The 72,089-nt window shown below is 39.4% G+C and overlaps 1 protein-coding gene across 1 annotated transcript; it reads right to left on the reverse strand.

The window, feature by feature from the left end:
- Positions 1-1,896: 1,896 nt before the first annotated feature.
- On the reverse strand, positions 1,897-40,135 carry LOC308274393 (uncharacterized protein C2orf78; the record flags this gene model as incomplete). Its single annotated transcript, XM_080712061.1, has 8 exons — positions 1,897-3,797; positions 6,213-6,971; positions 12,028-12,204; positions 19,103-19,244; positions 23,127-23,251; positions 23,946-24,055; positions 39,906-39,964; positions 40,079-40,135. The coding sequence occupies 8 exons, from the start codon at positions 40,133-40,135 to the stop codon at positions 1,897-1,899; spliced, it is 3,330 nt and encodes a 1,109-aa protein (XP_080568187.1).
- Positions 40,136-72,089: the final 31,954 nt, after the last annotated feature.

Raw genomic sequence — 72,089 nt, forward strand, 5'->3', positions numbered from 1 at the left:
ACCCAGCTGTGATTTCCCAAATTTCCTTTGGTGATGCTGCACTGCTGTATCTTCTTTCCCCATCAATTGTTTCTCTCCTCTTCCCACTGGCCTCCAGCACTACCACTGTCCCTTACGCCTCTCTAGAACATTTGTGCAAGTGTGTGCTTCTCTCCTGCAGCATAAAGACAGTAACCTACTGCATGTGTACATGTGCTGTGTGTAATGCTGGGAATGGAGGCGGGAAGCCAGTTTTCCTCCAGTGCTTCCAATTGTGGCAATGTTTGGAGAGGCAGCAGGATTCTGCACTGGAGCAGGTGGACCTAGCAGGGCCCTCAATTCAGCATTTAGTGTCCTTTCCAGGTTTGATTTTGTCCACTCATGACTTCTGAATATGTTGATCTGAAATCAAGGTTGGCCACTTTTAGACACTTGCAAAAGCTGAGGGCTTCAGGGGCCACAGGCCTCACAGCCTCTGCATGGCTCTTCTGCATCTAGCGTGATCCTGGCCATGTCTCAAACCTATTAGTAAAGGGGCACAGTGGAACTGGTCTTGGTATTTGAAGGATAATTCAAATAGGGCATCTTACTGCCCTGCTTCATGGGTGTGGATTACATGGTGATTTACATTCAATTTTGTGGTCTTTGTGGAGTTTTCCCTGTGGCATATCATGAGGCTATGACCCAATATCATTTGTTCCCAGGAACTGAGCTCTTAAAATTCCCTGTGGATTCTTTTTTTAAAAAAAAATTTCCCCTTCTCATCTAGGACCTTAGGTAACCCCATAAGTGAGGGGTATGTCTGAAAATTATTTTCTAAAATGACTCATATAGGGCATAGTCCTATGGACATTCTCCAATATACGTTTACCCCCCCCCCCCTCACCATTTCTTCTTGTCAACCTAAAATCAAATTCTGCCATGTTTAAGCCTTTTCTTCCTTTCTCCATCCCTCCTTTCCTTTTCCTTCTTTGCTTTCTTTCTCTTTCCCTTCTTCCTCCTTACCTCTCTTTCTCCTTCCCTTATAACTTCTTTTCTTTCTCTCCCTTTGATACTGTATGGAATCCAAGGGCATTCTAACTCAGCTAAACATTCAGTATTATTTATTGTGAAAGTGGGTTTGCAACATTGCTGGGTATCTTGCTACATTGGTGAGTGTGTTCCAAACCTTAGACCTCTTCATTTTTCCAGTCACTGGGTTAAAGAAAACACACCACCATATCTGGCTAACTTTATTCTTTAAACCTAATCTCTGATTTTTTCTATTACTCTTGCCAATGATTCCATTTCTGATTTTTATTAAAAGCCACATACATCTCTATCTCCCTTCTCTATTTCTGTCAATTTTTCTGGAATTGTGTATTAAGGGGTATTCTTTCTCTTAGCTACATATCCAGCCACATTATATTTTTCTGTTTTGAAGTAGGGTCTCACTGAGTTGCGGAGGTCCTCGCTAAGTTTCTGAGGCTGGCCTCAAACTATGTAAGACTACTGTTTCACCCTCTCAAGTACTGGAATTAGAGGCATTTGCCACCATGCCCTGTCCCATACCTGTGTCCCCCTTTTGGCTTTCCAAGTCCTGGAACACATTCCTGTCTCTTTCATCACTTTTTATCATTTCCCTCCTGTACTCCCAAACAAATTGTCTAATATAGTGTATGATCCCCACCTGTTCAAAGAAAACGACAGTTAACAGCAATTCAAAATTTCGGTTAACTCTTTATTACTTATGTACTAATCATTTCTATTCTTATTCAACTAAATTTTAAACATGTGTAATAAATAAGCTCCTATCAATATTAACATTTTATGTATATTATGTCTTATCTACATCTATCTCTTCTAGTAAATATATGCATGTCAATGCTATGTGTAAACTATTAGGTACCTAGGTGGTATTACCAATCCTGCAAGCTCTTACCCAACATAACCATAATATTGAGAAATTTCCATCTCTTTCTCCCGCTCCACAAAGAACTGCACCCTTCCCCATGCCGTGTATTTGGCCGCATTTTCTCGCTCTTGCTGAGCCTGCCTCTTCATTGCTTCACGTTCCGGCCTCTGCTCTTTTGTGATGGGTGTGGACACGACAGGCTCAGGAACGTTGGGTTTCCTCCACGGAATTCGCTGTGATGCAAAGTCTTCGAGTAGAAATTTGTTCTGCGGCTTGGGAGGTGACTGGGGCTTGTTCACAAGAGTGGGAACAGGGTCCCTCTGCAGAGCAGTGAAGGGAGATGATGTGGATGCTGCAGGTCTGGAAGCAGCTGACGGAGGGACACTGGGCTGAGTGGAGGTGGTCGACCCCAGGCCCGATTCTGAGGGAGCGGGTCTGGCAGAACCCACCTGCGATGAGCTGGCTGGAGCTGCTGGAGCTGGTTTGTCTGCAGTGGGCAGAGCTGAGTGAGAGGCAGCAGGCTGGGCAGGGTGAGGAACTGTGGGCCTACATGAGGCTGCGGACTGTGGCTTCCGAAGTACAGGCCGAGGCTGAGGTCTTTCTGGGCTCAGAAAGGGCAAAGGCACCAACTTGACCTTCCCGGGTGGTGGCAGCTCATCTTTGCATTGTGATGGAAAGTCTTTCCCAAAACAGCTCTCTCTTTGGGGGGCTTCTATTTTTGGTCTCTCCTGACCCTTCAGCCCATGTGGTGTATTACGCCATGATTTTACAGCCAGGGATGCCTGGGAGTCTTTGGCGTTGGCTGAGTTGCCCTGGTTGCAGGAGGAAGAGAGCCCTCTTTTCTTGTCACACTTCTTTCCCAGTGCGTGATAAACCTGCACGGACTCTAACATGTGCAAAGCCAGAGAACTGCGAGGCTTTGTACACGTCTCTTGGATGAGCTCAGGTGCGTTTCTTCTTCTCTTTCTCTGGGAACTGTGTGTCTTATCTTCTGCTTTGGGCTTGTTCCCTGGGATATATGTATTTTCATCTCTTTTGGACTGGTTTCCTCTGGGCTTTTTGATCTCCTGCCCATGGCCCTTAGATTGGCTGGTTTTGCCAGATGCACCTTCAGGAGGTTTGAAGTGAGAAGCCTCAGGTATAATCCCAGGAGCCGCACCACTGTCTGCAGCACTTCCCGCCAGCACTCTTCCCTGGGACAGGCACTCAGGGTCCTTTGCCTGGATTTTGGCCTTAGGAGCCTCATCGATGGGATCAGAAGCTTTATGTTTTTTATCCTTGACTCTATCACAGGGGCAGTGTAGGATGCTTGATTTGTCCTCCTCCTTTTTAATTCCAATGACACTGATGTCTTTTGGTATTATTGTGGTGGGACTTTGGTATTGGTCATCCTCTGTCAAGAAGTTGAAAAGCTGGGGAAGTTGAATATCCTCAACTAGTTTATTGATGTCTGCCCAATCACTGCTGCTCTCAGTCCCAGGCTCAAGTGTGTCTTGGTGCTGATGACACAGGCTGTTCTTTTCTAAAATGTCAATTTTACAACCAGGTTTCTCAGAGCTCATGGGATCCACATAGGACAGGAGCTCTTCAATATCAGGGGTTTCTACAGGGTGCCATGGAGGATCATGGTTTTCCCCTGTCATCTCAGAGGCAACTAGAGGCAGCTGGGTTTTCGTCTCCTTCACATCCACCTTCTCTACTGGTACCTGACTTTCAGTGGGAGCCAGTGCCACAGGATTGACAGGCCTCTGTTCTGGGTGTGTTATGGCAAAGTCTCCAAGTCCAGGTGGTAGGCTACTGTTCTGTATCTGGCTCTTTCTGCCACTGTGGCATGTGGGGAGTTCTGACATTTTAGGCTGACCAAATGTTTGCCTTGCAGGTTGCACTCTCAGCGAAGTCTCCATGCTCATAGTAGTTTCTATATCTGCAATGGAATCAAAGAAGATAGCAGTCCCTGATAGATAACAGTCACCCCCTACCTACCAACAGCATAATCAGGCAGTTGCTAACAGTAGACATGGCAAACATATTAGCTCTTATTAAGAACCATGGACATTATTAGGTCATGAACATGGAAGAGTAACCTGGTGCATTTGTAACTGGTGATAATTTTTGTGTCAACATTTGTTTGTGTTTCCTGGGATCAATATTTGTGAAAAGGATAGTAAACATGTCATAAAATATGATGTGTCTTTAGCCAGTGATTTGGCTGAATAGTAGATGCCTCTTCTTATTTGGGAAACTTTGGGTGAGATCCCAAACAATTCCTAGGAAAAGTTTCTTAAAGTCTAGCATTCTCATATTGGTTGCTATCAATTTTATTCATAGTTCATCGTGTTAAGAGGACTAATGTCTAGAATATATAGAGAAATTTAAAAACTCACAGCTATGAAAACTAAGAACCCAAGTAAAAAATGGGCAAGTGAACTCAATACTTCACAAAAGAAGAAATTCTAATCCACATTAAATATATGAAATCACTCAACATCATTAGAAATCAGAGAGATACAAATCAAAACTACTCTGAGATTTCTTGTAACTACAAGTAGAATGGCAGTAAGTCAAAACAAAAACAACAACAAAGCTGGCGAGGATGTGGAGAGTGGGAACTCTAATACAGTGTCAATAGGTTTTCAAATTGGTGCAATCACTTTGGAAAAGAATATGGATAATTTACAGAATAAAGGGAACAAACAAACCATATCCAGCAATACCACTTCTGGATATCTACCCAAAAGAATGGAAACCAAACCAAACTAATGCATACATGTGTATGTTCATAGCCGCACAATTCGCAATTTTCAAGCTATTGAACCAGCCAAGATGTCCATCAACAGATGAACAGATTATAAAACTATTGGAGTCGTACACAATGGAAGGTTACTCACCACAAAGAAGAAAAATATTATGTCATTTACAGAAAAATCAATGGAACTGGCTGGAGAACATTATGCTAAGTGAGATTAGTCACTCAGAAAATAAGAAATCAGCTGTTCTCCCTAATATGCAGAAGCCTGAGAGAAAATGGGTCATCAGAGGAATTCTTGATGAAGAAGTAGATAGTATAGATGAGCAAATAAGGCAAAATAACTGAGGGTATGGGAGGGAGTAAGAGGTAAATCCCCTAATGTACACAACGTGCATTCACATATCAGTCTATCACTAAGCCAAACATGGGAAGGAGTGAAGGGAGAGGGAATGGGGCGGGAATTGGGTAAGGGCTAATTGGGTGATGTATGTATGTCTCTACCATCTTGTACTTCATTAAGATGTATGACAACAATGCACCAATAAAAAATTTAAAAGAAATTAATAAATAAATTATAAACTCTTAAAAAAAAGTTAGCTGTGCCTGGTGGCACAGACTTGTAATCCCCGCATTGGGAGACTGAATCAGGAGAAACATTGTTCTTGGACAGCCTCCTACATAGTGATGCCCTTTAGAACTCCCTGAGACCCTGTTTCAAAATAAAGAATAAAAATAGGGCTAGATGTGTAGCTTGTAGGTAAAATGTCCTTGGGTTCCATCCCCAGTACCACACACACAAAAGATATATGACTACAATGCAACAATAAAAATATATGATAAAAAGAATACTTCAGTGCGGGGCGTGGTGGCGCATGCTTGTAATCCCCGTACTTGAGAGGCGGAGACAGGAGGATCGTGAAGGTTTGAAGCCAGCCGTGCTGGCTTAAGAGACCCTGTTTCCAAATAAAAAGTATAAAATAGGTCTGGGAGTGTCGCCCGGAGGTAGAAAGGCTTCCAGGAACCCCAGTACCACAAAAATATGAATGAATGAATGAATGAATGAATGAATGAATGAAAAGTATACTTCACACCATCAGCAATATGGAAGCTTTCTCATGAAATACTTGAAATAAAACACTACTGTTATTACCATTCTTATCTTCAGTGTTTGATAAAGATATATGTGGGTACCTAGGTTTGGGCAGGATATCTGAACAGAAGTATTAAATAATGGCTTATTATATAAGAGAAAACAAAACTGTCATGATTATGGTTGGTTTTAAAGTGTTTGTAAGGAGAAGCAAGACATTAGAAAGGGAGTTAATAAGAATGTGCTCTTGTCTGCGCAACTCTTGGTAAGACAATGCACAGAGGCTGCCATTGTGCTTCTCGTGGTCTAGATGGGCATGCATGGCCATTACTGTGTCCCGCATGCCCACCCTAATTTCTATGAGAACAGAGTACTGAGTAGTGGTTGAGTCTCTAAACTTCAGTTCTTCCTCTCTTTGAAGGCCCCACATCTCAGTCCCACATTGAACTCTCCTTTTGAATGTAAATCTCAGTCCCTACCCTTCTTGCTGTTAGACTCACCCTGGAAACTCATTTCTGTGGTGGGTTCAGCAGTCCCAGAGTAGTCAATTGCAGAGGTGGAGACAGATGGCAGGGCACTTGTGGGCTGCACCTGCTTTAGCACCAGCACCATTTCTGGTTGAGGGGCAGAGGCAATAGTTCCAGTGTAAGGCACAGAGCCATAGGGTGGCAGGCAGGGGACAAGCTCTCCAGACAGCACAGGGCCCAGTGTGCCCTGATCATAGTAATAGACCTGGCTTGCTTGTTGGTAGGAAAGTGACAGGCTATGTCCTTGATTGGGAAAATGAGATGGTGGCCCCTGACTCAGACTATGAGAATGTGATGGGTACAGAGGCATCATGGTATTGACATCTGAGGTGTTAGCATACTGGGCTGAAATCACTGTGGAAGGAATGGCTGTATCCTGCTGGTACACAGTCATAGGGAAGTTACTGTGTGATGAATGGCTTTCAGTGCTTTCTGTTATACCCCACTGAAAGGGACCTGGATAGGGGGCAGCTGACATGTACATCTGGCTCTGGTCAGGGACCACAGAGAACATGGCCATGCTAGAGTGTTGGTACTGCTGGGCACTCTCCATGAGTGGCTGCACGGTGGTAGCAGAGGCCGAGGGCAGCAGCCATGCTGAGTTGACAGCTTGGGTGGCCACACTGGAGAAGCTGTAGACACTTCCTGTTAGTGAAGCTGCATTGCTCACCACAGGAAGAGGGAGCTGAAGAGCAGGTGCTGTTCCATGAAAAGATGGATTTTGGATATTGTCTGTGGGAAGCAAAAGGGCAATAAAAATGAGATGTGCAAGTTTTCATTCAGTTTGAGAAGCAGAATTCTATTAATGTTGTTGCATTGGGAAAGGATGTAATACCACTATTCAGTTAAATACTGGAAACCAAGCAGTCTAAGATGGCTGTAGGTGTTGAGCACTTTGGCCCACTTCTGATGAGCAGCCTTCCCATGGACACAGATTCCCCAAGTGCTGTGTGCCATGCACTGCTCTCAAGACTGATCCTCTTCCTGTTCTTTTCCCATGAACCTGCTTGCTCCTGATCTGACTCATAATTATCCTGGAGTCAAATGATTTTTTAGTCAGGAGAGCCTTAGAAAAATTATATCCCCATGTTATGTTTGAGGAAACAGAGGGTCAGAGAGTTCACATTGTCTTCTTCAAGGTCTCCCAATTGCTGATATCAATACCTGTATACGGAACAGACGTTTATGCCAGGACTGTGTGTTCTGAGCATGGACTACCATGAGAGTCACAAGGGCATTCTTTACTAGAGAACTTTACGCTAACAATTTTATCATTAGTGTCTCACTTTCTTTGTGTACCTGGGTCACATGGCACTTCTTGGTGATCATTTATCAATATCTTAGTGCCTGATTTTTGTTCCTGAGTCAAAACGAGCCATAAGAATCAGATTATTAGAAATACAAAACTATGGGATATGTACACAATGGAATTTTACTCAGCCATAAAGAAAAACACAATTACGTCATTTACAAGAAAATGGACGGAACTGAAGAACATTATGTTAATGGAGATGAGTCAGTCACAAAAAAAAATAAGAAATCATATGCTTTCCCTAATATGCAGTGAAAGGGAGAAAATGGGTCATAGGAGGAAATCTGGATGGAGGAGATACTATAGACAAGCAAATAAGGTGACCTGATTGAGAGGATAGGAGGGGGGAAGAGGGAAATTCTCTAATGCACTTGATGTACTTTAACAAACATTTCAATATCAATCAGTAAGCCAAACGTTAGAAGGGGGTGGGGAGGGAATGGGGCAGGAATTGGGTAAGGGCTAATTGGGTGATGTGTGCATGTATGCCTCCACCATCTTGTACTCCATTCAGATGTATGACTACAATGCACCAAAAAAAAAAAAGAATTTTTGGACTATAAAATGATGTGAACTCTCTTGGTCTCAATTTCTCACCTTTAAACTGGTTATTGTAAGAATAATCATTAACACTAATATTTCATTCATGAAGAACAATTACAGATTACATGTGATTTATGTGGAGCAAGATATGTCACATTCTAGAAGAAAACCACAAAGGTAAAAACATCATAAAACTAAGAGTACAAAAATGTTGAGAACTGATATGAACCAAACTTCAAATCATAGTAAGTTTTCAAAGACTGGAGTTTCTTGTATCACATATTCAATAGTTTGAAAATAAACATTATCTTCTTTTATTTTGGTGAATACTATTAACTGAAACAGCCCATTATAAGTGATTTTGACAGTATTTTTAATCAGTACTTACAGATAGAGAAACTATTATGAGAAAGTGTGTAACTTGTACCAACATATAGTAGAGGTGAATGTTTTGGTATCCATAATTTGTGTAGAGAAAATTTTAAATCAAACTTTTATAAATAGCCAGCCCACATTTTCCCTCTATTCTTCCAACATTCAGAAAGCACACTATAGACTTTTGTGGAAAAATTAGATGGAAACATATAATTGTTGGTATTTTTTGAGGAGCTTCATTCACTTACCATGGTTTCACATTCATCTATACTATAACGTATGTCCTTACTGCATTCAGGTTTACTTTTGAATGAAATTGCATATTATCTATGATCCTTTGTGTTGCTTTCAATTTGGCACTATGACCAATATTGTTATGAAAATTTGCATTTAAATTTTTTGTGGAATGTAGTTTGTGTTTGATTAATTATCAAGGCTCTTTACATGTTATATTTCTATTGAGTTTTCGAATTTCTTTCTGAGTCATCCTTGTAATTTTGTTTTGGGGATTTGTCTATTTACACTAAATTCTCTAATTTGTTTTAGCAAAATAGGCTTTTTTTTTTTTGCATTACTGGAGATAGAACTCAGGGGCCTTCTACCTCCAAGCTACACCCCCAGTTCTATTTTTTATTATTCATTTTGAAACAGGGTCTGACTAAGTTACAAAGGTCCTCATGAAGTAGCTGAGACTGTCCATGTTCCTCCTGTCTCAGCTTCCCAAATGCTTGGATTATAAGCATGCACCACCATGCTCCGATAAAAAGGCTTTTAAACAATATTTGAAGTCTAGAAGGAGGACTGGAGTGTAATGAAAACATTTCTAACATCCTTAAGATCCCTCTAGTAGTTCCTGAAGTGTTTAATAAAGTGAGCATAGAAAAACAATATTATTAAGAAGCTGGGTGCTGTGGTATCAGCTTGTCATCCCAGGCACATGAGTATAATGATGAATTTGGGGCCCATCTGGGCAGTTTAACAAGACCTTGTATTAAAATAAGTGTCAAAACGTCTTGGAGTTTATCTCAATGGTTAGTGTACCCCTGGGCACACTCTATACTGCTAAAAATATAACAAAAACATGGTATGAATATTGGATGGGAAGGAAATAACATGTGCTCCTAGTGTTTCAGAGGTTGGGGAGTATAATGGAGGGAGCCCAAGAATTCAAGTCTGACCAACATATGGAGGCCCTATTAAAAACAAAACGAAACAAAAATATTATAAAGACAACCAAACCATAAGTGTTAAGAAATTCAACAGCTCTGTTCATTTACATGTCTTTGTATATTACCTCTCATATAACAAATGTTGATTGTCTTTGATATTTCAGTTAATGTAGCCATGCAATAACAGATGAAAGTAGTTTAAAACAATCATGATACCAGGTATGATGGTTCACACCTATAATCCAAGGACTTGGAACTGAACAAGGAGGCTGAACAAGGAGGATCACAGGCTCAAAGTCAACTTGCTGGAACTTAGTGAAACTCTCTTAAAACATAAAAAGGTCTAGAGTGTAGCTCAGAGCTAGAACACACTTGAGTTCAATACTCAAAAACACACAAACACACACATTTTGCAAGATTTTACATTCATCCTCAAAATCTAGTCTATAATCATCTTCAAAATTCAGTAAAATAACATTCCTAAATCCCAAAAATAGCACTGGAATAAAATTCAAATTATAGAGTATTTTTAACACTCTCAAATAATCTCAATATCTTGCACATTCTAAGCATGCACTAGCTAATCTACTGAGCCTCACTCGCAGCCTAAAATGTTCTTTTACTAATAGAATAACTCAAGACAATTCCAAAATTATTTTAGGTAAATGTAGTATTTGAGATAGATATATGGGTTGTGTCTTTTTATTCTAAAGTGTGTATTACTTTTTATTTATATCTTAAAATTATTTATGGTCAAAGTGTGTTAGCAACCTTGATGGGCTCTCACCAAAGCAAGAATTGGTTTCAGGATAAGTAAAACAGGGCTGGGTTGTAGCTCATAAATAAAATGTCCTTGGATTTAATCTTCACAAACACCACCACAACCACCACTACTACTACTACTACTACTACTACTACTACTACTACTACTACTACAACTACTCACACACACAAGAGATACACACACAGAAAATAATGACTTAATGAGAATGTACTCTTCTTTTAGGAAGAAAAACATTGTAAAGATGATAGAAAATATTTACTTAAAACTTACTGACATAAAAGAACTTGTTTTCCTGATACCATTTTGGGTGCATTACTTTTAAAAATGTACATAGTTTAAAAATCAGAGGAAATTAGAACACTTAACACGATTTCCCCATCCTGTCTATAATAAACCAAAGAATAATTTCTAAAATATACATATTTAAATTGTCAAGACATATTTGTGTTAAAAAGCAATAAAAGAAAACCTGATATTAATGTGATTTTTTTCTGGTGAGCTGCTTTTCCTCGACACCCAAATTGGAGACTTACTTTGCTTTTTAGTGTATTTATCTAAGCATTCGCTTAAGCAGCCTCATTTAGCATTGCTCTGTGTAGACTTCACTCTCTGCTCATTCTGAATTAACTTAAACCTTTGTTTTTTATTTATTTATTTTTTGGTGGTACTGGGGGTGGAACCCAGAGGCTTTCTACCTCTGGGATATACTCCCAGACCTTTTTTTTAATATTTTATTTGGAAACAGGGTCTCACTAAGTTGCTGAAACCTTCACTAAGTGGCTAAGGCTGGCTTCGAACCTGAGCGATCCTCCTGTCTCAGCCTCCCAAGCACAGGGATTACAAGCGTGCGCCAACACGCCCGGCTCAACGTTCCATTTTAAATACCTACTTTTCTTTGTCCCATGTGCATCTGCTCTACATCACTTTCATTCTTACCTTTCTCCTTCCTCAGTTTAATATTTCCCAAGTTTCTATGGTTCTGGGCTTAAAAGGAAACAGCACCAAACTTGCTTACCCTATAATATCTATGTTGTTAGAACCCAGCCTTCATCCTCCTCTCCTCCTATTTTTTTCTCCTAATTTGTGGAGAGATCTGCAAAATTTGTCCAGATTACTTTTTCAGCAGCCCTAAATTTGAAATATTAATAGAGAAAAATAGTGGAGAGACACTGGTACCGATGAAACATTTTGTTCTATACTGATAAGATTTTATACCATGTAGGTTGCATTCTATTTCTGTTGAAGCTAATACCATTGACCAGTCATTAGTTTCATTTTTAAACCTATGTGCAATAAGATTCAAAACTAGCAGAGAAAGGGATCAGAAAACAGGCTGTGTATTCATCCTCTTACAGCAGACATGGGAACAGATTTTATGAAGAATTTATGATGTATTCAAAGTCACATATCTAGTCAGTGTCAAAGCCCAAACTAAAAGTGAGTTTATATATCTCTAGTTCAATACTTTCCCCCATTGTTTCAAGCTGTTTTGAGTCTACCACTAAGCCGATAGGGGCGGGGGAGGGAGAAGTCTAATGAAAACCTTTCATAGTTTCTTTCCTCACCTGACATTGTCAGAGAAGAGGTAACATCAGTCACAGGTACAAGGGATAAGGGGACAAAACCAGAGGATGTTTCTGCGGCTGAAGTAAAAAAGCGCATGTGTCCAGTAGGAAGGAAACTGGTCACTGGTCAGTGACTGTCCACTGGCCTCTTGTGATTGTCCTACTGTGTTTACAGACAACTCCATGGAAACCCCAAGATTCCACCAGGTAGTGTTCACTTTAGTGGGAGAATGATGTCACAAAACTGGCAGTTTAAAGGTACAAGACATGCAGTAGGGAGGACAGATTGCCAGTCTGAAGACAGGACTGGATGGAGATAAAACCAGCAAGGTTCTAACAGCACCTAAGTGGCTGAGATCTGGAGAGGTGAAGTCCTGCAGGATACACATGGTAGTCCTATTTTCTCCTGGTCTTATGTTAGGGAGATTATCTCAATGTTTCTTTAGTTTATTAATAAAATTGTTTATAGTTCATGTATGATATTTAACATTATAGCTGACAATATAATGAATTATACACACACCTACATATTATTAATGTTCCAAGTGAAGACGGAATAGGAATCTATATTTTGCAATTTATTGTTCTAAAACGACTTCAGTCAATTTTATGTTGACCCAACTGCTTATAAGGAGCAAATAATATGATTAAAAGGCTGTTTTTAGAACTTGGTTCAAGACTGACATCACTGATGCACCTTGAGATATTATTGATGTGCTCCATCTTTCTTCTTCCTTAGCTTTTTCCCTTGAATCTCACACTTTGGGGCTATGCTTGTCCATGTTGAATTTGTATCTTTCTTCCCTTCTTTGCCCCCATTATAGGAATTATTTCACGGAGAAACCTGATCTTAGAGTTGACCTTCATGGTGTTGCTTCCTACCAACTTCTGAGGCAGGCGTCTTCTTGTCTTTCTTCCCGTGTTTGACAAGTGGATCCTGCACATTGGCAGCAAACATAAGCGAGGTGGAAGACACTGACGACTGCACACTCCTCCTCTTCTAGACTTTGATCACAGACCTTTCACCTGAAATCTGCTGTCTGACTGGTTGGGTTCCACAGACTTCTTGCTATATATTGTGCATAAGTTGTGAAGTCTCTCTCTCTTCTTTCCTAATTGACTCCCACGTGGCAGTTATGGGGTCTCTCTACTCCTGTCAATAACACTTTTTAATCTTGGGCCTTTCTCAGTAGTGAGTACAAAACCAGACCAAATGCAGAAAGGAGTTAAAGCTAGAAAAAGAGAGTAGTAGATTATAGGGAAGGGAGGGAAGAAGAAAAAAGAGACCATGTGCAATTATATTTCTTGCTGTGAGAAACATGTCAATCTACTGTCCTCATTTTGTATTCACTGAAAAGATAATTAAATATTTTTATGTTGTTATCTAAATACTTTAGAGACTGCCCTGATTTTCTTATAATGAAGAGAAGTTTCCTAAATATAACTTTTAATATTGTTTTATACCATATAATGTCATATTTGCCATTTTTAGTATTTTTTTAAGATACAATTGCTTTTTGGTGACTGTGTATTTATGTTGTTTGTTTTTGTGTATGTGTCTATGTGAGAGAGGGAGAAGAAAGGCAGAGAGATTGAAATAGAGTGTATGTGTGTCACATTCTTAGGGTCTTCAACACTGTAAGACACATCTTTTTGTCCTCATGATTGATATTTGTAAATATCATAAATGTAACCAGATAGATATGAGAAGAAAGTTAAAGGATGGATTGTGAGGAAGGCACTGTTTGGGACTGCACCATGTGCACAAGCATGAGCACAGTGTCTGCTGTCAGCCCAAGCTCATGTCCTTTGCTCTTGGCTTCCAGGCCCTGGTGAGTGCTTTTCTTACTAACTTCTCTTGTTATTGTAATAAAGTGAGTAAGGGCCGAATGACTAGTAACTTATCTCAAGACAGATCTGACTTTGGAGAGGAAATCTATGGATTTCATAACTTTAATTGATCTTGAGCTTTCCAGGATGGATGCCTGCATTGCTCTATGTGGGGATTTCTCTAGTGTCAGTGAGTAGAGAGTGTGTGACACAAGGTGAGAAGGGCTCAAATGAAGGTAAGTTCATACACAGACCTCTGAGGATGAAGATGGTGTTTATAGCGTTATGGTGGTGTATGGTGTTTGTAGTTATTCCCATGTCTTCTAACTGTGCTCCCTGTGCTCATTATGAAATGATGTTTTATTGTTTGTGATGCTTTTCTAAAAGAAATCATAAAACATTTTACATTTTGAAAATATGAGTTGGAGTATGTAAAATATTGTTTTGTCATTTTAGCTAAGTCTCATGCCTCAGATATTCTATTTTATAATCCTCGTATATGTTATGAGGCTCACAACATATACTGAGTGTCTCCAATGCAGGCCATCTCTGTGTTCCCATAGACATCAAGGCAATCTATAGCTAATCCTTTATTTACACTAGAAACACTTGAAATAATTGACTTAAAAAGAGTCAAGTGTTGTGTTCACTTTTTTTTTGCGGTACTGGGGATGAAATCCAGGGGCATTGTACCTCTGAGCTCCACCCTCAGTCCAATTTTTTATTTTTTTATTTTCAAACAAGGTCTCACTGAGTTGCAAAGGGCCAAAGTAGCTGAGGCTGTCTGCAAACTGCAATTCTCCTGTTTAAGCCCCCCAAATGCTGAGATTACAAACTTGTGCCTCCACACCTGGCTTGGGTCCACATTTATGTTGTTTTCAGCCCAGTTTTAATTGTCCTCAAGCCCTCCAAGAGCCTCAGAGAGGGGGCGAGGGAGAGGGAGAGGAAGAGAGAGAGGAAGAGATAATGAAATCGAATAAAAGAAAATAAAGCGAAGGTGGAGGGATACCCCGATTGTTCTCTTGCAGGGCATGCCCTGAATGACCAGACATTCTCTCACCATGCTCCACCTCTTCATCTTATTTGGTAGTGGAGACTGAACCCAGAGCATTCTACTGCTGAGATCATCCTTTTTAAAAATTGTTTTTCTAGTAAGGATCTTGCTAAGTTTCTTAGTTGGGTCTTTATCTTGTAATCCTCCTGTCCCAATCTCCCAAGTAGTAGGGAATAGAAGCAGGTACCACTGTGTGTGGGTGAGTATCCACGTCTTTAAGGTACCTCATGCCCCAGTGGTGCCAAGCTGGAACCTAAGCCTACAACCTGCGGCTTTTGCAGGCACTCCAGATGAAAAGCACATGATGAGACTATTGCATACCTTTAAAGTGTGTGTGTGTGTGTGTGTGTGTGTGTGTGTGTGTGTGTGTGTGTGTACCAGGCGCACTCTACCTCTGAGATACATCCTCAATGCTATTTAATTTTTTGTTTTGTAATAGGACCTTGGTGAGTTGTTGAAGGACCTTGTAAAGTTCCTAAGGCTAGTCTCCAACCTGCAGTCCTACTGATGCAGATTCCCAAGAATTGGGATTACATGTGTGTGCCATCAGACCGCACTGAAGTGAACATTTTAACAAGGGCATTTCAATAAACTGTGGCTGAAGCAAACGTAAGAGAGATGCTCATGATGGAAAAGACAAAGGGCAGCACACACTGACTGCTTCTGTTATTAGAATGCAAATGAAGGTTTGCTTTCATTTCTTCAGGTAATTGTAAAGAGGCTATAGGAATAATGGTCCAGTGCTTTTAGGGGGAATTGGTAAGGTAACCAGGGTTTTGGGCAACTGGAGCAAGGGTGAGCAAACTTGCCTTTTCTTTTTTCCTTTCTTCTTTTCTATTTTTTCTTTCTTCCTTTCTTTTTCTTTTTCTTTTTTCTCTTTATTTTGTGTTATTAGTGATTGGACCCAGGGCCATTCTAATTCTGATCCCCTCACCTTTTTATTTATTTATTTATTTATTTATTTTTTTAATTTATTTTTTATTGGTGCAATGTATTCATACATCATAGTGGTATAAAGAAAATACTTTTGTGGACATACATGCACATCTCGCCCAGTTAGCCCCTACCCGATCCCCACCCCATTCCCTCCCCATCCCTCCTTCCCACGCTTGGCTTACTGGTTGACATCTAGTATTATAGGAATTTATACAATATTAACATTGATAATCTCACATAACAGTTTCATTTGTCTGGTACCAAACTTTTGATGACTTAAAGATAACATTTCAATATTTCTTTTTGCTTTCTTTCTTACCAGAGAATATTTTTTTCTTTTTTTTTTTTTTTTAGGTGAAACTATCATACATTTATTTATTTATTTTTCAGAAAAAAATCTATCCTGATATGGAATATGGACTCTAGATACCCAAAACAGTCTCAAAGAAGAACAAAGCTAGAAGATGTATATTTTCTGATTTCAAACCATATAAAGCTACAATAATTGAAACAGTGTAGTACTGTTATAAAGGCAGATATATAAACCATTGGAGCTAATTAAAAGCCTAGAGATAAATTCTTCCATACATTGTCAAGTTATTTTTGACAAGGTTTCCATGAACTTTTGGTGGAGGAAATACTAGTCTTTTAACTAAATATTGTTGAAAAATAATAATAAATGAAAAAGAATAAAATTGGACCCTTACCTAACACATATACAAATATTAACTCAAAATAGATAAAAGACCTAAATATAAATCTTAATACTATAAGCTTTTAGAAGAAAATCTGGGTCATAAAACCTCACAACATTAAAATTGGAAGTGATTTCTTGGATATGATTTCAATGGCACAGGCAACAAAAGAGTAAATAAACTCCCTAAAAAATAAAAAAAATATTGTATATCCAAAGACAATGTAAACAGAGTTAAAAGTTACTGATCCTCTTCCAAGAGTTCCTCCTATGACCCATTTCTCCCTAACTCTCACATATTAGGGAAAGCATCTGATTTCTTATTTTTTGTGACTGACTAATCTCACTTAGCATAATGTCCTCCAGTTCCATCCATTGCCCTGAAAATGACGTAATTGAGTTTTTTTTGATGGCTGAGTAAAATTCCATTGTGTACATATCCCACAGTTTTGTAATCCATTCATCTGTTGATGGACATCTTGGCTGGTTCCATAGTTTGGCTATGGTGAATTGTGCAGCTATGAACATAGATACACATGCATTAGTTTGGTAGTTTGGTTTCTTTTCTTTTGGGTAGATACCCAACAGTGGTATTGCTGGATCAAATGGAAGATTTGTTCCCATTCTTCTGAGGATTCTCCATACTGTTTTCCAAAGTGGTTGCACTAATTTGCAATCCCACCAACAATGTCTTAGAGTTCCCACTTCTCCACATCCTCGCCAGCATCTGTTGTTGTTTGTGTTTTGAATGATGGCCATTCTAGTTGGAGTTAGGTGAAATCTCAGGGTAGTTTTGATTTGCATCTCTCTGATTGCCAGTGATGTTGAGCATTTTTTCATGCATTTATTGGCCATTTGAATTTCTTCTTTTGTGAAGTGTCTATTTAGTTCATTTGCCCATTTTGTTATTGGATGCTTTGTTTTCTTAGTGTTGAGTTTCTTGAGTTCTCTGTATATTCTAGATATTAGTCCTCTATCGGTGGTGTAGGTGGAAAAAATCTTCTCCCATTCTGTTGGCTCTCGATTGAGATTCTTGATAGTTTCCTTTGCTGAACAGAAGCTCTTCAGTTTCATGCAATCCCATGTATTGATTCTCCTTTTAATTTGTTGTGCCTTTGGGGTCTTGTTGAGGAAATGTTTGTCTGTACCTATGTGTTGTAGTGTTGGACCTATGCCCTCTTCAAGGAGCTTCAAGGTCTCTGGTTTAATTTCCAAGTCTTTGATCCATCGTGAGTTGACTTTTGTACAGGGTGAAAAAGTGGGATTAACATCCAATTTTCTGCATATGGTTAACCAATTTTGCCAACACCATTTGTTGAAGAGGCTATCTTTTTTCCAGTGCATGTTTTTGGCCCCTTTGTCAAAAATCAATTGGCTGAAAGTGTGTGGACTTGTTTCTGAGTCTTCTATTCTGCTCCATTGGTCTATATATCTGTTCTTTTGCCAGTACCATGCTGTTTTTATTATAATGGCTTTGTAGTATAGTTTAAAGTCAGGTATTGTGATTCCTCCTGCGTGGTTTTTGTTGCTGAGAACTACCTTAGCTATTCTGGGCTTTTTGTTATTCCAGATAAATTTAAGGACTGATTTTTCTATGTCTGTGAGGACATATTTATTTATTTTTAAAATTTTTGAGCCTGTGATCCTCCAATTTCAACCTCTCCAGTACTGGGAATACAAGCACGCAGAACCACACCCAGATCCAACTCATGACATTCTGGGGCTGGGGTTGGATGTGCTGGGTATCTCATCATTCAGGTATTCCAATCTGAATCCAGGGCCAGTCTTTTTCTCTGAGCTACAGCTCTATTTACGTCTTATTTAAAGTTTTTTTTTTTTTTTTTTGACAGCATGGTCTCACTAAATTGCTTGGGCTGGTTTTGAAATTTTGTTACTCTATTCTCCAACTCCCAAGTACCAGTGAGAGAGAATATTAAAAAAAAAACCATGTGAAATGTGAATATTTGACCATTTTTATTTCCCACTAGACCTAAAAGCTAAACGCAGGACAATTTTATACATGTAACAAGGAAATTAAGACTACACATATCCTCCTGAGCTTGGGTCATAACTGAGAGAACCTGACTCTGTAGAATGAAAGCCACACATTGAAGGTATTTTGTCAGAAAATAGGCTTTATATCACTGATCACTTGTTAGACCACAGTCATATCAGGAACTGAAGTCATCTTTCTTACTGGTGCCTGTAGCTCACCAAGAACTTTTCCTGAATATAACAGCCTCCTGTCTGAGCTCTTCTTACCTCAATATAACAATGTCCTGCACTCCTTCATGATCTTTTTACCTGATAATTCCATGGGAAGTATCAAGATATTCCTATAGGATGACAGTGTTGACTTGGTATGTTGCATTAGGATTAAAATGACATAGGTTCAGAGAAGCTTCTGTGGGTGGCAAAAATAAGAAAACCAAAAGGCCATTGTCACTTCCCCCTTTTTACTCCTGTTATAATTGCCATACACAGAGAGCAATCTCTGCTACTGAAGGGGGGCATCCATCCAACTAACACCATAGATTCTTAAAACAGCAGCTCATGATTGTTTAAAAACAAAGAATCAGATTCTCTGTCACCTGGACTTACAACTCTCCAGTAACTTCCAGGGAACTGGATACAGTTTCAAACTCCTGTCTGGCATGTTGGCCCACACGTTAACCCAGTAAGTGGGAGAATGAGACAAGAGGATGGCAGGTTCCAGCCCATTGCATCGTAATTCAGCAAGACGCTGTTTCAAAAATGCAAACACAAAATAGTACTGAGTGTGTTGCTGAGAGCTAAATACTCCTGGTTTCATTTCCAGTGCCACAGACCCACAATTTTAAACTCCTTAGCCTGCATGGCAGGGTATTTGTCCTGTACTGCCCTCTGCCCCCCACTCTCATCACCCACCCATCTCCTCCTCACTTTCTACTCTAGCCTTTCAGCCTGAACCTCTGCTGTCCGACTGACTCATGATCTTTGCACAGCTGTGCTCTTTCTGGGTCTTTGTTCTTGATGGGCCTGGTGGTTCCATCTTATCTTTCATGTCTCCTCCTCTCAGAGAGCTTTCTGATCGTCCCTTTAAGTAGCCACCCCATCCCCACCACCTTCTGGCAGCCAGTCTTCATTTCCTGGTCTTCACACTCCTCCCCATTCTTTGGTATGGTTTGGTTTTCTGCCTTTCATTCAGCACTAGAAGATAACTACCTGAAAGTCACTTAATCTGCTGACTTGTTTATCTGTTTTGCCTATTTAGTTTGTGACCCCAGTTGATGCTGTATGTTCTTGGCTATCCACATATTTTTGAGTGTATGAGAGTGGGAGAGTAGACAGATATCATGTTCTCCCATTTTGCTAATATCAGTACTAGGATACAGAACCTGACTCCATTGCCAGGACTCTGTGTTTTTAACAAAGAACATAAATCAGGTGAAATGCAACTACATGTTTAGCCTTTTCAATAGAAAACACTAATGCTATTAACATATTATATTTAGTATGTGACTTTGCTCTTGGTGATCAAATGCCAAAACACACGCCATTATCTGGGGACCACTAATCACCCTCTTCAAGCCTGGCTTCTGATCCTGAGTGAAAATGGCCACCTGAGAATCAGATTCTCCAGAAATAATTCTGCAGGTAAGCGTTGCTTAAAGTCTCTGAGCTTCACCTTGTTCATGTACAAAGTGGTATTAAGAAAAATAAAACTGCTGGGTGTGGTGGTGCCCACTTGTAATCCCAGCATTTGGGAGGTTGACACGGAAGGATTGTTGTTCACGGACAGCCTCAACTACTACTTAGTGAGGTCCTTTGCCATTCAGTGAGACCCTGTTTAAAAATAAAGAAAAATAGGGCTGTGGATGTAGCTTGGAAGTAGAATGCCCCTGTGTACCATCCCAGTACAGAAAATATTATTATTATTATATTATTATTATTAATATTATTATTTTATGATGATGATGATGATGATGATGATGATGATGACAAAAGGGAACACTATCATTTTTAATGTGGGTACTGCTACCCAAAACCAAGCCTACAACAAAATATGACTTTATTGAATTTGTAATCAGCACATAGAGATATATTATGTCAGTAAAACGTGTAGCAAACAGCAGCATGCAGTCAATGTGAAGGTGTAATTGGCCACCCTTTATGTAGACAGATATTTCAGTAAGAGCTGTTGTGAAGCTTGGTGTTGTGCATACCTGTAATCCATGTACTTGGGAGGATGAGTCAGAAAGACTGCAGGTTGAAGGCCAACTTCAACAGCTGAGTGAGACCCTGTTCTAAAATCATGAATAAAAGAGTCCTGGTGGTTTACATAGGAGGTAGAATGTACCTGAAGATAATCCCCATTACCACCACCACAAGAAGAAAAATAAAAAAGAGTGAAAGTGAAAAAAAAAACCTCATAGAATCCCCAAACAAACAAAAGAAAATATCTGGCTGTAGCCCACTGGGAGAGCATCCCTAGTTTCAATTCTAGGTATGAAAAACATCCTGCTGTAAGGGTAGCTATGCCGATAGTCTAAGGCTTCAGTATACTGAGGCAATAGTATGGCCAGAGCCCAGAAGTTTTAGGAATTCAGAGCAGCATAGGAGAATCTGTCTTGAAAAATGAAATAGATGCTGGGTGTGGTGGCTCATACCATAACCCCTGTTCTTGGAAAGCCAAGGTAAGTGTATCAGAAATTCCTGTATCTACTCAGTAACATAGCCACACTGAAAACTTGGGACTCTGTTTCAGATGGAAAAGTAGAAAGCTAGAGTTGTAGCTCAGAGGTAGAATGGTCTAGAGTTCAATTCCTAGTACCAAAACAAACAACAAAAAAACAAAGAAAAAAAAGACAGACAGTGAACCAACTAATTAATGACATACCAAAATCTAATCATATGGAATGTGGAGAGAAAAATAAGTATAAATGAATTCCATAATGATCCTCATTCCTATTTCTCTTAACATTCCTTACCGGGTAACAGATACTAATATCATTAGATAGATATTTCGAATAATTCAGTCACATAAAAACCAGAAAGTGCATTTTAGAAGGATGAAAAAAGTTTTCACATTTATCTTGAAAACCTATTTCCTAAACATCTTAATTACTGAAACAAATGTCATCACTGAACCACAAAAGTTCCATCAACTTTAAAATGCACTTTGTAAAAGAAAAGCAGTTTTTCTTGCAGTGCAGGGATCTCACTCAGGGCAGGGCACCTGGTACAAATGCATTCTATCACTGCACTATACCTCCACTCCTAAAAGAAATGGATTTTGGTTTTATTGTCACTGCGAATTGAATCTAGGGCCTTTGCTAAGCTAAGCTACATTCTACACGAAACACAAAGACTTGACTAAAGTATTTTAGGTAAATGTGGTGTTGGAATTGGGAAGCATGGTATTTTATTCTTATGTTGTTCTTCTGGTTCATAGGTCTCAATTCTATTAGTGACTCTTAGTATGTCCTCTGTTTTAGAAAGTAAAGTATTGTAAGAAAAAGTAGTGTTACTTGAAACCTACTTGTAACATGAATATGTCCTGGTATAATAGAGGACACATTATTTTTGAAAAGTGCAGATTTCAAATCAGAAGAACTGGTACAATGAAAATTTTTTGTCTCTACTATTCTCTGTAGACACTTTTCTTCACATGTTTATGAAGGAATTCTTTCTAAACTGTACAAAATCAGCGAAGTGGGATGGTGCATTCCTGTACTCAGTACATGGAAGTCTAAGACAGGAGGATCACAGGTTCTAGGTCAGCCTCAGCAATGTAACAAGAATGTCAACAACCTAGAAAGATCATGTTTCCAAACAAACATAATGAGGGTTAGGGTGTAGCTTAGAGGTAGAATATCTCAGTAGCACAAAAAGTAAAACAAAATGTACATGTTCCAAGAGTCAGTTTTCATCTCTATTCACATGCAAATCAACTAATATCTTTCTGATAAGTTACTTTTCCTAGTGATACTCATGTTCTATCCTGTTTTATGAATAATCCAACTCATTTTTTACATATTTGTGTGAACGTGTGTCTATGCCCCTTCTGCATTATTTTATTTTATTTATTTATTTTTTGTGGTACTGAGGTTCCTGGAAGCCCTTCTACCTGCAGGCTACACTCCCAGACCTATTTCATACTTTTTTTTTTTTTTTTTGAACCTGCGCGATCCTCCTGTCTCTGCCTCCCAAGCGCGGGGATTAGAAGCATGTGCCACCATGCCCGGCCCCTTGTGCATTATTTTATTTTATTTTATTTTATTTTATTTTATTTTATTTTTTTGTGGTACTGGGGGTGGAACCCAGAGGCTTTCTACCTCTGGGCTATACTCCCAGACCCATTTTTTATATTTTATTTGGAAACAGGGTCTCACTATATTACTGAGAGCCTCACTAACTAGCTGAGGCTGGCTTTAAACCTGGCTTTAAACCTGTGCCATCCTCCTGTCTCAGCCTCCCAAGCGCAGGGATTACAAGCGTGCGCCACCACGCCAGGTCCCTTCTACATTATTTTAAAGTATTTGGTTCTTTTCAATATTCTGTCCAAAAGTACACTTTATTTTCATCTGGGAATAATGTCTATATTTCCCATCTCTTTCATTTTGTGTTTTCTTCTTCATTTCACCTTTTTCTCCCTCTGGTAAGTTTCTGTAGACTTGAGCTTAACAGAAACAGCCACAAACTTCCTTTCCCTGAATACCAAACTCTTTCTAGCCCAGCACTCCTCCATGATTGACTCTTCTTTTTCACCTAGATAGGAAAGACAGCTCCAAAATGTCAGTATTCATTTTGAACAGTCATAAATTTTAAATGCTAAACTTGAAATAGTAGTGGAGTCAGACTGAGATGAAACATCTTGGTCTATACTGATACTTTTCACCCTTTCAAGGTTTTTGCCTGTTTCCTTTGCAATCATCACCTTTAAAAATGCCCTGATTTCATTTTTATATCCATATAATGAAAAACTCTGAAATTAAGCACCCTCAGTACCACCAAAAAAAGAAGATTGGGACCCAAGACAGGCTGTCAGTTATCCTCATGTAGCACATGAGAAATAGATTTTGTGGGAGAGTACAGGATCTATCTAAAGTCACTTACCTACTGAATGAAAAGCCACAACTCAAATTAGGTCAGCTAATTAGATTTCCAGCTCCATATTTTCTCCCATAATTTCAAACGGTTACGATCTACTACTAAATTCGGGGGCATATAAGCCTAGTGATAAACTTTCAAAAATTTCATGCCGGGCGTGGTGGCGCACGCTTGTAATCCCCGAGCTTGGGAGGCGGAGACAGGAGGACCGCGCAGGTTTGAAGCCAGCCGCTGTGGTTTAAGAGACCCTGCTTCCAAATACAAAGTATCAAATAGGTCTGAGAGTGTAGCCCGGAGGTATAAGGGCTTCCAGGAACCCCAGTACCACCAAAATAAATATTTCTTCCCTCACCTGACATTGTCAGAGAAGAGGTAACCTCCACTGCAGACACAAGTGGTGATGGGACAACAGCAGAGGACGTCTGGGCAATTGAAAGAATGAAGTCCCTGGTCGCGGTTCTCCTAGGAGGACCGCAGTGTGTTTACAGACACCTCCATGGAAACCCCAAGATTCTACCAGGTTTTGGTAGGTTTGGTGGGAGGATGATGTCACAAAAAAGGCAGTTTAAGGGTAGAAGAGAGCCAATGGAGAGGTCACATTGCCAAGCAGAAGATGGGGTTGTGTGGAGAGAATGCCAGGAGACTTATAATAGCACCTAAGTGGCTGAGCTCTGGGGAGGTGGTACACATGGTAGTACTTTCGGGGCTCTTATATTACAGAGGTCCTTTCATTATTTTTTAAACTAATTTTTATAAGTAATATTATGTTTAACATAGTTCTCAACTGAATAGTTTTGTTGAGATAATAATATATACACAACTATTATTCTAACACGTCCAGAATCAGCCACTTCTGATGGTGCATTCCTGTAGTCACACTACTTGGTGCTGAGACAGGAGGAGAACAGGTTCAAGGCCAGCCTCAGCAATGTAACAAGAATCTCAGCAATCCAGGTTCCAACCAAAAAAAAAAAAAATAGGATTGAGAGTGTAATGTAGAGATAGAATGCCCTAGTAGGACAAAAGTAATTAATTAAATGAAAATATATACGTTCAGATTCAATGTTCATCTGTATTAAAATCAATCAACCTAACGTGTTTTGAGAACCTATTTTTTCTAGTGGTATCCAAGTTCTTGCCTCTTTCCTGCCTAGTCTAGCTCATTTTTCACTTCTGTGTGTTGATTTGGTCTATGCTCTTTCTGCATTATATTAAAGCATTTGGTTCATTTTGATATGCTATTCCAAACTACATCTTATTCTGTTTTTAGAGAAATCTCTATGAACCCCTTTTTTATGTTTTCTCCTCCATCACTTCCCAGTTTTCTCCCTTCTGTTAGTTCTTGTGGATCTGTGCTTAACATAAACAGTGACAAACTCCTTCCTCTTGACTATCTGCCTTTTTTTTTTATCCCAGCACTCTTTTTTTTCCTGATGATTTTGTATCACCTGGTACCTGTAATGTAAGTAATATTAACTTTTGAATGTCTTTGAATTTGAAATCCAAAAGTTGAAATATTAGTGGGGAGTGTTTTACAGATAAAACATCTTGGTATATACTGATAGTTTTCCATCCCATCTAGATATTACCTGTATCTATTGAAGCAAACACCTTAAAAACTCCCCTGATTTCAGTTTCTATATACATAGGACAAAAAACCCACTAAAATGGAGAAAGACAGAATATAGGCAGTCAGTTATCTTCATGAGGCTGAGGAAGAAATGGATTTTGTAAGAGAGTAAAGGATCCGTCCAAAGTTACATACGTAGTAAATGTAAAAGCCACAACTGAAATGAGTTCTCTAGATTTTCAGTTCAATACTTTCCCGATATTCCTACTATTTTCACTTAGTATTACAATGAGGGGGAAGAAGGCTAATGATCAAACTTTCTTTCCTCACCTGACATGGTCAGAGAAGAGGTACCACCAATTGTATGTACAGTGGATGAAGGGGTGACCCCAGAGGATGTGTGGGTCACTGAAGGCCAAGAGCACATGTCTCCAGAGCGAAGGTCACTGGACACTGATCAGTCACTGGACACTCTGACCAGCTGATCAGTCACTGGACACTCGCCAAATGCGATGTCCAAATGTGTTTACAGACAATTCCATGGAAACCCCAAAATTCTATCAAGTGGTGTGGTTTGGTTAGAGGATGATGTCACAAAAGGGCAGTTTAAAAGTATAAGAGAGCCAATAGGGAGGTCATATTGCCAAGCCGAAGATATGATTGGGTGGAGAGTGTCAGTAGAGAATCTAAGTGGCTGAACTCTGGGGAGGTGAATTCTGCAAGACACACAAAATGGTCACATTTCTGAAGTCTCTTACATTATAGAGATCATGTCAATATTTTAACTAATGTTTATTAATCAAATGATGTTTAAATTTCACATATTCCACAAAAATTGAAAAATTCTATGAATGTAATAATATATGTACCATTAGTATCCCTAGGGAGGATAGAAAGCACAGTCTACATTTTGTAATTAATTGTCCGGATACTTTTTCAGTCCATCTGCTTGGTGATCCTACTGCTTTTAAAGTATATGCAAAGAAAGTGATCAAGAGGCTCTCTTTATAATTTGTTTGAAGAGTGAAGTTTACTGAATACACCTTGAGAGAATGATGTGGTCCTAGGCCCTTCTTTCTTAGTTTCTTCTCCTTAAGTCCCATTTTCCTTGTGCTAGGCTGGACCTGGTTGAACTGGAATCTCTTCTCCCCCCGCCCCCCCTTTATTGTAAGAATTATTTCAAGAGGAAATCTTGAGTTTTGCATTTTTACAACCGTGGATGTTACTTCGTATCAACTTCCCAAACATGTCTTTTTCATTTGACCCCTTGTTTGACAATAGAGCGTAACATTGAGAGCAAACACTAGAGAGTGGAAGACACAGCTGACTGCACACTTTCCCTCTTGTGGACATTGTTTGCATTCTTTTGTCTTTACCTTGTTTACTCTGTGTCCTTGGGCCAGACATACATGCTGCCACCGGGGCCTTCATACTTGAGAGGAACTGAGGGCTCTTTCTTCTTCCATTTGTGAATCCAGTGTGGAAGTTCCTATGGCCTCCTTCCCACTACAAAGAGCCACTGTGGGATCTTGGGCCTCTTATATTCTTCTTAAGACATACGTGAGTGCAAAGCCAGGCAAAATGGAGAGGACATGGCTAAAGATACGAGGAGATATCAGTGGAGCAGAGGGAACATTAGTGTACAGGGAAGAAGAGACCAATGAACACTTGAAGTTTATGTTATCTGTGAGAATTGCGTCAACTCATTTTAGTTCTATCTTGTATAAAAGCAATATATGAGTCCCTGATTTATTTTTAGTGGTACTGTGGATCCTGGAAGCCCTTCTACTTCTGGGCTACACTCCCAGACCTATTTTTAAATATATTTTTATTTGGAAACAGGGTCTCTTAAGCCAGCGCGGCTGGGTTCGAACCTGGGGGATCCTCCTGTCTCTGCCTCCCAAGGGCGGGGATTACAAGTTTGCACCACTATGCCGGGGTTGAGTCCCCAATTTTTTAGGAAGGTACGAAGGTACTTCAGTGCCTGCCATGATTTTGTATATATAACATACCTTTCTGCATTTTATGCCTTTTCTGGTTATTTATACATTATGGATTGCTTTTAATGGTTTTGGGTTTCTCATCAGTTTTGTGTCATCTTCTTAGGAAATGAATGTTGAAGGACATAGTGCATGCTTTTCTCTTGTTGAGTCTTCATTTGGAAGCATCATGACTGTGACCTGGTGGAATTGTGGAGAGAAGAAAAGAATGATTTGAGAGAGGCACTGTGGTGAGTTGCGCCATGTGCCCAAGCATAAGAACAGCGTCTTCAGTCAGCCCAACCTAAACCTCTAGGCCTTTGGCTTCCCTGTGCTGGTCATGTTTTTCTCACTGATTTTCCCTGTAACAGTGATTGAGTCAAGGCTGAACTACGATTGATTTTTTTCTATGAATATAACTGGTTTGGGGAGGAAATCTATGTGTATCCTAATTTTCACAGGTGATTATTTTTTATGCATGTCTCAATGGCTCCAGGTGTGGCTTATCTAGGCTCAGTGAGTAGGTAGTGTATGATAGAAGATGCCATGAGGTGAAGGAAAGACAGGTTTATAGCTGAGAACACTGAAGATAAATATCACATGGAGAGAACTATTTTTTCCTTTTCTAATTATACTTCTAGTTCTTATGAATAATCATTTTTACTCGCTGACTTGTTTGATATAATGTGTGTGAAGTCATTGAGGATGGGACCACCAAATATGTTTATTTAAATTTTTTGTTAATTATACCTTAATAGAAAGTTTAACTTCTTGCCAAAGTGCTGTCTCATATCATAGACTCAGCAGAGGGTGCATGGATGAGGTCTAGGTCTGTGATACCATCGCTGACCCAGGCTCTTTCCATCTCTCTGTGCTTCCATCTTGTTGTCAGTCTTCACTCCAGAATGGAAGGAAGGTGCAGTAGGTGCATCTGAGCTCGTGGAAGCAGGCTGGCAAGGGTGAACTGCAGTGGACCTATGTGAGGTCAGAGACTAGCTTCTGAGGAACAGGTTGACCTTGAGTTTTGTGTGTGCCCAAGAAAAGGCAAAGGCATGGTCTGGCCATTCCAGATGGTAGATAGCATCTCCTCCCTGGATAGAGATGGACACTCTTTTTCATTAGTGCTTTGGTTTCTGGACTCTGACCTGAAGTTCTTCATAACCGTTAAGCTCGTGTCAGATATCCCACCAGTGTATAAAAAGAGACATCATGGGGTGTTTGATGCTTCTTTCGTTTTCCAGGGACTTGAAGGAAGAAAGCCTAGTTTCCTTATCACTTTTCTTCCTCAGTGCAAGAAAAATGTGCAGTGCCAGAGAGCTCTGAGGCTTTTGAAAGATCTCTTGGTAATCTCAGGGGAATTTCTCTTTCCTTTAACATATAGAATTCTTTACATCTCTGCCCTGACTTTCTTCCCGGGTGAATATTGTCTTTTGATTTCTTGGATCCGTTTTCCCTGCCTTTTTGGCCATTGCTGCCCATGGCTCTCAGCTTTGCAGGTCCTGCAGGATGCAGCTCTTTGAGGTTTGCTGTGCTAAGGCTTGGCCATGCTCACAGGAATGCTGTTGTTATCCCCTTCACTGCCACTTCTCCTCCCACAGGCACTCTGTAGGCAATATGTGAATTTTGGACTCTGGGGCCCCCTCCATAATGTCAGAGGATTTATGCCTATCCTCCCTTTTTACCCTTGACGCGTCCTTCATCTCCTTCAATCAATGGCTCTGGTATCTTCAACTTTTATGGATGTGGCACTCCCAAAATGGAGAATCTGCAATAGCTGAATAATCTCCAGCATGGTAGTGATGTCTGCCAATCACTGGTGCACTAGGTCTCATCTCAAGTGGTCTTGGTCCTCCACACTCAGGCTCTTGCTACCCAAACTGTGGATGTCAGAATCGGGCTAGTGAGTCAATGGAATGGATATACGCCAGGAGCTGGTGAATTTCAGGGATTTGTCATGGACCAGAGGAGAATATGGATTTTCTCCTGGGATCTGGTCAGTATTCAGAGGCTGTGAATGCTGGGATGGTTTGCATTTCTTCCTTATTAATTCATTCTGTCTCTACCTGGCTTGCATAGGAAGACCATTTCAAGAGATTAGCCAAGTTAAGGTTGGCATTTATCATGGAATTGTCTCAAAATTCAGGTGGAGAGCTACTAAAACATATCTGGCTATTTTAGCTTCTGCAGTACTTAGGGAACTCTGGAATTTGTGGCTTGCGGAATTTAATCTAAGGGAGGTTTTGTCCTCACTGGAGTTTTCATCACTGCAAAGGAATCAAGGAAGATGTCAGTCTCTGGTGTGTGGGATGCTCTTTGTACACACCAACAGGGTGATGAGATATCTATTGATAGTGGATTAGACAATTCCCTAAGTATTCTTTAGGACCATGGACAGGTCCCCCCACATTACAGCTATACATTGCCTGGGCCACATGTATCTGGTGATAATTTTGTGTCAGAGTTTTTTTTTTTTTCCTTGTGCTCTATGAAATAATTATAATTGAAATGATATCCTGAGTGGAAGTGTTTGAAAGTGAAATTCATTTTTACAATATGAAGTTTCTGTGGCTGGTAATGTAGACCTTTGGCTTTGTCTAGTATCCCCAGACAACTTGACCGTGCTTGAATGCTGATCCAGGTGGGCACTCCCCATGCGTGTCTGAAAGGAGATTCCAGAGGCAGAGGGCCGGAGACATGTTGAACTTATAGGTGGGACAGACTCTCTGGGAAAGCTGTAGATACCTCCTCTTAGGGAAGCTGCTTTTCCCACCACAGGAAGATACAGGTGTAGAGAAGCTTAAATTGTAAGTTAAGATGAATTTTGGAAATGGCCAGTGGGAAGCCAAAGGGCAATGACAAAATGATGAGATTTGCAAGTTCTCGTTATATTTGAGAAGCAGTATTCGTAGTAGTAGTAGTAGTAGTAGTAGTAGTAGTAGTAGTAGTAGTAGTATTTGGTGGTACTGGTGTTCCTGGAAGCCCTTCTACCTCTGGGCTACCCTCCCAGACCTATTTTATACTTTTTTATTTTTGGAAACAGGGACTCTTAAGCCAGCATGGCTGGCTTCGAACCTGCGTGATCCTCCTGTCTCCTCCTCTCAAACGCGGGGATTACAAATGTGAGCCACCATGCCCAGCTTGAGAAGCAGTATTATGTTAATATAGGTTCTTCGAGGAAGCCCCTAATATCGATATTCTCTGAGATACTAAAATTGAATCAGGTTAGGATGGTTGTAAGTGGTGGAACATTTTGGTACTCATTTGGTGAACTGTGCTTCCTCTCTACTCGGGCTCAGATGGCCTAAGGCTTATGGTTCATACATTATGTCCTAGATGCATCCTTTTTTTAGCCCATAGCTTTCCCTGAACATACACCTGTACTGACTGATAACTACTCAGGAGATAAAATGTTTTAGGATCAGGAGACCTTATAGAACTTCTAATGCCATTTTTTACTTTTTGTGACTGACCTCACTTAGCATAATGTTCTCCAATTCCATCCATTTTACTGTAAGTGACATAATTTTTTCCTTCTTTTTGAGTGAGCAAAATTTCATTGTGTACATATGCCATAGTTTTGTAATCCATTCATCTGTCGATGGACATCTTGTCTGGTCCCATAGTTTGGCAATTTTGAGTTGTGTGGCAATGAGCATAGATATGTGTGCGTTACTCTGGCAGTTTGTTTGGGTAGATATCCAGAAGTGGTATAATGGGACCATATGGTACATTTGTTCCCATTCTTCTGAGGGTCCTCCATGCAGTTTCAATTCCACCAATATATTAGAGTCTCCACTTCACAACCTCACCAGCCTTTGTTGTTTGTGTTTTTAGTGATGCTATTCTAATTAGGATTAGGTGATATTTCAGGGCAGTTTTGATTTGTATCTCTCTGATTGCTAATAATGTTGAACTTCTTTTATACATTTACTGGCCACCTGAATTTCTCCTTTTGTGAATAAATTTCTTCTTTTGTCTATTTAGTTCACTTACCAAAATTGGGCTATTTGTTTTCTTGGCGATGATTTTCTTTTTCTTTAAATAGAGCTGCTTTACTTTTTATTTTTATTTTTTATTGGTGCATTGTAGTCATACATTTTAATGGAGTACAAGATGGTAGACGATCCATGAATGCATCACTTATTTAGACCTTACCCAATTTCCACCCCCACTCCCTCCCCACTCCTTCCTTCTCATGTTTGGCTTAGTGATTGACTTAGATAAGTTTTTAAATGTACATCATGTACATTAGGTAATTTGCCTTTATCCCCATCCTGTCCTCCTCAGTTAGGTCACCTTATTTTCTCATCTATGGCTTCTCCTTCTTCATCAAGAGTTCCTTTTGTATCCTAGCTTCTGCATATTAGGGGGGAGCATCAGATTTCTTATTATTTCAGATTTTCTTATTCTTCATGGCTGACTAATCTCACTTAACATAATGTCTTCCAGTTCCATCCATTTATATACTCCTGTTTTTCTTTATGGCTGAGTAAAATTCCATTGTGTACATATCCCATAGTTTTGCAATCCATTCATATGTTGATGGACATCTTGGCTGGTTCCATAGTTTTGCAATTGTGAATTGGGCAGTTATGAACATGGATATGCATGCATTAGTTTGTTCGTTTGGTTTCCATTCTGTTGGGTAGATACCCAGGAGTGGTACTGCTGGATCATATAGTAAGTTCGTTCCCATTCTTCTGAGTATCCTCCATACATTTTTCCAAAGTGGTTGCACTAATTTGCAGTCCCACCAACAATGTATTAGTGTTCCCACATCCTCACAAGCATTTGTTGTTTGTGTTTTGAATGATTGGCACTGTAGTTTGAGTTAGGTAAAATTTCAGGGTAGTTTTGAAATACATCTCTCTGTTTGCTAATGATGTTGAGCATTTTTTCATGCATTTATTGGCCATTTGACTCTCTTCCTTCATGAAGTGCCTATTTAGTTCACTTGCCCATTTTTTGATTGGGTTACTTGTTATTAGTGCTGAGTTTCTTGAGTTCTCTGTATATTCTTGATATTGTAATGGTTTGAAATATTGACGTGGGTTCTTGTTCTTAGCTATTTAGAAAAAATAGCCAGAGGCCGGGTGTGGTGGCACACGCTTGTAATCCCTGTGGTTGGGAGGCACAGACAGGAGGACCATGCTGGTTCGAAGCCAGCTGTGCTGGCGTAAGACACCCTGTTTCAAAAATATAAAATAGGTCTGGGAGTGTAGCCCGGAGGTAGAAGGGCTCCCAGGAACCCCGGTACCCTAAAAAAAAAAAGAAAAGAAAAAATAGCCAGAACTATACTGCTGCAAGCTTAAGCAAATTTTTATTATTACAAAGGTAGAAAGAAGGAACTGATCATCAAAGCACTGCATTAGAAAGATGCAGTGGAGTGCTTGAAAGAATTATACTGAAGTTTTTGAACATAGAAGAGTTTTTATAAGGATTCATCATCTCCCTTCTCCCATCTTACTTAGGCACTAGTCTTTTTAACTTCCCCGACTCAATGCAGGCACAGGCCCACCATGTATCTCCATGGTGTAAGCCTTTCTTGTTAGATATATAACCAAGATGTGTTGATTTATTAACAATATCATGTCCTTGAAGAGTTTTTAGCCTTTTTCTATCACTATATACAAAAGTTATGTAATATGTTGTATACTTTTATTTAAAGTATGGAGGCTTTTGGCTATAACGTTTGTGTACTTTAGTAATTAATGTAAGGTTCTCTTAACTCTAAACTACTGTGAGAATTTAGTGTTTGTTCTAATATTCCATGTTTAGCTGCACTAATAGTTAACTTTTAGCTGACCAAGGTCAATATTGTCTGCAGCTCTTGGCTGACAGCTTAGAGGCAGAAAAAAAGATTTTCTACTTTTGCCTAGGTATGAAAGCTTATTCTTATTCGCAATTAATACAGCTCTTATTAATAACCAATACAGGCTCAGTCCCCATCAGATATTAGTCCTCTATCAGTGGGATAGTTAGCAAAAATCTTCTCTCATTATGTTGGCTCTCGGTAGAGGTTCTTGATAGTTTCTTTGCCATACAGAAACTCTTCAGTTTAATGAAATCCCATGTATTTATTTGTCTTTTAGTTTCTTGTCCCTTGGGTCTTGTTGAGAAAGTGTTTGTCTATGCCTTTGGGTTGCAGTTTTGGACCTATGTTCTCTTCAAGGAGCATCATGGTTTCTGGTCTAATTTCCAAGTCTTTGATCCATCTTGAAAGACTTCTATTCTGATTCACTGGTCTATGTATCTGTTTTTGTGCAAGCACCATGCTGTTTTTTATTACTGTGGCTTTGTACTATAGTTTAAAGTCAGGTCTTGTGATTCCTGTGGCATGGTTTCTGATGCTGAGAAGTTCTTTGGCTATTTGGGAATTTTGTTGCTCCAAATGAATATAGGACTTGTTCTTTTATGTCTGTGAGAACTGTTCTTGGGTATTTAATGGGTATTGCATTGAATCTGTATCACTTTTGGAAGTATGGCCATTTTGATGACAGTGATTCTGCCTATACATGAACATGGAAGATCTTTCAATCTTCTAAGTTCTCAATTATTTTAAATGTTTTATAATTTTCTCTAGAGGTCTTTTACCTCCTGAGTTAAGATTATTCATAAGTAATTTTTTGAGGAAAATCCTAAGTAGAAGTATTTTCTGAATTTCTTTTTCAGTGGATTTATGGTTGGTGTACAGAAAAGGTTTTAATTACTTAGGATTGAATTTATATCCAGATGCTTTGCTGAATTTGTGATCAGTTCTATTAGCCTTTTTGTTGAGTTTGTTAAGTCTTAGTATCATGTCATCTGCAAAGTGTGAAAGTTTGAGGGTTTTTTTTTCTATTTGTATTCCTTTGATTTTTCTCTTCTTGCCTTATTGGTCTGGCTAGAATCTCACGTACTGAATTGAAAAGAAGTGGTGATAATGGACATCATTGTCCCGTTTCTGTTTTTAAGGAAAAACTTTTTTCCCCATTTAATATGATGCTGCATAATAATGGATTTTGGGTTTTAATCCATTTTTCCACATTATTTCTTTTTAACAGGGAGTTGAGCCAATGTATTTTCAGTGTGATTATTGAGAGATGATTTTTAAAATTCCTAACATATTGAGATTTAACATCTGTATGAGATAGTGTTTGTTCCTCTTTGCTTTATCATCGGCTGGATGGACATTTTTGTTTCTCTAGTTCTGGTGTTTATTACTTATTTCTTCTTTGCAGCTAATCTCTTTGAGTATTTTCTCTAGCGCTGGTTTGGAAGACATAAATCCCCTCAGCTTCCTCCGTGGAGGATTTTAATTTCCTCATCTAATTTGAGAGATTGTTTTGCTGGGTAGGAAATTTTTGGCTACAAGTTGTTTTCTTTCAGAGTTTGGAATATTCTACTCCAGCCCCTTCTGGCTTTCATGATTTTGTTTGGAAAGTCTGGAGTTACTCTAATTGGTTTGCCTCTGAATGTTACTTGGTCTTTTTGTTTTTTGTTTTTTGTTTTTTTTGCCTTAAGAATCTCTTCTTGGCTTCCACATTGATAAGTTTGACTCTTATCTGGCATGGTGAACCTTTACTCTGAACTTGTTTAAAGGGATTGCTGTATGTTTCCTGTATCTGTGTATTAACCTCTTGCTTTATGTTTGGAAAATTTTCTGGTGTTACTTCTTTGAAAAGATTGTTGATCCATTTGATTTCACATTCTTTTTGCTCTTCTATGCCAATTATTCTTAGCTTAGCTCTTTAAAAATGGTCCATATTTGTTCAAGGTCCAATTCATGCTGTCCAATTGTTCTTTCTAAGTTATACACTTTGTATTTGTCTTTAGAGTCATCATCTCTAGGAGTGAGATTCTATTCTCCATGTGGTCTAATCAATTATTTACAGTTTGAATTGATGTCTTTACTCTGATGATTACATCATTTATTTCCTTCAGACTCTCTAAATTCTTTTCAGCAGTCCTATATTATTTCTACAGTTACATTCCTGATTTAAGCTTCTGAAAATCTCTACAATGGCTCGTTGTCAGGTTGTATTATTGTGGTGTTGTTGGAGCTCATTGCTTCCTTGTTTTTTCTCTTCTCATGATTCCAGAAGTTCGTGTCTGTTGCTTTTGATAGATTTGTCTCAGTCTCTGAGTGTCAGCTGGTACATCTAAGGGCAAGTTGTATTGTACTCAACAGTGAAGTTTGAGTGAGGAGGGAAGCAAAGTCATAAATGCAAAAATATGGTAAAGCCTCACATGGAATGTAATGTAGTACATATTAGAGATTAGAGATAGTGAATATGTAGTAGTATTCTAGCAACCACTGTGAAGTTTCTGGTATAGTTATATTAAGTGGATTTAATACAAGGCAAGAAAGAGAAAAGAGAGGACAAAAGAAAAAAGAATGAAAATGGATAGAATTGAGTAGGTATGTACAAGGAAAGAAGCTTGGGAAAGGGTTTGGAAGGAAGGTGAGTAAATAGGCATACACACTCACACACACACAAAAGAAGAACAAAAAATCAAAACAGCACAAGCAACATATTAATGCAACTCTACAAATAAAGATGATTCAGCACACTGGGCCTCTGCAGTCTCTATGCAGGCACCCAGTGCCACTGACACCTTTCCTGCTGCAAACCTGGATCTCTGAGTCTTACCCAGGCTATGCAGATGGCTGGTATCAATGGGGCTGGATCTATTTTTTTTAATGAGACATATTAGATTTTATTTTCATTGGTACATTATAGTTTCACATCATAATGTGGTTCGTATTGACAATGGCATACCTTTACACAGTACTTGGTGCACTCCCTCCCAACCTGCTTCTGCTTCCCCCACTTTTCAACAATGAGTGTCCAGGTTAAGAATGCTGCATTAACATTGTACACAACTCAAACATAGCTCCTTGGTTAATTACCTCACCTTTCTTCCTCCCCTACCCTTCCTTTCTACTTTTGCTGAGGTTTACCTTCCGTTATCTGGAGTCCCTCTGGTATCCCTAATACTCCCTAGTTTGGGCACATTAGAGAAAACATATGTCCCTTCTCTTTCTGTGCTTGCCTGATCTCACTTAGCATAATGTTCTCCATGTCTTTCCCTTTTCTTGCAAATAACATGATTTTGTCCTTCTTTATTGCTGAATAGAATTCCATTATGCGTATTTTCCATAATTTTTCAATCCATTAATCTGTTGATGGAGACCTAGGTTCCATATTTTGGCTATTGCAAATTGTGCTGCTATGAACATGGGTATGTATATGTTACTGTAGATCACTGATTTCAACCCCTTTGGAAAGATACCCAGGAGTGATATAGCCAGATCATATGGTGGATCCATTCCCAGTTTTCTAAGAAATCTCCACACTGATCTCCATAGCAGCTGGACTTGTTTGCACTCCCAGCAACAGTATAAAAGAGTTCCTATTTTTCCAAATCCTCATCAGCATCTGTTATCATTTGACCTTTTTTTTTTTTTTTTTTTTTTTTTTTTTGCTTGCTACTCTGCTTGGGGTTAGATGGAATCTCAGTGTAGTTTTGATTTGCATCTCCCTGATGGCTAATTATTTGAACATTTTTCATGTATCTATTGGCCATTTGTATTTCTTCTTTTGTGAAGTGTCTATTCAGTTCAGTTGCCCATTTCTTGAATGGTTTATTTGTTTTACTAGTATAGATTCTTTTGAGCTCTTTGTAAATTCTAGATATTAGCTCTCTAGCAGAGTGGAGGCTGGTAAAGATCCTCTTCCATTCTGTAGGGTTTCTCTTTAGGTTCTCAATGGTTTCCTTTTAACTTTTAAATTTAATGCCATCCCACTTGTTACTTCTTTTTTTTAGTGCACTGTATTTATACATCATGATGGTGTAACAAAACGTGTGTAGACATAAATACACATATCACCCAGCCAGGTCCCACCCAGTCACCAGTTCCTACCCATCCCTCCCTCCCATGCTTGGTTTAGTGGTTGACTTCGATATGGATAATTACATCATGCGCTTTAAAGAGTTTAGCTCTCCCCCTCCCATCCCCAGAGTTAGGTTGCCTTATTTGCTCCTCTATAGGATCTCCATTTTTACCTGGAGTTCCTCCTATGACCTCATTCACCCTAGCATTCACATATTAGTGAAAGCATCCGATTCCTTAATTTTTGCGACTGACTAATCTCACATAGCATCATGTCATGAAGATCCATCCATTTTCCTGAAAATACCTTGCAATTAATTTTTTTATGGCTGAGTAAAATTCCATTGTGTACATATCCCAAAGTGTTGCCATCCATTAATCTGTTGATGGACATCTTGGCTGGTTCCACAGTTTGGCTACGGTGAATTGTGCAGCTATGAACATAGATTCACATGCATTAGTTTGGGTAGATGCATGCATTCCTTTTGGGTAGATACCCAGAAGTGGTATTGCTAGATCGAATGGTACAGATTTGTTCCCATTCTTCTGAGGATTCTCCATACTGTTTTACAAAGTGGTTTCACTAATTTGCAGTACCACCAACAATGTTTTAGAGTTCCCACTTCTCCACATCCTTGCCAGCATCTGTTGTTGTTTGTGTTTTGAATGATTGCCATTCTAGTTGGAGTTAGGTGAAATCTCAGGGTAGTTTTGATTTGCAACTCTCTGATTGTCAATGATGTTCAACATTTTTTCGTGCATTTATTGGCCATTTGAATTTCTTCTATCCTGAAGTGTCTATTTAGTTGGCTTGCCCATTTTTTGATTGGATGATTTGTTGTTTAAGTTTTGAGTTTCTTGAGTTCTCTGTATATTCTAGATATTAGTCCTTTATTGGAGGGATAGGTGGTAAAAATCTCTCATTCTGTTGGCCTTCGATTGAGATTCATGACAGTTTCCTTTGCTGAACAGAAGCTCTTCAATTTCATGCAATCCCATGCATTGATTTGCCTTTGGGTTTGTGGTGCCTTTGTGGTCCTGTTGAAAAAGTTTTATCTGTGCCTATGTGTTGCAGTGTTGGACCTATGCCCTCTTCGAGGAGCCTTAAGCTCTCTGGTTTAATTTCCAAGTCTTTGATCCAATTGAATTGACTCTTGTGCAGGGTGAGAAAGTGGGATTAATTTCCAGTTTTCTGCATATGGGTAACCAGTTTTGCCAACACCATTTGTTGAAGAATCGATCTATTTTTAAGTACAGGTCTCCCTCAACGCTTTCCACAGGTCTTGGTCTCTCCCTGCCTCCATAGGTGGTGGATGCCTCTGAGACCAAACTCAATGTAACAGTCTCTGTTCTCCACAGCTAAGGCTGGGCTCAGCTGACTTTTCCCCATTCACCACAATTGGGTGGTCTGTGGTGATCCTGGAGATCCTACTCATTGGGTCTACTGTTAAGTGTAGGTCTCCCCACACACACTTTCCACTGATGCACAGGCTAAATCTGTCTGAGCCTCTGCTATAGCCAACAGCAGACTCCACTTTCAACTTTTCTGGGTTGAATTGCAGAGTCTCAGACCCAAAAAGATTGTTGAGACTGCGCACATCACTGGGGGCTCATGCTGGGCTTTCTTCTGTGGGACGACAGCTTCACTCATGGTATTGCTGCACACAGGTCTGGATCTCTGGCAGGCATGGTAAGCTCATCTACCACTGCTGCAAGTTGTGGAATCCATCCCTCCCTTTGCTGGGTTCCACCACAAAATCTCAGACCCAGGGCATTAATCAAGCTATGTGAGTCCCACAGGACACACATTGGGCTTCTCCTGTGGGGACCGCAGCTTCACTTACAGTGTTGTTGAGCACTGGTCTGGATCTCTGGAGGGCGTGGTGGGCTTGGCCACCGCTGCTGAAAATTGTAATTGGTGTTTGCACAGGAGGAACTGATGACTTACAATTCAGATGATCTAGGGCTGGTTACTCAGGTTCTTGGTTGTTTTCTTGTCGCTGAAGTTGGATTCAGTGAGGCAAGGTAGCACCGGTGTGGCGCCCATGGCTGCAGGGAGTTCAGGCTTCTTTTCTGGTGATGTTCAGTGCCACTCTGGATCCCTGTAGGGTGTGACTCTCAAAATGCCACTGCTGGAAGTTGTAGCTGGCGTTTGCGATGGGAGAACTAATGGCTTACTACCCTGTTGATATGCAGCTGCTCACCTCAAGTCCTTGGTTGTTCTACTGTTTGTCTCTGGAGTTGAGTGTGGTGAGGTAAGATGGTGCCACTCTGGTGGGCGCTGCCACAGGTGGGAGGGTTTGGCTCTCTGATCAGCCTTCTAACATTTTGTTTTTATTTCCTGCCACCTTGTACCTATCATTTTATTCCTCTACTGGGAGTATTTTCTGGCTTTGTAGAAAGCTGTTTTTAAGGCAGTGGAGAGTAGTGGCAGCATGACTTGTATGTCACCATCTTGGTCACCATCTTCCCAGAACAACCTCTTCTTTTACGTACATTTCTACTCAGTCCAACGTTTTATTCTTCAAATTATCCTCTGTCATTTCTACATTTTCTATTCCGATTTGTCCTTGTGGCCCTGTGCTTAAGATAAAGAGTTACAAACTTACTTCCTTTAGAATATTTACCTCCTTAGAGCCCCAAATTCTGCCTTTTCTCCCCCTCTTATCACCAGTATTAGTGAGAAAACTATCAGATATTAGTCCATAATACTTTCAGAACAGCAGTAGTCTGGCCTTCCACAATAAAAATTTAAACCAATAAAATAGAATATTAATAATCCAAGTTTCATTTTAATACAAGTGAAAAAACAGCTCTAAATTTAAAATTAGAAAGTGAAAATATGAGTAGAGTAACTCTTACATATGAAACATCTGCCCCACCTACTTTTGCTCTGTTGAACAAGCATCATCATCAACTCGGATTTCAATTTTTATACTCATGAACTTTAAGAAACAAAATTAGAAAGAACAGAAAACAGGCTGTCAGTTATCCTCTTGTTGGAGATATGGAGACACAGATATTGTGAGAGTATAAAGCATCAGTTCAGAGCCACATACCTCGTAAATGTCAAAAATGCAGTAGATCTCTAGACCTAGTATGATACTTTCACTCATTATTACAAGCTATTTAGACTATAGTATTAAATTTAATGGGTTGTGGGAGAGAATACTTATAGAAAACTTTAACACCTTTCTTTCCACCCCTGACATACTCAGAGGAGAGGTAACATCAACTGCACATCCAAGGGTTGAAGAGGCAACACCAGAGGTTGTCTGGATGGCTGAATCCAAAGAGTACACATTTGAAGCTTCCTAGTCACTGTTTTGATGATTCAAATTGGTTTATAGACACCTCCATGGGAGCCCCAAAATTCTACCAGTTGTTGGTAGGTTTAGTGGAAGAATGATGTCACAAAAGGGACAGATTAAAGGTATGAGAGAGACAATAGGAAGATCAGATTGCCAATCAGAACACAGGATTGGGGGGAGAGAATGCTGGGAGAGTTTTCAGAGTATCTGAGTAGCTGAGACTTCTTAAGCTAAAATGTTTATTAATGGACAAATTTATGTTTCATACATTACATTTTACTACTTTGTTTGCTGTATGTCATATCTTCTAATTTTTGTTCTTTTAGTATGCTTCTCAATTTCCCCTGTCTTTTTTTTTTTTTTTGAGGTACTGGGGATGGATCTCAGGGTCATGGTGCCTTCAGGCTACACCTCCAGCCATACTACAGAGCTGAGGATGGCCACAAACCTACGATCCTCCTGTCTCATCCTCTCAAGTACTGGGATTACAAGTGTGCACCACCATGCCCAGCTTTTCTCATTGCTTCTAAAAACCCAGGGTTTCCTATTCATTGTGTGTGCACACGTGTGTGTGTGTGTGTGTGTGTGTGTGTGTGTGTGTGTGTGTGTAGTGCTATCTTTAGGTACTCCAACATAGGAAGACATATTCATGATTTTTTTTTGTCGATGAGTGTTTAACAAGGTATTGTGTACATGACCTAATGGATTTGTGGAGAAAATAAAAGAAGGCCTGCAAGAAATGTACTGTGGTGAGTTTCAGGGAGCACCCAAGCAGAAGGCCGGTGTCTGCAGTCAGCGCACTCTGATCTCTATGGCCTTAGCTGTCAATGCCCTGGTGTGTTCTCTTCTTACTAACTTCTCTTCTCAGTGTGGTCAGGTGACTCAGGTCTGAATTGCTACTGATTTCTCAAAGAAATAGTTTGAGGAAGTCTATAGTTGTTATAACTTTTCTTGGTGGTAAGCTTAGATTTGTCTATTTGGGGTTTGTGATAGTGACAGTGAGTAGATACTGTATGATAAAAGTTGTCAAGAGCCCAGAAAAAGACAAGTTCCTAGACAAGAACCCAAAGATAAATATTGCATTTATAGACTGGTTCATTCCATCTGTTCCAATTATTCTACCAGTGCTTATTATGAAATCCTATTTTTTTACTGACTGTGTTTGAAATTATGCTTGTTAGAGAAGAAACTGTGGAAAGTTTCTCATTGTAGATAAAACACTTAGAGTTTACGTTATGTGAATTATATTTCAAGAAATAATTTTTAAAATATAAATTTTTATTTCTTTTAGAATCTGGCAATTAAACCCAGGGGTTTTCTACCTCTGAGCTATACCATCAACCCTGTATTTTATTCTTTTTATTTGAAACAGAGTCTCACCAAGTTATAGAGTGCCTTACTAAGTAGCAGACAGAGCTGGGCACGAACCTCCAATCCTCCTGTCTCAGCCCTTCAAAAACAGGATTACGAGCAGGTACCACCACATCCGCTTACAATTTCCTAATTTTCCCATGGTAATTATGTGCTGCTCCATCCTCTTCTTCTCCCCATCAATTCTTTCCCATCCTCTCCTCACTAGCCTTCGGCATGACCACTTCCCTCACACCTGTCTAGGACGCTTGTGCATGTGGGTACTTCTGTCCTACAACATGGGGACAGCAGTCTCCTGCATGTGTACACTTGCTGTTCGCAATGCTGGGGATGGGGGCAGGTAACCAGTTTTCTTCCAATGCTTCCAATTGTGGCACTGCAGCAGGTAGCCCTAGCATGTCCCTCAATTGAGTATTCAGTCCCCTTTCCAGGTTTGATTTTATCTATTCATAACATCTGGTTATGGTGATCTGAAAGCAAGGTTGGCCACATGCAAAAGCAGAGGACTTCAGGGACCACAGGCCTCGCAGCCTCTACGTGGCTCCTTTGCTTGTGGTGTGGTCCTGGCCTTTGCTCAAAGTCATTATTAAAGGAGCACAGTGGAACTGGTCTTAGTATTTGAAGGTTAATTCAAATAATGCGCTTACTGTCCTGCTTCCTGGGTGTTTAATAGATTATCAATATTCAACATCATGATCTTTGTGATTTTCACCCTGTCTCAGATCATGAGGCTATATACCAGAGCATTATTTGTTCACAGGAAAACTGAGCTCATGCAATTCTCTTTAGATTCCCCCTTCTTTTCTATTTTTTTCTCATCTGTGATGTTAGGTAACCTGTGAGAATATATCTGAAACTTATTTTTTCAAATGTCTGTCTTATTGGGCATAGTCCTAAGGATATTCTCCACACAGATATTTTCCCCTTATTCTTGTCAATCTAAACTCTAAATCTGCCATGTTCAAGCCCTTCCTTTTTTCTTTCCTTCCTTTCTTTTCTTTCGTCCTTCCTTCCATTCTTTGCTCCTTCCTTCCTACACTTCCTCCCTTCCTCCTTCCTTTTTCTTTCTTTATCTCTTCCTTTGATACTGTATGATGAAACCAAGGGCATTCTACCTCACAGTTACACCCCCAGCTGTATTATATTATTTGTTGTGATACAGCATTAACAAAATTAGTGAGTCTTGCTAGATTGATGAGTTTTGTCTGAACCTCTTTCATTTTTCCATTCACTGGGGAAAAAAGTATGCAACACTATATGTTTCTAACTTTTTTCCTTTAAACCTAATCTCAGATTTTTTTCTACTAGTCCTACCAGTGATTCCATTTCTGATTATTAAAATCCACATCTCTCTTTATTTCCCTCTCTTTATCTCTCTGATCTTTTTCTAAAATTGTGTATTTAACCCACGGGCATTCTCTCTCTGAGCTATATATACAGCCATATTTAATTTTTTGTTTTAAAATAAAGTCTTACTAAGTTGCTGCAGGCCTTGCTAAGTTGCTGAGGCTGGCCTCAAACCATATGATACTGTCTCGTCCTCTCAAGTACTGGTATTAGAGGCATTTGCCACCATGCCCTGTCCCATCCTGTTTCCCCTTCTTGTGTTCCAAGACCTGGTCCATATTCCTTTCTATTTCCTCACTTATCATTTCCCTCCTGTACTCCCAAACAAATTGTCTAATATAGTGTATGATCCCCACATGTTCAAAGAAAATGAGAACAGTTATTTGAAATGTCAATGAACTCTTTATAAGCTATATACTAATCATTTCTGTGATATTTTATTCAACTAAGTTTTTTAAATGTGTAATAAATAAGCTTCCATCGATCATTATCAACATTTTATGTAAATCTATATTCTTTATATCTTCCAAGAAATATATGCACGTCTATACATGTAAACTATTAGGTACGTATGTGATATTACCAATCCTGGAAGCTCTCTTAACCTACACAATCATAATAATGAGGAATTTCTCTTTTTCTCGCTCAGTAAAGAACTGCACCCTCCTGCAAGGCCGTGTCTTTGGCAGCATTCTCTTGCTCTTGCTCTGGCCTCTGCTCTCTTGTATGGTGCTAGAAATTACTGGCTCAGGATCATTTTGTTTCCTCCTTGGAATTGGGTGTGATGCAAAGTCTTCAAGTAGAAATTTAGAAGGGAGGAGGGAAGGAAAATCTCTAAAATACACAATGTAATTAGACATATCGAAGTCAACCACTAAGCCAAGCAAGGGAGGAAGGTAAAGGGAGGGAATGAGGTGGGAATTGGGTAGGGGTAAATCAGTGATGTGTGCATGAATGTACACAAGTTTTTTTTAACCCCAAAATGATATATGAATATAATGCACCAATAACAAATAAAAAAAAGAAATTTGTTCTTTTTTGCGTGGTGCCTAGGACAAATGTGGAAACAGGGTAACTCTGTAGAGCAGTGCAGGTAATGTTGTGTAGGGTGCAGGCCTGGAAGCAATAGAATGAGGGCCACTGGGCTGAGTAGAGGTGGCCAACCCCAAGCTGGATGCATTAGTGGATGCTATGGGAACTGGTGTGGCAGGGCCCACCTGGATGTGCTGGCAGGAGCTGCTGGGGCTGGTTTGCCTGCAGTGGGTGGAGCTGAGTGAGTGGCAGCAGGCTGGGCAGGGTGAGAAGCTGTGGGCCTCTGTAAGGCCAGAGACCGTGGCTCTGGATTAACAGGCTGAGGTTGAGGTATTTCTGGGCTGAGAAAAGGCAGAGGCACCAACTTCCTGGGTGGTGGCAGCTCATCCTGGTATAGTAATGGTAAGTTATTTCCAGAATAGCTCTCTCTTTTCTGGACAAATATTTTTGGTCTCTTCTGACTCTTCAGCCCATGTGGGGCATCCCTTCATGATTTGACAGCCAGGGATACCTGGAGGTCTTTGATGTTGGCTGAGCTTCCCAGAGTGCAGGAAGAAGAAAGCTCAGTTTTCTTGTCACACTTCTTCCCCAGAGCATGATAAACCTGCACGGACTCTAGCATTGCAAAGCAGAGAACTGTGAGACTTCGCACATATTTCTTGGATGAGTTCAGGTGCCTTCCTTCTTTTCTTTCTCTGGGAATCCTGTGGCTTCTCTTATGCCTTGGGCACATTTCCTGAGAGAAATGTATCTTGATCTTTCCTGGTTTGGTTTTCTCTGCTCCTTTTGCTCTCCACCTTCCCCGTAGCCCCATAGATTGGCAGGTTTTGCTAGATACACCTTCAGAAGGAATGCAGTGAGAAGCCTCAGGTCTAATCCCAGGAGCTCCGTCACTGGCTACAGTACTGCCAGAAAGCATAATTCCTTAAGATAGGCAGTCAGGGTCCTTTGCCTGGAGTTTGGCTTTAGGGACCTCATCGATGGACGAGAGGCTTTGCGCTTTTTATCCTTGACTTATTACAGGGCCAATGCAGGGTGTTTGCCTTGGCCTCCATCTCCGTTACCCCTATGTCCCTCGAGTCTTCAGGTGTTGTTAGGGTGAAACTTTGGTATTGGTCAGCCACTGTCAAGAAGTTCAGAAGCTGGAGAAGGTGAATATCCTCCACCATTTTATTGATGTCTTCCCAATCAGTGCTGCTCTCAATCCCAGTCTCAAGTGTCCCTCAGTCCTCAAGACTCAGGTTGTTCTTTCCCAAAATGCCAATTTCACACGCAGATTTCTCAGGGCTCATGGGATCCAGGCAGGACAGGAGCTCGTCAATATCCAGGGTTTCTATCAGGTACTATGGAGGATTGTGATTTTCTCCTGGGAGCTCATAAGCATCCGGAGGCTTTGAAATCTCAGTTTCAATCTGCTCCAAATTCTCTTCCTCTATTAGTACCTGGCTTTTAGTGGGATCCAATTGGCTGGATTCTGTTCTGGGTGTGGTATGGAACTGTCTCCAAGTTCAGGTTGTAGGCTTCTGTCTTGTACCTGGCTATTTCTGTTGCTGTTGAACTCAGGGACTTCTGAAATATGAGGCTGACAGAATTTTTGCCTTGCGGGTCTCAATCCCAGAGAAGTGTCCATCCTCATGGCAGTGTCAATGTCTGCAATAGAATCAAAGAAGATGTCAATGCCTGGTAAGTAACAATTACCTCCTACCTACCAGCAGGGTAATCAGGCTCCTGACAAGAGCAGATATGGCAAATTTATTCTTAACAGTCATGGAGATGAATTAGTTCATAGACACAGGAGAGCAAGGCATTGCCTGGGATAGCTATAAATGGTGAACATTGGTGTCATCTTCTTTGTGTTTCCTGGGATCAACATTTATAAAAAGGAGAGTCAAAGTGACTTAAAGTATGGAATGTCTTAGGCTGGTGTTCTGTCTGAATGGTAGAGCTGTTGTCTCCAGTGTGGAGAATGTTGGTTTAGAACCCCAAATCTCCTAAAAGAAAAAAGGTGTAAAATGCCTAGGATTCTCATTTTGACTGTTCTCAATTTTCTGCATGTATAGGGTTAGGATCACTGCACAACATGAACTATTAGGAAGGGGAACTGTTCTCACGAAGAGTTGAAATAGAAATCACTTCTGTTATTATCATTCTTATCTTCAGTGTCTCATAAAATAGATGAGCAAGAACAGATGTAGGCACTTAGCTTTGGACACGATACCTGAAACCATGTATTAAACCCTGGCTTAATCGATTGATGAACAGTCAAACTACCATGACCAGGGTTGGTTTTGAAGTTTTTGTAAGAAGAAACAAGTAGGCCATGAAGGAAGAATTTTAATAAAAATATGATATGTTTGGAGCAACTCTCTGGCAAGGCAAAACACACAGGGTGCTCACAGTGTGCTTCTCATGGTCTCCTAGTTGAGCATGGACACTCCTGGCCAGAAGTGCCCTGCACCCCCACCTTCCAGTGTCTGCAGTAACACGGTGCTGACTAAGGATAGCGGTTGAAGTCTCTGGACTTTATTTCTACATCTCTGTGTACTTCCCACTCCTCAATCTCAGGCTGAATCCTTGTTTTGAATATGAATCTCCGTCCCTACCTTTCTTGCTGGAAACTCATTTCTGTGGTGGATTCAGCAGTCCCAGAGTAGTCAATTGCAGAGGTGGAGACAGATGGCAGGGCACTTGTGGGCTGCACCTGCTTTAGCACCAGCACCATTTCTGATTGAGGGGCAGAGGCAATAGTTCCAGTGTAAGGCACAGAGCCATAGGGTGGCAGGCAGGAGACAAGCTCTCCAGACAGCACAGGGCCCCGTGTGCCCTGATCATAGTAATATACCTGGCTTGCTTGTTGGTAGGAAAGTGACAGGCTATGTTCTTGATTTGGAAAATAAGAAGGTGGTCCCTGCACCAGGCTAGCAGAGTGTATTGGATACAGAGGGATCATGGTATTGATATCTGAAGTGTTAACATACTGGGCTGAAATTCCTGTGGAAGAAATGGCTGTGTCCTGCTCCATCAGTCATAGCAATGTTCCTGTGTGAAGATGAGTGGTTTCCAGTGCTTTCTGTGATACCCCACTGAAAGGGACCAGGATAGGAGGAAGCTGACATGTACATCTGGCTCTGGTCAGGGACCACAGAGAACATGGTCATGCTAGAGTGTTGGTACTGCTGGGCACTCTCCATGAGTGGCTGCAAGGATGTGTCAGAAGCAGAGGGCAGCAGCCATGCTGAGCTGACAGCTTGGGTGGCCACACTGGAGAAGCTGTAAACACTTTCTGTTAGTGAAGCTGCATTGCTCACCACAGGAAGAGGGAGCTGTAGAGCAGGTGCTGTGCCACGAAAAGATGGATTTTGGATATTGTCAGTGGGAAGCAAAAGGGCAATAAAAATGAGATGTGCAAGTTTTCCCGTAATTTTAGAAGCAGAATTATGTTAATGTTGATGCATTGAGAAAGGCTCTGATACCAACATTCACTGAAATACTGGAAAACAAGCAGTCCAGTGTGGCTGTAGGTATCAGAATATTTTGGTACACTAAGCATATACTGGAAACCAAGAGAGATACAAGGACATTCTTAGTGTGTTCATTAGAAAACTTTACTGCTGTAAACAATTATGTTTAGTGTTTCACTTTGCTTGTGTGGGATACATGGGACTTCCTGGAGATCACTTATCACCCTCTTAGTGCCTGGGTTTTGCTCCTGATTCAAAATGAATAAATGAGAATCAGATACTTTAGAAATGCTTTTTAGAAAATAAAAATAAATGGCACTCTCTTTTTCCTCATCTGCTTGTGGCCATTGTCAGAATAATGATCACACTTATATTTCATCCGTGAAGTACAATGTGACTTCTATAGAGCAGGATATTTTAAATTCTAGAAAGAGAAAAAGACAATGTTGAAAAAGAACATCATAGAACTATGAGTATAAAAATATTAATGAAAAACTGGTATGAATCATTCAAAGAATAATAAATATAAGAAATAAGTTTCTGTTATACATTTAATAGTTTTAAAATGAACATTATCTTTTCTTATTGTGGTAGATAACAATAACTTAAACAAATTCCACAATAACTGGTGATTTTGATAGCATATTTGATCTGTGCTTATAAAGCAATTATCAGTAGAAATTATGTAACAGGTATAAACATGTAGTATAGGTGTGTGTATTGGTATCCATAATTTATAAAGAAATATTTTAATTAAAGTTTTAAAACTTATAGTCAGCCCACATTTTCCTGCATTTCATTAACATTGAGAAGTCACTCATAGACATGGCTCTTGTGGAAATTTTATTTATTCATTTATTTTTTCATTTTTAAATTTTTTATTGTTGCATTATATTCATACATCATATTGGGGAATCTGTGGAAATTTTAGACAAAGAAAGCATACATTGTTTTTTTTTTTTTTGGTGAGGAGCTTATTTCATCTATACTATAGCATATGTTCTTACTGCATCTAGGCTTATGTTTAATTATATTGCATAATGTTATCCATGGTTTTCTGTGTTGCTTTTCATTTGGTGCTGTTCTCAATGTTGGTATAAAAATTTGCATTTTAAGATGTATGACTACAATGCACCAATAAGAAAATTTAAAAAAGAAAGTAGGTTGTGTTTTGATTAATTAGCAAAGTTCTTTACATGTTATATTTCTATTCTGTTTTTCACTTTCACTGTAAACAATTATGTTTAGCTGGGCATGGTTGTGCAAGCTTGTAATCCCTGCACTTGGGAGGTGGAGACAGGAGGATTGCACAGGTTCGAAGCCAGCCGTGCTGGCTTAAGAGACCTTGTTTCCAAATTTTAAAAAAGTATAAAAATAGGTCTGGGAGTGTATCCCAGAGGTAGAATGGTTTCCAGGAACCCCAGTACCACCAAAAAAAAAAAATTACGTTTAGTGTTTCACTTTGCTTGTGTGGGATACATGGGACTTCCTGGCGATCACTTATCTCCCTCTTAGTACCTGGGTTTTGCTCCTGATTCAAAATGAATAAATGAGAATCAGGTACTTTAGAAATGCTTTTTGGACAATAAAAATAAAAGGCACTTTCTTGGCTTGTGTTTCTTCATCTACAAAGTGGCCATTGTAAGAATGATAACACTTATTATATTTCATCCATGAAGTACAATGACAGATACATGTGACTTCTATAAAGCAAGGATATTTTAATTTCTAGAAAGAGAAAAAGACAATGATGAAAAAGAACATCATAGAACAAAGAGTATAAAAATATTAATGAAAATCTGGATAGGAATCATTTGAAGAATAATAAATATTCTAAGAAATAAGTTTCTGTTATCATACATTTGATAGTTTTAAAATGAACATTACCAAGCCTAGTGTTGTGGCGCAGGCTTGTAATCCCCGCTCTTGGGAGGCGGAGACAGGAGGATCTCCCAGGTTGGAAGCCAACCTCGCTGGCTTAAGAGACCCTGTTTCCAAATAAAAATATAAAAATAGGTCTCGGAGTGTAGCCCGGAGGTAGAGGGTTTCCAGGAACCCACCACCAAAAAAAAGAAAATTAACATTACCATCTCTTATTGTGGTAGATACCATTAACCCAAACAAATTCCACAATCAGTGGTGATTTTGATAGTATATTTGATCTGTACTTGTAGAGAAATTATCAGTAGAAAGTATGTAACTGGTATAAACATGTACTATAGGTGTGTGTATTGGTATCCATAATTTCTAGAGAAATATTTCAATCAAAGTTTTTTTGTGTTTTTTATTTTAACAATTTTTTAATTGAACATAAATAGTATACATTTAAACTATATTTGGTGCCCTCTCCCCCCCGCCCCCGTTTTCCCTTCCCCCCTCCCACCAATGGTTGTCTAGGTTAACCATGTCTTATTCATAATTTTACACATGTTCAGATGTAGACCCTCATTAATCAGGATCAGCCTTTTTCCTCTCCTATCTTTCCATTCAAGCTTTGCTGGTATTTCCCCTCCATTATCTGGAGTCCCACTGGTATCCTTTGTGTTTCCTAGTTTGGGCATATTAGAGGAAACATATGTACCTTCTCCTTCTGTGCTTGGCTGATCTCACTTAACATAATGTTCTCCAGGGCTTTCCATCTTCTTGCAAATGATATAATTTTGTTCTTCTTTATGGCTGAATAGAATTCCATTTTGTGTATTTCCCACAGTTTTGCTATCCATTCATCTGTTGATGGTGGTCTGGGTTGGTTCCATATTTTGGCTATTACAAATTGTGCTGCTATGAACATAGGTATGCATATGTTGCTGTAGTTCTCTGAATTCAACCCCTTTGGAAAGACCCAGGAGTGGTATAGCTGGATCATATGGTGGATCTTTTCCCACCTTTCTTAGGAATCTCCATACAGATCTCCATAGTGGTTGAACTAGTTTGCATTCCCACCAACAGTGTAAAAGAGTTTCTCTTTCCCCACATCCTCGCCAGCATTTGTTGTTGTTTGATTTCTTTATGCTTGCCACTCTGACTGGGGTTAGATGGAATCTCAGTGTAGTTTTGATTTGCATCTCCCTGATGGCCAGCGATGAAGAATATCTTTTCATGTATCTATTGGCCCTTTGTATCTCTTCTTTTGTGAAGTGTCTATTTAGTTCATTTGCCCATTTCTTGATTGGGTTGTTTGTTTTGCTAGTGTAGAGTCTTTTGAGCTCTGTATATTCTGGATATTAGCCCCCTATCAGAATAGTGGCTGGTAAAGATCCTTTCCCATTCTGTCGGCTTCCTCTTTAGGTTATTGATAGTTTCCTTTGATGAGAAGAAACTTTTTAGTTTGATGTTATCCCACTTGTTTATTCTTGCTTTAATTTCCTGAGCTTTGGGGTTTTTGTTGAGAAAGTTACTGCCTGTGCCAATATGTTGTAGTTTTGAACCTATGCTCTCCTCTACTAACTTCACAGTCTCAGGTCTAATTTCTAAGTCTTTGATCCATCTTGACTTGATTACTGTATTTCGTGAGATATAGGGGTTTAGATTCATCTTTTTACAAATGGTTAGCCAGTTCTCCCAGCACCACTTGTTGAAAAGGCTGTCTTTTCTCCAGCTAATCTTTGACAAAGTTTGGCCCCTTTGTCAAAGATTAATTGACTAAAGATGTGTGGATTTGTTTCTGTATCTTCTATTCTAATCCACTGGTCAGTATATCTGTTATTGTGCCAGTACCATGCTGTTTTTACTACTATTGCTCTATAGTATAGTTTGAAGTCTGGGATTGTAATGCCGCCTGCATGTTTCTTATTGTTGAGAATTGCTTTGGCTGTTCTAGGTCTTTTCTTTCTCCATATGAAGTTCATGATTGATTTTTCTAGGTCTCTGAAGAATGTCACTGGTATTTTAATGGGAATTGCATTGAACCTATAGATCAGTTTTGGCAGAATGGCCATTTTGATGATATTTATTCTGCCTATCCATGAGCACGGGAGATCTTTCCATCTTCCAAGGTCTTCTTCAATTTCTTTCTTTAATGTTTTATAGTTTTTGTTGTAGAGGTCTTTTACATCTTGGGTTAGGTTTATTCCTAGGTATTTTATTGGTTTTGAGGTTATAGTGAATGGAATTGTTTTTTTTTTTTTGTTTTTTTGTTTCTTTCTTTCATTGTGGATTTGTTGTTGGCATAAAGAAAAGCCACTGATTTCTTTAGGTTGATTTTGTAACCTGCGACTTTGCTGAATTTGTCAATCAGCTCCAGAAGTCTTTTGGTTGAGTTCTTTGGGTCTTCCAAATAAAGGATCATGTCATCTGCGAATAAGGATAATTTTAATTCCTCTCTTCCTATGTGAATTCCTTTGATTTCCTTCTCTTGTCTGATTGCTGCAGCAAGAGTCTCAAGGACTATATTGAAAAGGAGTGGTGATAGTGGGCATTCTTGTCTTGTTCCCGACTTTAGCGGAAATTCTTGGAGTTTTTCCCCATTCAATATGATGTTAGCTTTGGGTTTACAGTATATTGCCTTAATGATGTTGAAGTACTTTCCTTCTATCCCAATTTTTTGCAGTGTTTTTAACATAAATGGGTGTTGGATTTTTTCGAATGCTTTTTCAGCATCTATTGCTATGATAATGTGGTTTTTGTTCTTGATTCTATTTATGCGGTGAATAACATGTATTGATTTGCGTATGTTGAACCAGCCTTGTTTTCCTGGGATGAAACTGACTTGGTCATGATGTATTATTCTCTTGATATAGTTTTGAATGCGTATAGCTAATATTTTGTTTAGAATTTTTGCACCTATGTTCATTAAGGATATTGGACTGTAGTTTTCCTTTCTTGCGGTTTCTTTATTTGGTTTGGGGATTAATGTGATACTGGCCTCATAGAAGGAATTTGGGAGAGTTCCATCTCTTTCGATTTCCCAGAACATGTTATGAAGTATTGGTATTAGTTTTTCACTGAAAGTTTTGTAGAATTCAGCTGGGAACCCATCTGGGCCTGGGCTTTTCTTTGGTGGAAGAATTTTTATTGCCGTTTCTATTTCTTTGGTTGTTATTGGTTGGTTTAGGCTTGCTATGTCCTCTTGGCTGAGTGCAGGAAGGTTAACTGTGCTTAGAAATCTATCAAATTTCTTCCAGGTTTTCAAGTCTATTGGAGTATACATTTTTAAAGTAGTTTCTGATAATCTTTTGAATTTCTTCGCTATCTGTGGTGATATCTCCTTTTTCATTTCTCATTTTGATAATTTGAGTTGATTCTCTTTTTCTTTTAGTTAGGTTGTCCAGGGGTTTATCAATTCTATTAATCTTTTCAAAGAACCAACTTTTTGTCTTATTAATTCTTTGAATTGTTTTTTTGTTCTCTATTTCATTTATTTCTGCTCTAATTTTAATGATTTCTTGCCTTCTGCTGGCTTTGGGAATAGACTGTTGCAGAATTTCTAGGTCCTTGAGTTGTGTCATTAGGTTGTTTACTTGGTGGTTTTCTGTCCATCTTATGTGGGCACTCAATGCAATAAACTTTCCTCTTAATACTGCCTTCATGGTGTCCCATAGATTTTGGTAGGTTGTATCTCTGTTTTCGTTTGTTTCCATAAATTTCTTTATTTCTTCCCTAATTTCTGCTCTTACCCATTCACCATTCAATAGGGTATCATTCATTTTCCATGAATTTGAATACTTCCTTTCGAGTTTCCTGTTGTTGATTTCTACTTTTATTCCATTGTGGTCTGAAAAGATGCAAGGAATTATATTACATTTTTTGAATTTGCTGGTATTTTCTTTGTGTCCCAGGATGTGGTCTATTTTGGAGAAGGTTCCATGGGCTGCTGAGAAGAATGTGTATTCTGTAATTCCTGGTTGAAATACTCTGAAAATGTCTATTAGGTCCATTTGGTTCATGGTTTCCTTTAGTTCTAAAGCGTCTTTACTCATCTTTTGCTTTGAAAATTGATCCAGTGGTGTGAAAGGCATATTAAAGTCTCCCAGAATTATTATATTTGGGTCTACTTGGGATCTTATATCCAGAAGGGTTTGTTTACAAATGTGGTTGCACCCACATTTGGGACATAAATATTTACTATCATTATATCTTCTTGGTGTATTGTTCCTTTTAATAAAAGAAAGTGGTCTTCCGGGAAGATGGCGACTGAGAAAAGCGGGGCTTAAGAGCCCCGCTAACAACCAATCTCCATTACCACAAAATCAGCTCCTTTCATAGCCAAAAAACACCATCACCAGAGAAACAAAAAAACCACCAGGCTCCAGAGAGTAAGCAGACTGAAAACAGAGCTCAGAGCCACAGAGGAGATACACCGGCATCACGCCCGAGGACGCAGCAGCAGCGCCATACTGCCGGCGGCAGCGGCGAGTTCACCGGACGGCTACAGCAAGCCGAGGTGAGCCGCTGCGGAACAGCCAGGCGGGATTTTTCAGCGCAGGGAGCATCTAAAGCTCACAGTGGCTGAGCTCAGCACACGCTGCAGGGACTCAGAGTGGAACTCAAAACCAAGAAGAAATAAGCCAGCCTCACGGCCAAGGGCGTAGAAGTGGTGCCATATTGCCACCGGCGGCAGCAGCAGCGAATTCACCGAGTCCAGTACAGCTACATCTGCGAACTCAAGAACAGTGAGTCACATTGCAGGCCCCAGAGGAGAAATCCCAGTACTGTACTCCCTGGGACTTGACCCAGTGGGGGAGTGGCGGTGGCAGAGATATCACACCATAGGAGAATGTGCAACCTGGCACCCCCCATAGTTTAAAGCAGCCTCTATCAACTCCCTGGGTCGGAGACTCTGTGATACAACCCAGTAAAGGAGTAGTGGGGTATTAGATACTACTGACTCGAGATCCAGAGCACCTTAAGTGAAGCTGCAGTGACCCAGGGAAGAACCCAGAGAAGGCACAAACTTCCGAAATCATGGGAAAGAGGAATAACACTGGAGCAATGAATGCCCACAACCCCACAACATCAGAACCCGATAAAACAGAAAATCAGAGATTTCTAGAAGATCAAATCAGGAAAATAACTGTAGAAATAATAGAGGTGCTTCAAAAAGAACTCAGAGAGAGCCAAAAAGAGATAAAGGATGCAATTAATGAAGTAAAGACCTCAATTCAAAGCACAAACAACTGATTAGACCACATGGAGAACAGAATCTCACTCTTAGAAGATGATCATTCCAAAAATGAACGCATAGTTTCTAATCTAGAAAAAAATATCCGACAGCAGGAATCTGATATTGAAGAAATATTGGCCCATTTTAAGAGAGCTAACCTAAGAATAACTGGAATAGAGGAGGGAAAAGAATGTGAAACCAAAGGGATCAACAATCTCTTCAAGGAAGTAATAGCAGAAAATTTTCCAAACATAGAGCAAGAGGTTGATACACAGGTCCAGGAAACTTATAGAACTCCCTTTAGACAGGATCGGAGAAGAGGATCCCCACGCCACATAATTGTCAAAATGACCAATGTGGAAGCCAAGCAGAGAATCTTAAAGGCAACAAAAACAAAGGGCCAAGTGACATTCAGAGGCAAACCAATTAGAATCACTCCAGACTTCCCAAACCAAGTCATGAGAGCCAGAAGGGCTTGGAGTAACATATTCCAAACTCTGAAAGAAAACAACTTCCAGCCAAAAATTTCCTACCCAGCAAAACTTTCTATCAAATTAGATGGAAAAATAAGAAGCTTCCATGACAAACAGAAACTGAAGGAATTTATGTCTTCAAAACCAGCGCTAGAGAAAATACTCAAAGAGATTAACTACAAAGAAGAAATAGGTAACACACACCAGAACCAGAGAAACAAGAGTTTCCATCCAACAGACAACTAAGATTGGTTATCTGTGGAGATTCATTATTAGGTTAGTCTTTTACCTATCTCTAAAGGGTATTGTTTGCCTTTATTGTTGTTAATTTTTAGGATTTCTAGTTGGAATATTAATATACCTTCAGATATAGCATTTGGAAATACTTTATCCCATTCTATTAGTAACTGTTAACTCTGTTTACATTGTCTTTGGATATACAATATTTTTTTTTATTTTTTAGGGAGTTTGTATACTCTTCTGTTGCCTGTGCCATTGAAATCATATCCAAGAAATCACTGCCAATTTCAATGTTGTGAGGTTTTATGACCCAAATTTTCTTCTAAAAGTTTATAGTCTTAAGATTTATATTTAGGTCTTTTATCTATTTTGAGTTAATACTTGTATATGGAATTAGGTAAGGGTCCAATTTTATTCTTTTCCATGTAATTATTATTTTTCAACAATATCTAGTTAAAAGATTATTATTTCCACCACCAAATGTTTGTGGAAACCTTGTCAAAAATAACTTGACAATACAGGGAAGAATTTAGCTCTAGGCTTTTATTTAACTCCAATGGTTTATATATCTGCCTTTAGAACAGTACTACACTGTTTCAATTATTGTAGCTTTATATGGTTTGAAATCAGAAAATATATATCTTCTAGCTTTGTTCTTTTTCAAGATCGTTTTGGGTACCTAGAGTCCATATTCCATATTAGGATAGATTTTTTTTCTGAAAAAAAAATATATAAATATATGATAGTTTCACCTAAAAAATAGAAAAAAAAATATTCTCTGGTAAGAAAGAAAGCAAAAATAAAATTGAAATGTTATCATTAAGTCATCAAAAGTTTGGTATCAGACAAATGAAACTGTTATGTAAGATTATCATTTTTAATTTTGGGTAAATTGCTATAATACTAGATGTCAACCACTAAGCCAAGCATGGGAAGGAGCGATGGGGAGAGAATGGGGTGGGGATCGGGTGGGGGCTGACTGGGCAATGTGTGCATGTATGTCTACAAAAGTTTGTATCCCACTATGATGTATGAATACAGTGCACCAATTAAAAAAAAATAAAAAAAATAAAAGGAAGTGCCCTGATTTGTCTCTTTTGATGTGTTTTAGTTTAAAGTCTGCTTTGTTGGATATCAGGGTTGCTACCCCTGCTCTTTTTTGGTCACCATTGGCATGGTATATTTTTCCCATCTTTTCACTTTCAGCCTGTGAATGTCTTTGGCTGTGAGGTGAGTTTCTTGCAGACAGCATATATTTGGATTATGTTTCCTAATCCAAATTGCTAGTCTATGTCTTTTGATTGGTGAGTTAAGTCCTTTGACATTAAGAGATATTATTGAAATATGATTTTTGTTTTCTGCCATTTTGTGTTCTGTCTACTCTTGGGTAGTGTGGTCTTTCTTCTTTACTTAAATGGCCCACTTATTCCTCTCTTCTCTGATTCTGAAGTCTGCTTCTTTTTTCTTCCTTATGGTTTATTTCTTTAAGAATTTTCTCTAGTGTTGGCTTTGAATTCATGAATTTTTTGAGATTCTGTTTATCCTGAAAGACTTTGGTTTCACCATTGATCTTGAATAGTAGTTTTGCTGGATAGATGAGCTTTGGTTGGAAGTTATTTTCTTCCAGAGTCTGAATCACGCCGTACCAGTCTCTCCTAGCATTCATGACCTGGGTTGTATAGTCTGGGGTGATTCTTATTGTTTTGCCTCTATATGTCACTCTTCCTTTTGCTCTCACTGCTTTTAAGATTCCTTCCTTGGATTCTATGTTGGTCATTTTGGTTATTATGTGGCGTGGAGTGGTCTTTCTTTGGTCCTGTCTCAGTGGAGTTCTGTATGCCTCTTGGACATGAAGGTCCAAGTCTCTTTCCAAATTTGGAAAATTCTCTGAGATTATTTCCTTAAAGACATTACAGATGCCCTTGGTCTGTACCTCTATTCCTTCTTCAATGCCTATTATCTGTAAGTTAGGATGCTTCATATTATCCCATATTTGCTGGATGTTTAGGTTTTGTTGCTGTAGAGATTTCTGTATATCGTTGTGTTTTTGGTTTGGGATGCACTGTCTTCTAATATTGATATTCTGTTTTCCATTTCATCTAATCTTCCAGAATTTCTTTCTATTGCTGTCTTCATTTCACTTATTGCCTCTTTCATTTCATTCCAGACCTCTTTCTGGTTCTTTTTTAGTGTTTCTATCTCACCTTTAACCTCCTCTATACTTGTTTTAAAGCCTTTCATCATATTGTACATCAAGATTCTGAACTCCCCATCTTGCATTTCTAGAAGGTCAGTATTCGTGATTTCTGCTGTCTCCTCATAATTTCTGGTTCTCATATTTATAGCGTTCTCTGTCCTGTTTTTCTGGTTTCTACCCATCGATCGTGAGTATTATACTTAGTCCAATCTTAATATTAGGAGTTTAGGGGTATCAGCAAGTCAGCAGAGCTTTTCCAGTTGAGGGTGGGTGATGTGGGAGGAGCTGGGGTGATGGGTAAAGGAGTCAGATTAGGTAGAGGGTATGTTTAGGTTGAGAAAGACTTTAAGTACGATAAGGTAATATCTTGCTAAGAATGAGAGAGAGTTAACTAGTAGGACTCTTGTCGTTAGGAGAGTAAGTATGGATATATGAAATACTTTGAGTATTAAACAAGGAGGTATATTATGGGGAAAAGTTTTGGGGGAGAAGAGTATGTAGGTTAGTGTGGAAAAGTTTGTAAATAGGGGTGATGGAAGGAGCAGACAAACATAAAAAATAATCCACACAAGATACCAAGAATATTATGGAATCCAAGAAAAAGAAAGGAAAAACCAATAAAAGGAGAAGAAAAAAGGAAGGAAAGAGGAAGAAAGAGGAAAAAAAGGACAAGAATAAAATAAAAGGAACTAGCAACTGTATGAAATCAGAAAATAAGGAAAACTATCAAATATTTATATATATAAAAAAGTTAAAGTAAAAGAAGGGTGGGTTAAGAAAAAAATATAAAACAGCAATAACCATACCAAAAACAAAAGCACTATAAAAGCAAAACAAAACAAAACATCCACAATAAAAGTGAAACAAACAGTCCTACTTATTTATGAATATGGGGTCAGGTCCATATAATATTTGCGTATTGATTGTTTTGGTAGCTTTTAGAATATAATCCAATGTCTCTTAGTTTTCTTTGTACTCTATTTTTATCTTCTTAGGTCACTCTGGGTGTTTGGACACCTTTCTTTCCTTTAACTGCTTTGGGTTTATGTGTCAGGATATCTGGTTTCACTGTTATTAGATTCTGTACAAATCTCAGGTTCTGTAAAATTCCAACCTGTAGTCAGCACGTCTGCACTCACCACCCTAGACTCCCACCTGTGCTTCCCTACAGCAGGGGTGGAGGATGTCCAAAGTATACTTGGGGCCTCCCCCTGAGGTCCTTTGCAGATATTGTGTCTCGATGGATTTTCCTGTGTCTCTGGAAATTCCAACTGGGCTAGGCGGTGTGGTCCCAAGATGTACCCTGGGCAAAGGGATGCCGGTTCCTAGATGCCCACACTTACTGCCAGAGCTCTGCCTATTCCGAGAGTGCAGGCTGGGTGCGCTGCTATTACTGGACCCAGGTTGTGAGTGGGTGCAGCTGCCTATTGCTGCTGCTATGCTCTTCCAAGGTGTATTGAGCTGTGTTATCGATTAGAACTAAGCATCAGGCTACTGGGCAGGCAGGAACTCCCAGCGATTGGCCAGGGGTGCAGGATAGGTGCGCAAGGGTCTGGGTGCACAGGCAGTGCGCGTTGTCCAGCAGTGATCTCTGCCTCCCGCGGGACGTAGAAGCTGGGGGGCCCCGAGGAGATTTCAGGGGCGCACAGAGCTTTCGCTGCCTGGAAGGCAGGCTCCGATTTAGGGGTGGCAGTGGCACAGGCACTGACTACTAGCAGGGGTCCGGGGCGCAGACCGGGTGTGCAAGGACAGTGCTGGGTTCTGAGGCATGGGACAGATGCCCCGGGCCAGTGCTGGGGTTGAGGCTGGGGCACACGCTAGGACACGCACTTTCCCTGGACGCACTCAGGTACCTGTCTTCCTTGGTTCAGGCTTCTGTGGGAGTCTCCGTGCTGTTGTGATCCAGTCGCTGGTGAGCACACAGAATTATGATGTGAGTGCTGCTCGCTGCTTAAGATGAGGTCCTATGTCCGTTTTCAGTCCCGGATTATCTTGCCGCGGAGATTTCAGGCAGGCAGGCAGCCGCGCAGGCAGCCCACCAGCGAGCGTCCTGATTGTATCTGCAGCAGGTTCGGTGTCGATCTTTGTTCTTCTTCTTCGAGTTCAGGGTTCCGCCGAGGTACCTGGATCTGTTTTGGTTCCTGGTATGTATTTATTTTGTTGATTAAGACACTGCTTTCTAAGTAGTTGAACTTTATTTGTTTCAGCTACTGAGAAGTGCTGTGTCCCTCAGTCGCCATTTTGAATCCTCTCTCAATCAAAGTTTTAAAACTTATAGTCATCTCACATTATCCTGAATTGTACCAACATTGAGAAGCCACTCTTATAGACATGGCTCTTGTGGAAATTTTAGACAAAAGGAAGCATACATTTGTGTGTGTGTGTGTGTGTGTGTGTGTGTGTGTGTGTGTATGTAAGGAGCTTCTTTCATCTATACTATAGCATATGTCCTTACTGCATCCAGGCTTATGTTGAATAATATTGCATAATGTTATCCATGGTTTTCTGTGTTGCTTTCCATTTGGTGCTGTTCTCAATGTTGGTATGAAAATTTGCATTTTAAGATGTATGACTACAATGCACCAATAAGAAAATTTAAAAAAGAAATTAGGTTGTGTTTTGATTAATTAGCAAAGCTCTTTACATGTTATATTTCTATTCAGTTTTCCAATTGCTTTGGGAATCATTTTTGTGGTTTGTTTCTTTTAGGACTTTGTGTATTTACGCTAAATTCTTTAACTCCTTAGATATTAGGCTTTAAAACAGTATTTGAAGTGTAAAGGAAGGACAGGAGTGTAGTGGAAGTTTGTGTAGCATCCCAGAGATCCCTCTAGTAATTCCTGAAGTGTTGAATAAAGTTACAAAACACAGAAAAGGAATATAATTAAGAAGCTGGACACAGTGGTATCAGCCTATTGTCACAGGCACTTGGGTGTAATGATAAATCTGAGGCCAGTCTGGGCAATTTAATAAGACCCTGTAATAAAATAAATTTCAAAAGAATGGTAGTGTACTCCTGGGCCCAATACTCAGTACTAAAAACTAAAAGGATAAAACTGGTTATGAAAGTTGTGCAGGGTAGAAATAACCTGCACTTGTTGTGATCCAGAGGCTGAGGAGTATAAGAGATGTAGTCCATGAGTTCAAGTTTTCCCTGGGCAACAGAGGGAGACTGTCTCAGAAACAATACAAAACACAAACCAGTACAAAGAAGAGCAAACTGTAAGTGTAAAGGAATTCCACAGTTTAGCTCATTCAGTCACATATCTCTAAATATTACCCACCAGATAAGAAATATCAATTGTACTTGATGGATATTTCAGTTAATGTAGCTATGCAATAATAGGTAAATGTAGTTTAAAAAATCATGACACCAGGCATGATGGTGCACACCTGTAATCCAAGTACTTGAAAAGCTGAATGAGGAGGATCGCAGGTTCCATGTCAGTTTGCTGTAGCTTAGTGAGGCCCTGTCTTAAAATAAAACATAAAAAGAATCTAGAGTGTTGCCTAGAGCTAGAGCACTCTTAGGTTCAATCCTCAATACAATACACAGGGACACACTCATTTTGAATGCTTTTACATACATTCTCTAAAGTTAGTTTATAATAATCTTCAACTTTTAGAAATATAGCATTCCTAATTTCCCCAAATAGCATAACATTAGATTAAAATACAAATGTATGGCCAGGCGTGGTGGAGCACGCTTGTAATCCCTGTACTTGGGAGGCAGAGACAGGAGGATCATTCAGGTTCGAAGCCAGCCACGCGGGGCTTCGAACAGGAGACCCTGTTTCCAAATAAAAACGTAAAAATAGGTCTGGGAGTGTAGCCCGGAGGTAGAAGGGCTTCCGGAACCCCAGTACCACCAAACAAAACAAAACTAAACAACAAACAACAACAAAACTGTATAGGGTATTTTTAGCACTGAGAATTTATCTGAGAACTTTGCAAATTAAAAAAAAATTGCACATGATAAGGTACCAAGCCTTCCTTGCAGCCTAAAACATTCTTTTAGATGTAGAATAACTGAAGACACTTCCAAAATTATTTTAGGTGAATGTGGCATTTGATATATAGGCTTATTAGTTTATTTCTATTCAAAAGTTGGTAAATTGTTTTGGTTTTATATAAAAAGTTTTTATGAGCCAGGTGTGGTAGAGAACACCTGTAATGCCAGTATTGAGAAACCAGGGAGAGAAGGATTGCAGGTTGAAAGCCAACCTTAGCATCATAGACAAGCTCTCAAAAAATTTTTTGAGGATAAAAAATAAAACATTTACGGGGGTATAACTCAGAGATAGAATGTCCTGGGCTTTAATACACAGTACTGAACACACACACACACACACACACACACACACACACACACACAATCAAATTAATCACTCATTGAGAATGTACTCTGTTTTATGAAGAAAACTATTGTAAAGATGATGGAAGCATTTACTTAAAACCTAATGACACAAAATAATTTGCTTTTCTGATGCAAGTATGGATGCACTTTTTTTTTTTTTGGTGGTACTGGGGTTCCTGGAAGCCCTTCTACCTCCGGGCTACACTCCCAGACCTATTTTTTTTATATTTTTGAAACAGGGTCTCTTACGCCAGCGTGGCTGGCTTCGAACCTGCGCTATCCTCCTGTCTCTTCCTCCCAAATGCGTAGATTATAAGCGTGCACCACCACGCCCGGCCTGGATGCATTATTTTAAAAATATCCACATAGTTTAAAATTTAGAGGAAAATAGATCGTTTAAAACTTATTTCCCCAGCCTCTCTATAACCACATTCATTACCATATTAAAGGAAGGAATAATTTCTAAAATATATATAATCAAAGTGTCAAAAGTTATGTGTGTTCAGAAAGGCAACAGGAAAAAAATGTGACTTTTCTGATGAGCTGCTTTTCCACGATACCCAAATTCACTATAGACCTACTTTGCTTCTTACTGTGTGTAAGTGTTTGCTAAAGTAGCCTCATTTAGCCACACTCTGAAGAGACTTTGCTCTACTCCTTTTGAGTTAATTTAAGTCTTTTGGTTGTATTTACATTCCATTACAAACTACTTATTTTTCTTGTGAAGTCTCACTAAATCAATTTCATTCTAACCTTTACTCCTCCCTTAGTTTAATAACTCCCCAGTTCCTAAGGTCTGGGCTTACTGGCAACAGTGCCAACCTTTCTCCCCATAGAGTATCTTCCTTTCCAGAGCCCATACCTCTTCCCCTTCCCTCTCTATTTGTTTTTTCACCCAATTTGGAGATAAATCAGTAAAGCATGTCCAAATCATTTTTAATAGCCCTAAATTTATTTTATTTTATTTTTTATTTTTGGTGGTACTGGGATTCCTGGAAACCCTTCTATTTCTGGGCTACACTCGCAGACACCCATTTTTTATATTTTTATTTGAAAACAGGGTCTCTTAAGTCAGCATGGCTGGCTTCGAACTTGTGCGATCCTCCTGTCTCTGCCTCCCAAGTGCAGGGATTACAAACATGTGCCACCACACCCGGCCTTAAATTTAATATATTAATGTACAAATATTAATGGAGAGATACTAGTACCAATTAAATACATTTCATTCTATACTTACAGGTTTTATCTAAGTTTGATTTCTATTTCTATTGATGCAAACACCATAAAAACCTCTTATTTCATTTTCTAAACATATGTACTGTACGATTCAAAATTATCAAAGAAAATGATTAGAAAACTGGCTGTCCATTAATTCTCATATGGCAGACAAAGAAACAGATTTTATGAAAGAACCAATGATCTGTTCAGTCCCATACCTAGTCAGTGTCAAAGCCCAAACTAAACATAGGTCTCTTATTTTTAATTCAATACTTACACCCATTGTGCCAAGCTTGAGTCTATTACTAAATTTAGAGGGAAGAAGTATAATAAAAATCCACCTGACCTTGTCAGAGAAGTGGTAACATCAATCTCAGGTATAGGGTTGAGGGGACAAACTCTGGGTGGCTGAAGGCAAAGAACACGTGTCCAGTAGGAAGGTTGCTGGTCACTGGCCAGTCACTGGTCACTAGTCTTTTGTGATGGCCCTACTGTGTTTATAGACAACTCCATGGAAACCTGAACATTCTTCCAGGTTGTATTCAGTCTGGTGGGGTGCCATAAAACTTGCAGTTTAAAGGTACGAGATATGCAATAAGGAGAGTGTAAGACAGGACTAGGAGGAGGTAAAGCCATGAGGGTTTATAAAAACACCTAAGTGGCTGAGAGCTGGAGAGGTGAAGTCCTGCAGGACACACATGGCAGCCCTGTTTTCTCCTGGTATTATGTTAGGGAGATGATCTCAGTGTTTCTTTAGTTTATTAATAAAATTATGTATATATTTTATGTATGATATTTCACATTATAGTGTGTTGTTTTAAGCACATAATTATGAATATTATTAATATTCCAAGTGAGGAAGGAAAACAGACTCTACATTGTGTAATTAATTTTTTGAAACAATTTTAGTCAATCTTATGGTTGAACCAAATGCTTTTAAGGAGCAAAAATGTGATTAAAAGCCTCATTTGGGGTTTTGGTTCAAGACTGATGCTTGCTGAATGCTCCTTGAGAGATTGGTGTGCTCCAAGACTCTCTTTTCTTAGCTTTTTGTCCTTGAACCCTACTTTCCTAGGGCTGTGCTTGGCCAGATAGAACTTGAATCTCTCTTCTCTTCTTCCCCCTACTATAGTAGTTTTCTTTGTGGAGAGGCCTTGATTTTGCAATTGATCCCCATGGATGTTATTTCCTACTAACTTCTGAGACAGGTGTCTTCTTTGATCCAATGTTTAACAAGTACATCCTGCACATTGGCAGAAAACACGATACTGAAAGATACAGCTGACTGCACATCCTTCCCTCTTCTAGGATTCTGTCCCAGTTCTTTTGCACAGAATTTGCTGTCTTTGACTGCATGGTCACAAGACATCTTTTCACTGGGTTGTGCATAAGTGAGGGCACTGAAGGCTCTTTCTCTCTTCTCTAATTGACTCCTCTTTGCCCCTGGGAATTACACTGTGGAATGTTGGGCCTTTCATATTTTTCCTGAGCCACATGTGGGTGCAAAAGCAGGCAAAATGCAGAGAAGTTTCAGCATGAGGAAGAGTTTAGTAGATCATAGGGAAAGGTAGGGAACAGGAAAAAAATTCATGTGAAATAGTATTTCTTTCTATCTGTGAGAAACGTGTCAATCCACATTGACTTCATTTTATATTAACTAAATAGATAACTTAGTATTTTTATGTTGTTAGCTAAATACCACAGAGAGTACTATGATTTATGTATACTAAATAGAAGAATCCTAAATATAATTTTTCATTTTGTTCTAATTTCTTAGTTTTTTTTGTCCTTAGTGTTTTTTATTTTGTTCTAATTTCTTAGTCTTTTGTGCAATTTCTTAGTCTTTCTTAGACTTGGGATTGCTTATGAAGACTCTGGGTTTACTTTTCCTTTATGTGTGTTTTTCATCTTCTTAGGGGCTCCAACATTATAAGGCACATTACTTCTTTTTTTCTCTTGATGAGTGATCATTTGGAAATACTGTGAATGCGTCTGATAAACTTAAGAGGAAAATTAATAAATTGTGAGAAAGGTATTGTTTGGGGTTGCACTATGTGCGCAGGCATGAGCAGTGTCTGCAGTTAGCCCAAGATGATCTCCTTTGCACTTGGCTTCCAGGTGCTGGTGCATGCTTATCTTACTAACTTGTCTTGTGATTGTGATAAAGTGAGTAAGAGCTGAATGGCTATTTACCTCAAGACCGATCTGGTTTAGGGGAGGAAATATATGGATTTCTTAACTTTAATTGCTCTTGAGCTATCCAGGAAGCCTTGACTGCTCTATGTGGGGATTTGTCTAGTGTCAGTGAGTAGAGAGTGTGTGACATTATCATGGGAAGAGCCCAAAGGAAGATAAGACTATATATAGGACTCTGAAGTTAATACGGTGTTCATAGACTTATTATTTGATGTCTTCTGTGATCCCTGTGCTCCTTATGAGATGATATTTTCATAGACTGTATTTGTGATGATGCTTTTTCTAAAAAAATTGTGAAACATTGTCACAACATGAGCTGGATTTTGTAAAATTTAAGTGTCCTGTCATTTCAGCTAAGTCTCTTGTCTCAGATATTACATTTTATAATCATGGTGTGCAATATAAAGCTCACAACATATACTGAGTGTCTCCAATCCAGGCCATCTCTGTGTTCCCATGGGCATCAAGGTAATCTATAGCTACTGTAGATTAGGATTATAGGTGTGAGATTGAGGGGAGTATGGTGTGTTAGTCAGATTTCATTTACATTAAGAAACACTTGATGTAATTGACTTAAGAAGAGACAAGTGTTATTTGGGTCCACGTTTATGTTGTTTTCATTCGAGGGTCATTTGTTCCCATTGCTTTTGGGCCTTGGCACAGAAGCCACTTGGATGAGAGTGAAAGTGAGAGGAGAGAGAATGAAACAGAAAAAAATAAAATGAAAGAGAAAGAGTGGGTATTATCCCCAATTATCCTCTTCCGAGACATGCCATAAATGATCAGACATCCTCCCACCATGTTCCACTTCTTCATCTTATTTGGTAGTGGAGACTGAACCCAGGACATTCTACTGCTGAACTCATCTTCAGCCCTTTTTTAAAAATTGTATTATTAGTAAGTATTTTGCTAAATTTCTTAGTTGGGTCTTTAACGTGTGATCCTCTTTCCCAGTCTCCCAAGTAGTAGGGAGTAGTAGCACATGCTACTCGTGTGGTTTAGACTCAAAGACTTTAAGTACCTCATCTTTCCAGTGTTGCCAAGCTGGAAACTAGGCCTATAACATACTAACCAGATTATAAAAAAATGATGAGATTATTTTTATCCTTGTGTAGTGTGTGTGTGTGTGTGTGTGTGTGTGTCTTGCAAACTTAGGGCCATTCTACCTCTGAGATACATCCCCAGGCCCATTTTATTTTTTATTTTGTAATGGGGCCTTGGTAACTTATTGAGGGACCCTGTAAAGTTGCTGAGGTTGGTCTCAAATTCCATCATAAGGTTCATTCCTATTTTCTGATAGTACTCATTGGTAAGTTTTTAATCTTAGTAGATACTTAGTAGATACTTTAATTTAGTCACATTAAAACCAGGAAATATACTTTAAAAGGATCATGAAAGTTTTTTATTTATCCCCAAAACCTACATCATAAATATCTTCATTGTTTAGAAAAAGTCATTCTTTAACTACAAAAGTACTAAACACTGAAAGATATTTAATGAATATTTTTTCTCAGGGTTGGTTATCTTTCCTAGTGTCTGGCACAGGTAAGGCAAATACTTATTACACACCTCCAACCATAAAATCAATAATTTTTTTGGTTGTTTTGTTTCAATGTCTCTTGGAATTGAATTCAGGACCTTTCATAGGCTAAAGTAAAACTGATATGTAAAACAATTACTTGAAGTATAGTGAAACCCAAAACACTTCCCAAAATTATTTTTAAGTAATGTGGAATTAGTGTTGTCAAACTTGATATTTTATTCTTATGTTGATGTTTTTTCTGGTTTATAGATCTAAATAAGATTATTGACTATTAGTCTGTATGTACTATTATTTTTGAAAGTAAAATTTTTCAGAAGAGAAGCAGTTTTTTTTGAAAACTACTTTTCACACAGAGGAATGTGTCCTGATGCAATAGAGGACACATCATTTTTTTTTAAGTATAGTTTTAAAATCTGATAAAATGGTACAATGAAAAATCTGGAAAAAAAACAAGATGGCGACCGAGGAAAGCGGCACTTACAAGTCCCGCTAACAATCGAACTCTATTACCACAAAACCAGCGCCTTTCAGAGCCAGAAAACACCACCAGCAAAGAAATAAAAACGGTAAATACAAGGGACAGAGAAAAAGGGCTGGAAAAACAAGACACCAGAAAAAAACCAGCCCGAAGGGCCGCGCCCGCCGCAGCGTGGAGCGGCCGGAGGAGCCGGAGTGGCCAGAGCCGCAGCACAGAGAAGTCAGAGCCGCGGCGCGAAGCGGGGCGGCCAGAGCAGCCGAGCGGAGCGGCCAGACCAGCCAGAGAGGAGCGGCCAGAGCAGCCGGAGAAGAGCGGCCAGAACAGCTGGAGCAGCCAGAACCGCTTCGCGGAACCGCCGGAGCGGCCGGAGTGGCCAGACCCGCAGTGTGGAGCAGCCGGATCAGCGGTGCAGAGCAGCCAGAGAGGCCAGAGCGGCCAGACCCGTGGTGCGGAGCAGCCTGAGCCACAGCGCAGAGCAGCCGGAGCGGCGCAGCTTACATCTCCCCTAGCAGCACCAGGCTCCAGAGAGGAGGGAGACTCAAAACAGAGCTCAAATCCAGAGAGGAGGTACTCTGGCCTCGCGGCCTAGGATGCAGAAGCAGCGTCTTACTGCTGGCGGCAAGGCGAATTCACCAGACAGCCCTAGACCAACCCACACAACCAGCCACCAGATGCCTGAGAGGAGGGGTGGACAGCGAGCCAAGGTAAGGTGCTGCTGAACAGCCAGGCGGCAGTCAGCAGTTTCTCCAGTGCAAGGAGCGTCTAAAGCTCCCAAGGGCCGGGCACAGCACACCTGGCAGGGACTCAGCGGAGCTCAAAACCAGAGAAGAAATAGGCCACATCACGGCCGAGGGCGTGGCAGTGGTGCCATATTGCCAGTGGCGACAGCAGCGAATCCACCGAGCTCACTACAGCTCCATCAGCGCACTCAACAAACGTGAGTCAAATTGTGGCCCCAAGGGGAGAAATCCCAGTACTGCACTCCCAGAGACTTGCACAGATAGTCTCCCTGGGTCGGAGATTTTAGCAGTGCAGCCCAGTGGGGGAGTGGCAGTGGCAGAGATATCATACCATAGTCACAACTCCCCACTAGAGAACACCCAACTTGGCACCCCCCACGGTCTAAGCAGCCTCAATTGACTCCCTGGGTCTGAGACTTTGTGATACAACTCAGTAAAGGAGTAGTGGTGACTGAGATACCACAGACTCGAGATCCAGAACATCTTAAGTGAACTCGTAGTGACTCAGGGAAGAACCCAGAGAAGGCACAAACTTCCAAAATCATGGGAAAGAGAAATAACAATGGAGCAGTGAATGCCCACAACCCCACAACATCAGAATCTGATAACATAGAAATCCAAAGATCTCTAGAAGATCAAATTAGGAAAATAACTCTAGAAATAATAGAGGACTTTCGAAAAGAATTTAGAGAGAGTCAAAAAGAGATAAAGGATGCAATTAATGAAGTGAAGGCTTCAATTCAAAGTATAAAAAACAGATTAGACCACATGGAGAATAGAATCTCGCTTCTTGAAGATGACCATTCCAAAAATGAACGCATAGTTTCTAATTTAGAAAAAAAAAACCCGACAGCAGGAATCTGACATTGAAGAAATATGGGCCCATTTCAAGAGAGCTAACCTAAGAATAATTGGAATAGAGGAGGGAAAAGAAGGTGAAACCAAAGGGATCAACAATCTCTTCAAGGAAGTAATAGCAGAAAAATTTCCAAACATAGAGCAAGAGGTTGATACACAGGTCCAGGAAACTTATAGAACTCCCTTTAGACAGGATCAAAGAAGAGGATCCCCACGCCACATAATTGTCAAAATGACTAGTGTGGAAGCCAAGGAGAGAATCTTACAGGCAACTAAAACAAAAGGCCATGTGACATACAGAGGCAAACCAATTAGAATCACTCCAGACTTCCCAAACCAAGTTATGAAAGCCAGAAGGGCATGGAGTAACATATTCCAAACTCTGAAAGAAAACAACTTCCAGCCAAAAATTTCCTACCCAGCAAAACTATCCATCAAATTAGATGGGGAAATAAGAAGCTTCCATGACAAACAGCAACTGAAGGAATTTATGTCTTCAAAACCAGCGCTAGAGAAAGTACTCAAGGAGATTAACTGCAAAGAGGAAATGGGTAATACACGCCAGAACCAAAGAAACAAGAATTCCCATCCAGCAGACAACTAAGCAAAGAAGAAAAAACAGTATCTCAAACAGAAATAAGATCTTAACATGTTGGGAATTAAAAATTATCTCTCTATAATCACACTGAATGTAAACGGCCTCAACTCCCCAATAAAAAGACATAAAGTGGCAAAATGCATTAAAAGCCAGAATCCATCCATCTGCTGCTTACAAGAAACACACCTTACAAGTAAAGATAGGAACAAACTCAAGGTAAAGGGCTGGAGCAAGGTTATCCATGCTAATGGTACTCGAAGACAAGCAGGAGTAGCAACTATGATATCAGACAAGTTAGACTTCAAACCCAAACTTATTAGAAGAGACAAAGAAGGTCACATTTTACTGGTAAAAGGAATAGTCCAGCAAGAGGAAATAACAATAATCAACATCTATGCCCCAAACATAGGGGCAGCTACTTTCATAAATCAAACTCTTTGTGACATGAAGTTACACATAAATCCCAACACAATAATACTGGGAGACTTCAACACACCTCTCACAATACTAGACCGATCTTCCAGACAAAGGGTCAGTAAAGATGCCTCAGAACTAAAGAACACCATTAACCAAATGGACCTGTTGGACACATATAGAATATTTCACCCAACTACAGCAGAGTTCACATTTTTCTCAGCTGCTCATGAAACCTTCTCCAAAATAGATCACATCCTGGGACACAAAATGAGCATTAGCAAATTTTAAAAATGTTACATACTTCCCTGTGTCATTTCAGACCATAATGGAATGAAACTAGAAATCAACTATAAGAAGACCCAAAGAAACAACATAAACATGTGGAGGCTGAACACCACACTTCTGAATGAAGAATGGGTCATAGAAGATGTAAGAGGTGAAATCAAGAAATTTCTAGAAACAAATGAAAATAAAGAAACAACATATCAAAACCTCTGGGACACTTTGAAGGCAGTATTAAGATGAAAATTTATAGCACTGAGTGCTCACATAAGAAAAACAGAAAATCTTCAAATAAATAGCCTTACGACACACCTCAAAGCCCTTGAAAAGCAGGAACAATTGAACCCCAAAGCCAGCAGAAGACGGTAAATTATTAAAATTAGAGCAGAAATTAATGAAACAGAGAATAAAAAAACAATACAGAAAATCAACAAAACCAAAAGCTGGTTTCTTGAAAAAATTAACAAGATTGATAAACCACTGGCCAACCTAACTAAAAAAAAGAGAGAATCAACCCAAATTATGAAGATAAGGGATGAAAAAGGAGACATTACTACTGACAGCGTAGAAATCCAGAGGATTATCAGAAACTACTTTGAAAAACTATACTCCAACAAAATGGAAAATCTGGAGGAAATCGACAACTTCCTAGATAAATACAACCTTCCTAAACTGAGTCAAGAAGATATAGAACACTTAAACCAACCAATAACAATCAAAGAGATTGAAACAGCAATAAAGAGCTTACCATCAAAGAAAAGCCCAGGACCAGATGGTTTTTCAAGTGAATTCTATAAAACCTTTACAGAAGAGCTTATCCCAATACTACTCAAACTATTTCAGGAAATAGAAAAAACCGGGACTCTCCCAAATACATTCTATGAAGCCAACATCACACTAATACCCAAACCGAATAAAGACAGTTCAAGGAAGGAAAACTACAGACCTATATCTCTGATGAACTTGGATGCAAAACTATTAAACAAAATACTAGCAACATGTATTCAAAACCACATCAAGAAAATCATTCATCACGACCAGGTAGGGTTCATCCCAGGGATGCAAGGCTGGTTCAATATACGAAAATCAATCCATGTAATTCATCATATAAACAGAATCAAAGACAAAAACCACATGATCATCTCAATAGATGCTGAAAAAGCATTTGATAAAATTCAACATCCATTTATGATAACACTGCAGAGAATTGGAATAGAAGGAACATATCTCAACATTATTAAGGCAATCTACAACAAGCCCACTGCCAGCATCATATTAAATGGGGAAAAACTTCAAGAATTCCCCCTAAAAACTGGAACGAGACAAGGATGTCCACTATCACCACTTCTCTTCAATATAGTACTAGAGACTCTAGCCAGAGCAATAAGGCAAGAAAAGGAAATCAAAGGAGTACAAATAGGAAAAGAAGAACTTAAGCTTTCACTATTTGCTGATGACATGATACTATATTTAGAAAACCCAACAAACTCAACCAAAAGGCTTATAGAACTGATCAACAAATTCAGCAAAGTATCTGGATACAAAATCAATCTTAAAAAATCAGAAGCTTTCCTGTACACCAACCATAAATCCACTGAAAAAGAAATTCAGAAAACACTTCCACTCAGGATCTCCCACAAAAAAATAAAATACCTAGGAATAAATTTGACCAAGGAGGTAAAAGATCTCTACAAAGAAAATAATAAAACACTGAAAAAAGAAATCGAAGAAGATCTTAGAAGATGGAAAGATCTTCCATGTTCATGGATTGGAAGAATAAATATCATTAAAATGGCCATCCTCCCAAAAGTGATCTACAGATTTAATGCAATGCCCATTAAACTACCAA

This window comes from Muscardinus avellanarius, assembly GCF_963383645.1.
Source record: "Muscardinus avellanarius genome assembly, chromosome: 15".
NCBI lineage: Eukaryota > Metazoa > Chordata > Mammalia > Rodentia > Gliridae > Muscardinus > Muscardinus avellanarius.